The sequence below is a fragment of the Cibotium barometz genome, chromosome 34 (assembly GCF_041138505.1).
Source record: "Cibotium barometz isolate CiBa-2024 chromosome 34, ASM4113850v1, whole genome shotgun sequence".
NCBI lineage: Eukaryota > Viridiplantae > Streptophyta > Polypodiopsida > Cyatheales > Cibotiaceae > Cibotium > Cibotium barometz.
In genome coordinates, this window is record NC_141079.1 from 13183168 (window position 1) to 13255256 (window position 72089).

Genomic DNA, 72089 nt, shown 5'->3' on the forward strand with positions numbered 1-72089 from the left:
TCGTCAAGGTTCGCTCCAAGAACTCAGACACAATCTGATTCAATGCGTCTTTCAGAACCTCAATGCTACTCATGTAATTGATCCTGAATTGGGATTACCCCCCATTGGCCAGTGCTACCAAGTATAGCCACCTACCCAACGGCTAAGGGGGAGAGTTTCATTTGCCAAGCCTAGTAACCCAACTAATGCCCCAAGAGCGGGCAAATCAGAAGCATCACTGCAAAACAAATGCTGATAGTTCAAGTCAACTACCTCTTCAGCTACTATGGACATTTCTTCACTGTGAGACCAAGTTCGAGGTTCTAATCTGCTAGGAGGAGGAACAATAAATGTGGAGCCAAGCTAAGAACTGGCTCCAAAATTGATACTACAAACTAGGAATCTTCGGCAAACCCCCATTGATCCCCTTGCCGCTATAGGCTTAGAAACTTTGCATTAGGCATGCGAAAGGACATCTATAGTTGGATCTCATGTAACCTAGCGAGACATGTTGGGAATGGCAAGAGAAATATAAAAGGGGGTCGCTATGAGTCACGACAATCAAGGACGAACTAATCACTAAGATCAGTGCTTTATATGTATATATTATATGATGCCTCTCGCTTGTCATTATCATTGGTGGCATTGGGTCGATCGCCTCCTCTAAAGACTCTTAGGTCCCTTCAATATAAAGGCCTGAAGCTTTGTCTTCTCCATCGAAAATCCATGCGTTTTAGAATCTTCATCTCCATCTTCTGGTTCTTACTCTTTGCTATCGAGATGACCATGCAGGTGCGAAATAAGGAAATCCATTTTTTTGAGGTTTTAATTAAAATTTCCTATAGTGAATTACATTGTTTATGATAATTTTCTCTCGTTGATTGTTTTTTTTTTTTTTGGCGATGGCAGGAAGAAGCTAAGGTGTACATAGTCTACCTTCAAAAGCAGGATGGCGTCGCACCAGAAGCCCTTGAAGCATCTCACCTCCAAACCTTAAGCTCCGTTCTTGGCAGGTTGGTCTAACCCCAAAAAAATAAAAAATAAATAAAATCAGAATTATCCTGAAATAAGTCCAGTGTCTTCTTTTAAGTAAATTTGGGGCTAATAATCTTTCCAAAAAACTTTGCAAATTGTGAGACTTGGATTACGTTTTCTTGGTGTGTATTATTTATTAATGTGTTTTAAAATGGAATTCTACATCCTAGTGTATTTCAACAGAAAAAACAAGAGGTTAACTTTTAGCGAGGAAGGGACAGAAATTCAAAAGGTATTTATAAAACCCCTTACTGCAGATGCTGGCCCTTTAAAATGACTTCTCTCTCTTGACAAAAGGTCTTCCCAGAATTGAATCTATCAATACCCCTTATGTGACTTTATCTATGTAAATTTATCTAAAAAAAAAATGATTTTGTGAAGTTTCATATGAATCCATGTGCTATTCTTGTGGACCACCACTAGAATGTAAAATGGCTTGGGTTGAGGATATGCTAGTATGTCTTATCTGATTTTGATGGGGGTCATGCCATTTTGTTTAAAGCAGGTGTGCGCTAATGTGGTACACTCGTGTCTCGTCCTGGTTATCTGTCTCTTGGGCTTGGCACTGTCCAATCTTTGGACGAAAGATGTAGGGAGTTGACATTGGCTTTGTTCTTCTTGCATCCTTTGTAGAGAGAGAGAGAGAGAGAGAGAGAGAGAGAGAGAGAGAGAGAGAGAGAAGGGGGAGGTCTATGAGACAATGGTATGGGGTCATGCCATTTTGTTTAAAGCAGGTGTGCCCTAATGTGGTACACTTGTGTCTCGTCCTAGTCATCTGTTTCTTGGGCTCGGTACTGTCCAATCCTTTGGACGAAAGATGTAAGGAGTTTTTGATGTTGGCTTTGTTCTTCTTGCATCCTTTGGAGAGAGAGAGAGAGAGAGAGAGAGAGAGAGAGAGAAAGAGGGGAGGTCTATGAGACAAAATGGTAATCTACATCAAAAGTACGGCTACCATGCACATTGGCATGAAAAGACAAGAAGAACTGAACACAAAATCGTACATGACTAGATATGTAGACTAATAGTGATGAATATAGAAAAAGAGGAGGTGAGCTAGTGGTGGAGACGTAAATGAGTGGGCAACATCTCCTATATATAAGTTTGTGGATGAGGTATGAGGGGTGTCCAAATCATGGCTTCCTGTTGCTTGTTGTTGTGTTGACGGGAAATTCTTACTTGCATAGAAACTATGTTTTTCTAAAGGACTGTCTTACGTCACTCTTGACTCCTTTTGGAGGTTGTAAGCTCGAGGCCAAGGTCTCCAAAGTGCAGTAGAAACTCGAAGTTATATGGTTTACCTTGTGACATAGTGAGTGATAGGGACTCCAAGTTTATTGGAAACTTATGGTAGCTAGTCTTCCAGAAATTGGAGACCAAGCTGAGTTTGAGTTCCTCTGATCATCTTCAATCCGAAGGGTAGACGCAGAAGGTAAATAAGGTTTTGGAGGGTATGCTTCGTGCATGTCTCCAAGAGACCATCGGATTGGGAGAGGTACATCCCAATGGTTGAGTTTGCCCATAAGAGTGCTAAGCATGCGGCCACTAGTTAGAGCCCGTTTATGCTAATGTATGATTACTAACCTAGATCTCCCGTGGCTATGGGACTTAAGGGTATTCAGAATGATGCAGCTAGGGATTTCTTAGCAAATATGCAGGAGATGCTAGCCAAAGCTAGAGATTCTATCAGGAGTGCTCAAGACAGAGCATGGGTTTATGCTGATAGATAGTGTTTGCCAAGGGAGTTATCCGAGGGAATGCTGTGAATACCCAAGAGTTCAGAGACGTTACGGACGGGGAAGCTTGGAAAGTTATCCCCTAGGCATTGTGGACCTTTCGGGATCCTTAAAAAGATGGGAGAGGTAGCCTATAGATTAGAACTGCCTCAGAATGTGAAAGTTCATCTAGTCTTTCATGTTATTAGACTGAAAGAGATGTTGGGAGCTAAGGATAGCATTGTGACTCCTTGGGAGCTTGTTGAGGATGTCCTATGTTCCACATAAACCGGAAGTGATGATGGATTTCAGGGAAAGGCAACTTAGAAATAAGTTGATCCTTGAGTAAAAATTAAGTGTCTAAGCAAGAAAACCAAGGAAGCTATGCTATAAACTAGAAACTCTCTCCCAAGTCGAGTCCTCCTCTACCTTATCTGAAACTGTAGAGTAGCTTCCGACCTCAGAAGGTATCCTTTTTCCCTTGGCTACTCGTTCACCAAAGTCTTATTGTGGGCACATGGTTGGCGACTGCAAGCAGACCAGCGAGATATTGTCGTTTTGGCAACCCTGAGGAGAGCTAGAGACTCTACCTTTGGGACTATCCCAAGGCCCAGCAAGTTTGGTAACGCATCCTCTACCTATTCAGCTCCAAGCCAAGCATCGCTCCCCAGTCACGTGGGGGGCGGTCACCTAGGTTGCACAAGCAAGGGAGGCTCTTTTTACAAGGACAACAAGAGCAGTCTAGCACTGTGCCTATCCCACTTGTACATCTTGGTAACTATTGTAGTAGCAGTTCCGATTTGGCCTTGGACCCCAGAGTCCAAGGCCCAGCAAGTTTGGCAACGCAACCTCTACCTCTTCAGCTCCAAGCCAAGCATCGCTTGCCCAGTCACGTGGGGGGCGGTCGCCTAGGTTGCACAAGCAAGGGAGGCTCTTTTTACAAGGACAGCAAGAGCAGTCTAGCACTATGCCTATCCCACTTGTACATCTTGGTGACTATTGTAGTAGCAGCTCTGATTTGGCCTTGGACCCCAGAGTTCACACAGCTCAAGATGAGAGATGATGAGCGGCTTCGTAACATGGCACATCTTGCAGGCAGGTGCAGCGAGGCCATCGATGGCCAGCTCACTCCTTGAGCAGAGAGCATCATAGTCATTTGGGTCCATCTCATCCACACCCTCACAGGCTGCAATGAGTGCCTGGTTGGTAATTTGGATCACATGTGACAACGGCGGCGGTAGGCGTTTTCGCATGCCTGGACTCCTAGACCCTTTCTTTCTAGGAAGGACGGCGGTGTTTCATGGCACTACAGCCCCCAGTGTGGTGGATGCAGCCTCCCTCCGATAGAGCGGCCATCCATGAAGGGAGCTCCCCCACCATTCATTTTGTACTTTTGACTACTTTTCAGCATGGTTGTATGCAACCTCTTGGCTGGTTTTTTTATTTAACTAATAGAAGGATCTTCTCTTGGGGAAAAAAAAAAAACAAACTCACTCACGGTGAGGAATTCATATCCATTAGCTCGGATGGATGATCTCATGGATTGACCTCGGGGATCTAAATACTTCACGAAGATCGATTTAAGATCGGGTAATCACCAGATTAGGATTAGATCTGAGGATGTCCCGAAAACCAGCTTTTGGACAAGGTATGGCCATTACAAGTTTTTTGGTCAGATTAAGCGGACGAATTAGACATTGGAAGATATGCTACGGGCTTATGTTTCTAGCAAGCAATTGGAGTGGTAAAGGTATCTTCCACAGTTAGAATTGGTGTACAATAGTAATAAGCATTCAAGTAAGGGATATAGCCCTTCTATGCTTATGTACAGTTTTCATAGGAGCAAGGCTTAAGGCTCACCTCCCAACCATAGAGTCACTCTGGACTCACCCCGAGTAGGGAGGCCATCACTACATCCTAGATAGAACTCACTATGTCACAAGGTAAACCATATCAACAATCTATTGTGCCAATTCAAGAGTCGTTATTGTTTTCCTTGGGATAAAAAACTTGCCATCTTTGTCAATTTGTCTACCACCACCCAAATGGCATCATGCCCTCTGCAAGTGTGTCGTAATATACTTTCCCATTTACTACAAGTGATCCCCAGAGGATGTAGCAGTCCTCCAGTCCTATTGTGCTTAGCCTTATTCCTCCCCTCCCCCTCCCCACTCCCCCTCCCCCCCCCCCCATGACCTACTTGTAGAAGCATCGTGACAGTCATAAAGGATCCTCCTCCTAATCTTGCACTATTTGGCACGCAAACCCTATCATTTTGGAACAACAATCTGTTTCGAATGAGATACTGACCTCTAGTCACCTTGATAGGTGGAATGATCCCTGAGCTTTGTTTTGTAATAATGGAGCTCCTTGCCTAGATTTGTTGCCAAAACCGACCAAAATATCTATCGGTCTCACATAAGCCCTCTTAGGGAATCATAAAGGTCAGCTTGAATCTTGATGAAACTCAAAAGATTCACCTCCCCAATTCGACTCAATGCATCTGCAACCCTATTCAAACTACCCTTTCGATACCCGATCTCCATGTCAAAAATCTTCTATCAACTCTGCCCATGGCACCTTCTTCCCCCTCAACTTAGGTATATCACAAAAATGCTTGATCGACTCATGGTTGCTCAAAACAACAAATTTGGATCCATATAAATAATGTCTCCAAATTTTCAATGCATGAATAATCGCGTATAATTCTTTCTCCCTAGTATGCCATCTGATCTGGGTATCATCAAGATTCTTGCTTTCAAAAGCCACAGGTCGGCCTTCTTGGAATAAGGTGGTACCTATCGCATAATCATTGGCCTCTGTCTCAACCACGAATGGTGATTGTTGGACTTTTGCCCACATGCTTTGAGAAGGTTAGAAAGGGGTACGTTCGTGTCAATACTCTCTCACTGACTTCTTAAGAAAGGCCCGAATCCTAAAAAATGAGCGAACTTGTTCGACAATCCGAGATATTAGCCAATCTAAAATCTGTTGGATCAACACAAGATCTATGCTTATCCCATCTCTGGAAATCCGATGACCTAGGTATGTGATTTCTTTCACACTTAGAGATTCTTGCATGCAGTCGTTCATGCCTTAGAATCCCCAAGATATACTTGAGGTGCTCTACATGCTTCTCCAAAGGATGGCTATATATCAAAATATCGTATAAGAATACCACAATAAATTTTCCCAAACAATCTCAAAAGAGATAGCTCATCATCTGTTGAAAAGTAGCAACAGCCAAAAGGTAATACGAGAAACTTGTAATGACCATATTTGGCTCGAAAAGGTGTCTTAAAGACATCTTCCTCGGCTATGTTGATTTGATGATAACCCGTACGAAGATTAATCTTCGTAAAATAATTGGCTCCTGGCAGATCGCCCGCTCTAGAAAGGGGGTATCTATTCTTAATTGTAGTTTTGTTCAACTTTTATAGTTGACACACATCCTCCAAGTTTCTTCTTTTTTATACTTCAAAAGCACTAGAGCTCCTCAAGGGTAAGATATTTTGACAACTGTCATGTAATCTCATCCTCTTCTAGCTAGCTCATCCCGTGAGGTGCATACTTACAGGCTGAATTTTGTGGAATCAAACCAATCCTATGGTCAACCGACCGACTCGGCAGTAAACCATGAGGTAACTTTGCGGGGAAAACATTAGTGGATTGTGCCTTGATGTTTTCTAACTCACATGTCTCCCAAACATCTAACTTACTAGATTTAAAATCAGAAGTAACATCGGATGAAAGAGGATTAAGAACACATTGAAACACTTCGTAATCAAAATACGAACTCTGTGGTATATTATGAAGTTCTGTAGAGTTTACAAGAGCAGAGGGTGGGACTCCAAAATCACGCTTGAGACAAACTTGAGTATGATCTCTCTAGTTTACATGGACGTCATGGTTATGAAACCATTCTTTACCTATAATAATATTACCCTATCTAGATTCGTCAACAAAAAATAAAGACTATCTGAATAACTCTCGATAGCTATATGTAACTGGGCCACACTTCGATCCCAGATTTGTCCATGCCCTGTTGGCAGCTGCCAGGTTCACATGGTAGACATGATCACTTTTTCGGATATCCACTTGTCACCAATTGGCCGACCATTTGGTCCATCTCCAGTTTTTGCGTCTCGTTCACTTGAGGCCAGGCCGGTGTCTCATGTGAAGAGGCCAGTATTTTGCTGACATGGACGAGAGCTAGACTGGTGCCACCCGTGTGTTAGCAGGATGGTGTCGTATGGACGGGAGCCAGACTAGTGCCACCCGTGTATGACCTGGACTGTGTTCGATCCATGGGATTGTCACGCCATGGAAGAGCCAGTATTCGTGCCGTGTTTTGCCTATGGGACTGTCACACCATAGGGAGACTCGTGCCTGGAACCGTGTCTTACCTATGGGACTGTCACTCCATAGGAAGACCAGGTTTTTATGTTTTTATGTCGTGCCAGTTTTGTGCCGACAGATATTTTGTACTTGTTCCATGAACGGGAGATATGTCCATGTTACTATTTGCACATGCACACATATTTTGCATGTTTGAAACTGTTTTCGCATGACATGTATTTGTGTGTTTGCCTGCTTGACGTGTTACTTACTGAGCGGGGACGCCTGCCAGTGAGTCGTGAAGTCTGCTCTGTATTCTGACAAGTTTTGGTGCATGTGAACAGGTGGTAAGTATGTCGCACTTGTTGTTTTAATGTTTTTTTATTCTAACCCTTTATTTTATAAGGTTAGGTGTTCACACTTATTTAAAAGTGGGCACCCCCTTTGGGCACCCACTTTGGGGCCAAGGTGGGGAGCCCCACTTTTAAGTGAGTGTGGGGGTGGGCATGGTCACCTACCCCCACTAATCCCCCCACATGCATGCGTGGGTATCACCAAAGTTAACTCCACATTAATTTTATTAAAAAAAGGCTTCATCCATGAAGCGTAAGGGATCAATCGTTTCTTTCCTTCAAGCGTGGGCATCCATCGCATCTATCTGGCGTTGGTTCATCACCCGGCGAACTCCTACGCTGGCTGTCCCATCGGCTGCTCCACGACCCATACAAGCGACTGCCTCTACTCTCCCCAGGCGGCTGGCTGCAACTGCACTGCAGGCGGCTATTCTCCCCAGGCGGCTGGCTGCAACTACAGGCGGCTGCTCTTCTCCCTGCGCTACAGGCAATTCAGGCTGCAGCCAACTGTTTTTTGCTCTTACAGGTTGTACTACAGCAGGCGACTCCTCCTGGACCAGCAGGCAGCGTGGTACCTCTATAGACGCCTGTGTGCTTTCCTGCGCATCTCTTCCAGCAGGTTACCTCTCTCCACTGCAGGCACCTACACTACCCCTTTGCAGTCAGAGCATTCATCTGCAGCCAGGCCACTCTATACTGGTTGTTTTTCCACGCTTCTTGAGGCTGAGCCACTTTCTCCTATACAACGGGTGGCTGTGTTCCTGCAGCAAGATTTTACTTCTCCCAAGGCAATTTTTCTATTGCTTATTTGCACGAGGTTGTACTACTTTTCCTTTGGCGGCTACAAGAAGACTTCACATCTCTTGGGTGGTTTCATCTTCTGCACAAACACCACAAGTATTGGTTTTCTATCAACCATTTACAAGTAAGTGAATTTCAGATTCCAGTAAAGTATTTTATGTTTAAATCTGTTAAAGGATTCATCCTCTACGGCCACACCCATTCGGTGCCGGGTTGTCCAAGCTTACTGGAGAACCTCGGTCCAAAGGTGCTGAGATCGGGAGAGCCAGGCGTTAGTATGAGAGCGCCTGTTTGTGCGTGGTCTCGGAACACCAGTGAGGCGCTCTCCGCGGAGTCCAGTGAAAGCACAGGACCGTAGAGATTGGACCACACTAGTGGTCGTTCTGCTTCGAGCTTCTACATCGAAATTCGAGCCTATTTGTTTGGTACTGTTTTCATATGTACATGGACATTATCTGGTTCTTGGAACCCGTGGAGCATTGTATTCATTAAATACTCCCAATAAATATATCATATATTGAGGGGGGGTCGGCCCGTTCCGGCCCCAGTGCTGGTGTCCATCTTTCCATTTCATTTCATTTCAATTTCAAGTTGTATTAAGTTGTCCATTTCAAATTTGTGGTTTTAAAGTTATGCTATTAAGCGTGTGGGTGTCCAACGGAGTCTTTCCCACTTGACGGGATCGGTTTCATTGGTATCAGAGCACGGTTGTTTCCCTCTTCCTAGTGGGGAAACGAACCTGTGTACTGGACATCCCGCTTTTAGCAAACTTTGAACACAATGGACAGCCAAGGTAACCCTTTGGAAGTGCCAAATTCGAGGGGTCCATCTAGTGCTTCTCGTGGGTCTGATGCCCTGCGTGGAAGACACAAGCCCCTTGAAAGGGTTATTGACAGTGAATCCAAGGGTCAACTGTCTCCAGGAAAGACAGTTATGCTTGAACAAGAGCCTGACGCTATGAGGGCTGAAATGGAACATATGAGAAAACTTTTGCAGGCTCAAGAGCAAGAGTTAAAGTTTTTGCATGAAGATCCCCATCTACAAAGTGCTATTGAAGCCAGGAAGGCTGATGCTATGGTAGATGTAACTTTTGAATCAATGGCTCGTGAAGTGGGCAAGAAACCAAGGGAGTTGGCACTTGCCTATCTCCTTCGCAAAGGTGATATCAAAGAGGGGGATGACGGAGAGCTGAAATTCAGAAATCCACCTCGTTTGAAGCATGGAGATCCCGCATCCCAGAGGCTGAAATCTTTTATAGTCACCTCTCGTCATGCATCCTCTCCCCAAGGCACTAAGCCTGACAGATATATTTATGCCAGTGCTCATGGAGGGCATGAAAGACACATGCATGCTAGACATGTATCTCATGGTGACAGGTCTACTTCCAGAAAAATTTTGCCTTCTGAGTTGTCTCATGGAGAGACCATGCCATATGCAGGTAAGTCACATGCATCTGAGTTTCGAGTTCGTGGAGCACATGCCACCGTGTCCCATGAAGCTTCTATGACGGCCCATGGAGCCCATGCAGACAGGGCTGCCCCGTTGGATAAGGGGAAAAGAAAAAGAGAAGACCATGAGCTTTATGCCAGGAAGCTCAAGGAATTCAAAGCAGGTGACAAATCTGTCAAATTTGATGTCTTTCATGGTGAACATGATGCTTCTAAGGTGTTAGCATTTGTGGCACAGTTCGACATTGCTTTTAGCGATGAGGATTTCACAGAAAAGTCAAAGGTGCGCCATGCTAGCATGTTTTTGAAAGGGACTGCTGCCCATTGGTGGATCACTGAAAAGATCACCAAGGATCCCATCTCTACTTGGAAGGAATTCAAAGATAGATTTTATGCTCAGTTCTTGCCACCCAATGCGGAGCAAACTCTCACTCAAAAGTGGGACAGGCTGGAACAAAAAGATAATGAGAGTGTGCAACAGTATGTTAACAAATTCTGGAAAGTGTTGCTGGAAGTGACTCCCTTCATGCAAATCACAGAGGATGAAAGAAAGAGGAAGTTTCGTTCTGGACTGCAACCAGCATATAGATCGGGTATTGAATTGCACCCGAAACATACGTTGCAACAACTCACAGCTTCTGCCCTTGCTACGGAGCAATTGGTGCTCAAGATCAAGCAGGATCAAGGAGGTTCCAAGGGGAAGGACAAGGCTGTCCCAAATCAGCAAAAGCTGGACAGCCACCTAAAAAGAACTTCCGGGAGCCTTACAAGGGTGGTAAAGCTGAAAATAACACATCCAAAGAACAGGGCCCAAGAAAGAATATATTTGGATTAACTCCGGAGCAAAGAGAGCAATATGCTAAGGATGGAAAATGCTTTTCTTGTGGTAGCAAAGACCACATGTTCCGACAATGCCCAGATCGCAAATCAAAGCACGAGGACAAGCACACCAAAGCTAATGTACATGCAGTTCCTGATGTGCAAGGAAATACAGGTCATGATGCAAAAGAGCGAATGGTTTGCAAGGCTTGGGGGCAAATCAAGGATCAGCCCGCACTCTTCATGTTTGATGACTGTGCAACTGACAATTTCATCTCTATGCAAATGGCAGCTGCATTGGGTATTGAGGTTGAAAACATGGGACCTCAGATTGAAGCCGAAGCTGCATTTATTGGTAAAGAGGTGCAGGTTACCCCTTTGATAGGGAAGTTGCGCATCCATATCCAGGGCTACCTTGATAATGAGCATTTCCTAGTTGCTCCACTGAATGGATGTGATGTATTGTTGGGCAAGCCGTGGCACCATAAGCTTGAGCCCCGCAAAGACTACAAGTCTAATATGATTTCTTTTATGCATAAAGGCCGCATGCATTTTTGTCACGTGCATCCCGCACTTGGATGCCACGTAGACATTCTGTACAGAAGGTGCAGGACCTGGGATGGTGAACTGGTCCCATGTGAGCCCAGTCCGGGACGAGTCAGCCAGGGATCCATCTCAGTCGTCCGAGGTCAGGTGTGCATTGTCCTGCACATGAGTCCAAGGTCAGGTGTGCAATGTCCTGCACAAGAAGCAGTGCCAGTCCGCGCTGTGAGTCTCCCTCTGGAATGATGTCAGATGTGCTGAGTATCTGGTTTGCAACTGGATGCCAGGCCTCTGTAGGCATGTAGGTTGCATGTAGAGATGGGGCCAGCCCATAGGGCTACCCCAGTGTAGGTGTTTGCATTGGCATAATTAGTATGGGCATGGGGGAGGCATAGAACCACCCCCAAGGGGCCAGGAGGGCCCAAGACTATGCCCACCAGCCAAGGCAAGGGCTGGAGGGGCAGTCGGCCAGCTCCAGACCCTCTGGACAGGCAGCCGACAGAGGGTATAAGCCCTGGACAGAAGGCGGCCAGGTGTGGGGGGCAGTCCCACACCTATGCGTTGAATGCCCAGCAGCCAGGAGGCTGTCCAGGGGTCATGCGCAGGCTGGACAGGCTCCAAACAGGTGTGAAAAACACTTTATTAAAGTGTGAACACATTTAATTACAAGACTCAGTCGTGGGTCTTCAGTAAACCAGCCGACTGCATGTTTTGGGAAGTATAAAAGCCCAGCCCATAGTTTCATTAGTAGCATCTCACAATTCACCAAGAGCCTCAAGCATTCAAGGGCCAGGACAGCCAAGGGTTTGCTAAAGCTAAGGGGTGAAGGACTGAAGGTCAAGGGCAGGTTTTCCAGCCAAGAAAAGGTCAAGTACTCTTGTATTTGTTTCAGATTCACATCATTCTAATAAAGCAAATACACCATCCGTGGTGGGGGCCCTACAGAGGGTAATTGGGACCCAATACTGTGTCTTTCTCCATCTCCCCCCTTCTCTCTATTTTTCTGCACATAGTCTTTCAGTTTGTGCGTTAATTCCGTCGCGAAAAGAGTGCTGATTTCTGAGTTTTGAAGTACCGATCCTTCTCCGAGGCTTCCGCATATTACAGTGGTATCAGAGCCTACTTCAAGGACGAAGATTCAGCAAAGAAAACCAGAAAATTTTTCGCTCGTGTGGTTGGTTTTTAGACGCCGGTGGACTACCCCTTTCGGAGTGACTCCTGTCCCTCGAAGGACGGTTGGTTTTTAGCCTCCGGAAGCCTCCGGAAGTCTCCCACACAGATAGTGGATGGTCAGATTGCGTTCCGGAAAGGAACTGCATATTCCCGCTATGGCGAGCTTCGGCGACGAGAGAGAACCAGAACCATGGGACCAGAGTGCACCAGGCAGCCCAGCTAGGGCACCCGGCTTGAGTGTACAAGACATGACCAGGAGTATGAGCGCAACGAATTGCTCAAGTCCTTTGGCTACATAGGTGGCCAGAGAGTCGTTGTCTTGTTTGACAGCGGCAGCACGGAGGATGTGATCACGGAAGAGGCCGCTCGGCGTGCCCGCTTCGAGCTCACTCCGGTGGACAAACAAGTTGAGGGATTTAGCACAGGTATGACAACGAGCGTCAAGTATGAAGCTCTAGGTGCTAAGTTAGTCATTCAGGGCATAGAGTTTGTGCGTGACTTTATGGTTGCCCCTCTTGTAGGAGCAGACATAATTTTGGGTATCCAGTGGTTTCACAAGTTCCTTCCTGATGTCAAGTGGGACAAGCACACGTTCCAGATTGATCGGAATGTGTCAAACACCCCTGTGACCATTAAGTGTGAGCCAGGTATTCCAAACTTTCCGCTCATAAGCCACTTGCAGGCTAAGCGAGCAGTCAGGAAAGGCGCACAATGTGCGATGATTTACGTCCAGACAGCCCAGACGGTGGCCAGTGCTTCCGAGAAGTACTCGGTTCTCCATGAAAAGTTCCAGAAGATTTTTCTTCGGGACAGTCTCCCTCCCCAGCTTCCCCCGTCCAGACCGGAGGATCACAAAATTGATCTCCTCCCAGGCTCGGAACCCCCGAGCAAGTTTCCGTATCGCCTTTCTAAGGCAATGGAATCGGAGTTGGACCGCCAACTCCAAGAATTGTTGCAAGCTGGCTTCATCCGCCCCAGCGTGTCGCCGTTTGCAGCACCGATCTTATTTGTCAAGAAGAAAGATGGATCTTCTCGGTTGTGTGTCGATTATCGTGCACTCAACAAGCTGACGATCAAGAGCAGATTCCCGATGCCTCGAATTGACTATATTCTCGAGAGGCTGAATGGAGCTAAGGTGTTCTCTAAATTGGATTTAAAGAGTGGGTACCACCAGGTTCGGATTGTTGAGGGGGACATCCCCAAGACAGCTTTCCGTACAGAACGGGCCCACTATGAATTTGTGGTCATGCCATTTGGTTTGACGAACGCCCCAGCTACATTTAACCGCATGATGATGCGTATTTTCCGGGAGTTGATTGGAGTGTGTGTGTTCATATTTTTGGACGACATCCTCATATTTTCAGCTACAGTTGAGCAGCATGACGTTGATGTGGAGAAAGTCCTTAGGTTGCTGGAAAGCAACGAGCTCTATGTCAATGAAAAGAAGTCAGAATTTTATCTGTTCCAGGTACATTACTTGGGATATATAATCAGTGCCGACGGCATTCGACTTGATCCGGCTAAAGTAGCCGAGATTGTTAACTGGGAAGTACCTCAGACTGCTTATGACATTAGATCATTTGTGGGTATATGCCAGGCATATTCCACCCACATTGACAAGTTTTCTGATCTCTCGGCAGACCTCACCGATCTGCTAAAGGGAGTGAAAACAAGGAGGCAAAAGATTCGAATGACTCCACGAGCGTTGGAGGCATTCCAGAACCTCAAGGTGGCTTTGTCAGAAGCGCCTTGTCTAGCCCTTGCCTCATGGGACGAACCATTTCAGGTGATCACCGATGCGAGTAACATCGCAATTGGCGGTGTATTGCAACAGAATGGTCATCCAGTAGCTTACATGTCTCGTAAGTTACTGCCCGCCGAAAAGAATTACTCAGTCTACGATCGTGAGCTCCTAGCAGTCATTCAGGCCTTGAAACATTGGAAACATTTCCTGTATGGCCGTGACTTCGAGGTTCGCACTGACCATCAGGCATTGCGCTGGATTCAGACAATGCCAAGTGCACAGTGGAGTGATCGACAACACCGCTGGAGTCAAATATTCCAGCAGTTCGGTGGAATGATTGAGTACCTTCCAGGAAAGGCCAATCCAGTGGCCGATGCTTTGAGCAGGAAGGGACAAGTAGCTGCGATTCAGACCACTAGACTAGACCTTGTTGGTATAGGACTAGAAGACATGAAGCACACGTACGCGGATTCCGAGGAATTCGGTACACAGTGGGAACAGGCATTGGATGCCACAGGACCATGCCATTTTCTGATACGCGATGGTTGGCTTTACTACAAAGGCCGACTGTGTGTCATGAAATCATTCCGGGCAGCTCTTCTCCATGATGCCCATGACGCCATTACAGGTGGTCATAGGGGCATGAATTCGACTCTGGAGAAATTAGAACGGCAATACTATTGGCCAAAGATGAGGCGTGATGTGTTTACGTATGTACAACGCTGTGACATTTGTCAAAAGGTGAAAGCTCCTCGTGGAAAGAAGATAGGGTTGTTACAGCCTTTGCCAATTCCTGAGGGTCCTTTCCAAGACATTTCAATGGACTTTGTCACAAATCTGCCTCCCAGTCCGAGTAAGCGTAATACACAGTGTTTGACTATTGTTGACAGGTTCAGCAAATTTGTGATGCTTATTCCTTGCAGGGCCAATGTGACCGCCGAGGACGTTGCCCAGCTTTTCATTCGGCATTGGTACCCGATTGGTGGGATTCCTAGGACCATAGTGTCAGACCGAGATGCCAAGTTTACCAGTCATTTTTGGAGGGCATTGTTTGATAATTTTGGTACTAAGTTGAATTTTTCCAGTGCATTCCACCCACAGACAGATGGCCAGACAGAGATATACAACCAGTTGGCCTTTGATGTGCTGAAGTGTTATGTCCACGATCAGCAAGGTAAGTGGGAATCGTTTTTGCCTTTAGTTCAAGCTGTGTTGAATGACTCTTTTTCTTCAGCTATTGGCAGGACTCCATATGAGGCAGCGTTTGGAAGGCCTTTCCAATCGTTGTTAACCAGGACGTCGTCTTCAGTACCGGAGGCGAACAGAGTGACGGAGTCTTACCAGGAGATCCTAGAGTCCGTCAAAGACAGATTGGCTAAAGCGCAAGAGGCCTACACTCGACAGGCCAATAAAGACCGAAGGGACATGAAGTTTTCGGAAGGAGATTGGGTATATCTTTGGATTATGAAGCAAAGATTAAAGCAGGTGGGCAAGCGATGCCCAAAGTTGTCTTTCAGGAGCTTCGGACCATTCCCCATCCGGAAAAAGATTAATGAGGTGTCTATGCAATTAAAGCTACCTCCGAGTTGGACTATGCACGATGTATTTCATGTCAGTTGGTTGAAGCCATATGCAGGTCCACCCCCTTCAGAGGTCAAAGACGAAGCGGAACCAGACATCATTGATGAAGCAGAAGTAATGGTTCCAGAACAGATCCTTCTGCACCGTTTCAAGCATGGCTCAGGCCGAAGACTACGACAGTTCCTCACGAAGTTTCAGGACCGAGGAACTCATGAAGCGGTATGGCTCGACAAAGAATTCTTCGAAGACTATCCGGCTTTATTGACGGATTATTTGGAGGCTATGCAGCTTCCGTCAAGTTAAGCAGAAGGGGATGTCACGTGCATCCCGCACTTGGATGCCACGTAGACATTCTGTACAGAAGGTGCAGGACCTGGGATGGTGAACTGGTCCCATGTGAGCCCAGTCCGGGACGAGTCAGCCAGGGATCCATCTCAGTCGTCCGAGGTCAGGTGTGCATTGTCCTGCACATGAGTCCAAGGTCAGGTGTGCAATGTCCTGCACAAGAAGCAGTGCCAGTCCGCGCTGTGAGTCTCCCTCTGGAATGATGTCAGATGTGCTGAGTATCTGGTTTGCAACTGGATGCCAGGCCTCTGTAGGCATGTAGGTTGCATGTAGAGATGGGGCCAGCCCATAGGGCTACCCCAGTGTAGGTGTTTGCATTGGCATAATTAGTATGGGCATGGGGGAGGCATAGAACCACCCCCAAGGGGCCAGGAGGGCCCAAGACTATGCCCACCAGCCAAGGCAAGGGCTGGAGGGGCAGTCGGCCAGCTCCAGACCCTCTGGACAGGCAGCCGACAGAGGGTATAAGCCCTGGACAGAAGGCGGCCAGGTGTGGGGGGCAGTCCCACACCTATGCGTTGAATGCCCAGCAGCCAGGAGGCTGTCCAGGGGTCATGCGCAGGCTGGACAGGCTCCAAACAGGTGTGAAAAACACTTTATTAAAGTGTGAACACATTTAATTACAAGACTCAGTCGTGGGTCTTCAGTAAACCAGCCGACTGCATGTTTTGGGAAGTATAAAAGCCCAGCCCATAGTTTCATTAGTAGCATCTCACAATTCACCAAGAGCCTCAAGCATTCAAGGGCCAGGACAGCCAAGGGTTTGCTAAAGCTAAGGGGTGAAGGACTGAAGGTCAAGGGCAGGTTTTCCAGCCAAGAAAAGGTCAAGTACTCTTGTATTTGTTTCAGATTCACATCATTCTAATAAAGCAAATACACCATCCATGGTGGGGGCCCTACAGAGGGTAATTGGGACCCAATACTGTGTCTTTCTCCATCTCCCCCCTTCTCTCTATTTTTCTGCACATAGTCTTTCAGTTTGTGCGTTAATTCCGTCGCGAAAAGAGTGCTGATTTCTGAGTTTTGAAGTACCGATCCTTCTCCGAAGCTTCCGCATATTACAATTTTATTGATGCTGGCAAAGAAGGGGATTCCATCCCAGTTGTATCACACATCCAAATTAATAAAGCAATGAAAAAGAGTCTTTCAGCGTACTTGGTTTTTGTGCGTGATAGTCTTGTGCCAAATCATCAAAATGTGGATGCTATGTCTAATGATAGGCTGAATTTTCTTAATGCATTCAACGACTGTTTTGCTGACTCGTTGCCAGGTGAATTACCTCCCCAAAGGCCCGAAGATCACCGCATAGATCTTGTGCCAAGTAGTTCTCCACCTAACAAACCCGCATACCGAGTGAGTGCTGCACAACAAGAAGAAATTATCAAGCAGGTAAACGAGCTTTTAGAGAAAGGTTTGGTTCAGCCCAGTTCCTCACCTTACTGCTCCCCTGTGCTTCTTGTTCAAAAGAAGGACGGATCATTCCGTATGTGTGTAGACTATAGAGCTTTGAACAAGCTTACCATCAAGAACAGATTTCCTATTCCACGTATTGATGATATCTTGGATAAGCTTAATGGCTCAGCTTGTTTTAGCAGACTTGATTTGAAGAGTGGTTATCACCAGATACGCGTGGTGCCACAAGATGTCCATAAGACTGCATTCAGGACAGCCTTCGGATTATATGAATTCTTGGTAATGCCTTTTGGTCTCACCAATGCTCCTGCTACTTTTAATCGTATGATGGATAGGATATTCCGACCCCATCGCAAGTTTACAGGAGTCTTCTTTGATGATATCTTGGTTTTCTCCAAGAATGAGCAGGAACACAGAACTCATTTGGTCACAGTCTTCGAAGAGTTGCGGAAGCATAAACTTTTTCGTCAATGCCAAGAAAAGTGAGTTTTTCCTTTCAGAGATTCATTATCTGGGACATATTGTATTCAAGGATGGAGTTACAATGGATCCTGCAAAGATCGAGACCATTCGGAATTGGCCCGAATTGCAAAACGTACATCAAGTACGTAGTTTTCTGGAATTATGTTCGTACTAGAGGCGTTTCATAAGGCATTTCGCCATGATTGCCACTCCTCTACATGATCTCACAAAGAAGAAAACTGCTTTCAAATGAGCTTCAAAGGAACAGGATGCTTTCTTGCAGCTCAAGCATGCGATCATATGTGGTCCAGTATTGATTGTTCTTGACTTGCACAAGTCATTCGTGGTTGAATGTGATGCTTGTGGTGATTGCATAGGAGCTGTCCTAAATCAAGAAGGGCATGCAGTTGCATACGAGAGCCGTCGTTTGCATGATGCTGAGCTTCATATGGATATCTATGAGAAAGAGCTCTTGGCTGCAATTCACGCCTTAAAGATTTGGAAACACTACCTTCTTGGGGTTGAATTTGTAGTCAAGACAGATCATCAAAGCTTGAGATACTTTCTATCTCAAACCAAGCGTTCAGAGAAGCAGATGAGAATGGCAAACTTTCTTTCCATGTTTCATTTTCAGATTGTGCATACTCCAGGAAAGAAAAATGTAGTGGCCGATGCACTATCTAGGAGGCCTTATGTTGCTGCAGTCTCAGTGGCCTCTCATGGAGACCTATCTACTATGAGAGATTTGTATCATTTGGATGCTGATTTTTGCCATATATGGACTGATTTGATGGCTGGTCATTCACATGCCTCTTATGTTATCAACGAGGGTTATCTTATGAAGGATAATTGCCTATGTGTGGTGAAGGATTTGCGTCCAACGGTTATGGACAAATGTCACGCTCCACCATATGCTGGTCATAGAGGTATTATGCCTACTACTCGTATGATTCAGAGGTATTTCTTTTGGCCGAGCATGCGTAAAGACATTGAGGCTTATGTGCGTGCATGTATTACTTGCCAAAAGGTGAAATTTGATAGGCAAAAACCTCCAGGTTTGCTTCAGCCATTGCCTATTCCCTCGCAACCTTGGGAAAGTATCACGATGGATTTTATTATGGATTTGCCTAGATCCCAGCATGGGAATGATGCTATTTGGACTATTGTGGACAGGTTTAGCAAGCAAGCTCACTTCTTGCCCGTCAAGAAAACCATCAAAGCTGATCATATGGTAAAGCTTTTTCTTGCTAATATTTTCAAGCATCATGGTATGCCTAAATTCATTGTTGGGGATAGAGATCCCAGGACTACAAGCCTATTTTGGAGGGCTTTGTTTGATAATATGGGTACTAAACTTGAGCTTTCATCAGCTTATCATCCCCAAACGGATGGCCAAAGTGAAGCTGCAAATTCAGCTGTGTTGGATTTATTGAAATGTTATGTGGCAGATCAAAAGACTGCATGGGAGAAGTATCTTCCACTTGTTGAGTTTGCCTACAACAATACGATCCATGCTTCCACAAGAAAGGCTCCGTTTGAGACTATTTATGGCAGAGTGGTTTTGCCACCCATCCTTCGTACAAAGGATGAGATTTTTGCAGCTGATGAATATGTTCGTGACTTGGATGTTGCCTTTGGTCAGGTGCGGATAGCCATTGCAAGATCTCAAGATAAGCATAAAATGGCTGCTGACAAGCATAGAAGGGACATGGAAGTCAAAGAAGGTGATTGGGTATTGCTGAAATTTGAGAAGGCTAGGCTTCGGAAGAGGCCAGGACGAGAAGGATCATATCCTAAGCTTTCTCCTCGCTATTATGGACCCTTCAAGGTGATTCACAAAATCAATGAAGTGTCCTACAGGCTAGCTTTACCTAGTCATTGGAAGATTCACAATGCTTTTCATGTGAGTCTATTTCGGAAATATGTGGGGCCAGATCCTGATCAGCCTGTCACACAGAAGATTCGCCAGAGATTGAAGAGCTTGAGGAGATCCTCCAGCCAGAACAGATTGTTTTTCACAAGGAGAGAAAGCTACCTGCAGGAAAGCTTTCCAGGAGATACCTTGTGAAGTTTAAGAATTATTTGCCTATTGATGCCAAATGGGTAAATGAGGATTATTTTGCAGATTATCCGCAATTGTTGCAGGCATATCTTGAGGCTTTTCAGTTGAGGTCAACTCTTTAGAAGCCCGGGGGGGATGTCACCAATTGGCCGACCATTTGGTCCATCTCCAGTTTTTGCGTCTCGTTCACTTGAGGCCAGGCCGGTGTCTCATGTGAAGAGGCCAGTATTTTGCTGACATGGACGGGAGCTAGACTGGTGCCACCCGTGTGTTAGCAGGATGGTGTCGTATGGACGGGAGCCAGACTAGTGCCACCCGTGTATGACCTGGACTGTGTTCGATCCATGGGATTGTCACGCCATGGAAGAGCCAGTATTCGTGCCGTGTTTTGCCTATGGGACTGTCACACCATAGGGAGACTCGTGCCTGGAACTGTGAAACCGGCCTCTGATAGAAAACCAGAGTGCGGTAGGAGCAATCGCCCGTCCACTTGTAGTCTAGATGATAAACAAAACACAGATTGGAGCTAGAGTGCCCAAATCTGAAAACACAGCGACACCTGTTGGCCCCAAAGCTTGGCGCCCCTTGCGGTATTTCTTTATTCAATTAAAATAATATGTATGGCTGAGTACAACACAAAAACCAGCCAAGAGTTTACACCTGTAAGTCCAATCTGACTGCCCACAAATCCTTCTCAGCACAGAGGATCTATGCACACAGATCTGTGTCCTCAAGCAACACACTGTGCCTCCCTCTGATCAGCCAAGTTCACAAAGCAGGCCAGCCATGGGCATACATCTGGCATAACTCATAAGCATGATACATCTTCTCAGCTCAACATACATATGCTGTTCAATCTCTGTCTTAATCCCTTGTCAATCTGCCATACTCCTCCTCTCACAAGGAGCCAGATAACACATACCTGTAGCAGACATCAAGCAATAGAAAGAGAGATAAATGAACAGAGTCAAGGCTTACCAAGTTCAGCTCGTGAAACAACTCTGGAGGAAGCAACAGCACCAATCTGTGCCTGCAGGCACTTGAACCCACAATCCTGCTTCACACGTGTGCTTGCACTTGCCTGTATCTTCCTCCTGATGCTCACTCCTATGCTGTCCTTGTAAAGTACAGATCTGAAAATCAGCACTGTACTTGATTGTACCGCCTCGGGATACGTGCCAGGCGTTGTACTTGCAAAAACAGCCTGCTGTCCACTTCTGTACCTGCCTGAATCAGCATGCACAGGTCTGTCCAGCACCTGTAAATACTTCTGCAGCAACTGTACCCTCTGTACCTTGCTGCCCGTACACTGTACGGCAGCCGTACCAGGTGTACCTGCTGAAAAACACACTGTGCAGCCTGCACAGGTCTTCTGCGCAGCCCAACCTGCAGCTGTCCTGTGCGCCGCCAGCAGCAGAAGAGAAAGAGAGAGAGAAAGCTTGCGTAGTCCTGGCCGTACAGTGCTGTACGGCTGTTTCCCTCAGAAAAACAGCATCCAAAACTGTTCTACAGCAGTCGCCTCCTCCTCCTTGAGCTTTTCCACGCTTGTTCATCATGCGCATGAGGGAAAGCTCCCCTTTTACTACACGATTCCCAAAAAGGGAAGAGAGAGAGAGAAGAGAGAGAAAACCTCCTTCCCAATTTAATCCCTAGGGCCCTAACTTAATAAGTTCCCTAGGGCCACTAAGGCCTAGGGGCAACTTTAATAAACATTAAAAGTTAATGTTTTAATGTTCCCCCTTCACACCTAGGGTTGTCCACACATCTTTAAACACTGTCCGGGCACCCCCCATGTGAATCATAAAATATTCTGACTCTGCAACCACCATGCACACACTTGTCCTGCTCCATTTTCACAGGGCCATGACATACCCCCCTCTTGAAAGATGGCAAGCGTCCTCGATTGCATTCTGGTGATGCATCAAAATATCCAAAGTGAAATATACAATATGGCAAGATCAGCGTCCCAATCTCTCTGAGCCATACACATGTATCAACATTCACTGCAAACCAATGGCATAGTAATAGTCCAAGTTGTATACCACTGTGAACCATACATATCCACAAAAATGTCCATGTGACTAGTACACATATATCATAGAAGTCCCATAAACAGATGTACTGTCAGCCTCAGTACCTTCGGATGAGATAAAATCTGCACCAAGCGACCTCTAGATGTCATCTGAGCCTGTCTGTATCAAGGGAGTGGAGGTGCTACCCCCCTCTTGAGCATCAGGTAATGCTCCAGACCCATGCTCTGCTGAACCTGAATGAGCCACAATAAGAGTCGGCTCTAACTCAAAGGCATCGAGATAAAGCTGCAAAACCTGAGGTGAATCTGTTAAGTCACCTTCCTCCATCCACTTCGCATCCATCGGTGAATAGTTCTTGAACTTCACAAGATAGCGACGGGAAACTTTACCTCGTACCTTCCTTTCTTTATGTGCCAGTATCTGCTCTGGAATCAGAACCTCATCAAGTTCCTCAACTTCCGGCTGAGCCTCATCTGATACATCCTCAGGCACATCCCCACGGAAAGGTCTAAGAAGACTCACGTGAAAAGCATTGTGAATCCTCCAGTGATCTGGTAACTTCAAACGATAGGTTACCTCACCAATCTTTTCCAAAACCTGAAAAGGCCCATAATATCGCATGCTCAACTTAGGGAATAAGCGCTCTTTACCCTTCATCTTCTTGAGTCTAGCCTTTTCAAAACGCAAAAGAACCCAATCACCCAATGCAAACTGTAAATCACGTCTGTGACGGTCTGCGGCTTTCTTTTGCTTCTGCTGAGTTTTCTGGAGGGCCAACTTAACTCTCTGATAAGCTTCATCCAAGCTCTCCACATACTGATCAGCCTCAAAAATCTTATCCTTTGTATGCAAAATGGGTGGAACCTTCTTCCCTCCTTCTACAATCTCAAAAGGCGCCTTGCCTGTCGAGCTATGTACAGTGTTGTTATATGCAAACTCCACCAAAGGAAGATACTTTTCCCATTGTTGCTTGTGCTCTGACACATAACACTTGAGAAGATCCAACACTGTAGAGTTAGCCTCTTCTGACTGACCATCTGTCTGTGGATGAAATGATGATGAAAACTTGAGAGTTGTACCCATGTTGTCAAACAACCCTCTCCAAAACAAACTCGTCATCCGTGGATCACGGTCACTAATGATAGACGTAGGCAAGCCATGATACTTGAAGATGTTCGCCATGAACAACTTCACCATATGATCCACTTTAATTGTCTTCCGCACGGGAATGAAATGAGCTTGCTTACTGAACCTGCATATGATAGTCCAGATGCCATCATTTCCCGTTTGTGTCCGTGGAAGATCAAATACAAAATCCATGGCAATGCTCTCCCAAGGTCTATCCGGAATAGGTAAAGGCTGTAATAACCCTGGTGTCTTCTGACGGTCAAACTTTACCTTCTGACATACGATGCATTGCCTCACAAAGGCATCAACATCTCTTCTCAAGGTTGGCCAATAAAAGAAAGTCTCCACTGCTTTGACCGTGGCGTCAATCCCTCTATGACCTGCATACGGTGGAGCATGACTTTCAATCATAACCTTGAGTCGCAATGGCCTGGTAACACACAGTCTGCCATGCATCAATAAAAACCCATCTCTGAGAGTGTAATGCTCATGCCGCTGACCCTCAGACATCTGATCATACAACCTTTCAAAATCCTCATCATGGGCATACTGCTCTTTCATTTCATCAAGCTCATGATGATAAGCAAGTGAAACTGCAGAGACCTGTGGCTTGCGTGACAAAGCATCTGCCACTACATTCTTTTTGCCTTCCACATGCACAATCTGGAAATGAAACATTGACAAAAAGTTTGCCCAACGCATATGCTTCTCTGAAAGCTTAGTCTGCGTGAGGAAATAACGCAAAGTCTGATGATCTGTCTGTACAGTGAAATCAGCCCCAAGCAAGTAGTGTTTCCATGTAGAAAGAGCGTGAATTACAGCCAACATCTCTTTCTCATACACCTGTAAATGCTTCTCAGCATCTTGCAAAACTCTACTCTCATAGGCTATCACATGTCCCTCTTGCATGAGAACTGCACCAATGCTACTTCCACATGCATCACACTGGACAACAAAAGCCTTTCGGAGGTCCGGTAACACCAATACTGGGTCCGAAGTAAGCTTTTCTTTGAGCTTTTTGAATGCTGTAATTTCCCGATCAGCCCATCTAAACGGAGTTGCTTTCTTCGTCAAAGCATGAAGAGGTGAAGCAATTTCAGCAAAGTGCCGTATGTAACGCCTATAATAGGAACACAATCCTAGAAAGCTGCGTACATCATGCACGGTCCTCAAAGCTGGCCAATTAAGTATTGCTTCCACCTTTGCTGGATCCATACGGACTCCATGACCAGACACTATATGCCCCAAGAAATGTATCTCCTGCAAAAAGAACTCACTCTTCTTGCCATTAACCACCAATCTATGTTTTCTAAGTTCTGCAAACACGATGGCCAAATGCCTTCTATGCTCTTCCTCAGTTTGTGAATGCACAATCATATCATCAAAGAATGTGCCCACAAACTCTCTATGAGGCCTGAAAATCCTGTCCATCATTCTGTTAAATGTGGCAGGCGCATTCGTTAAACCAAAGGGCATAACCAAGAACTCATACAACCCAAATGTGGTTCGGAATGCTGTCTTATGCACATCCTCGGGTCTAATGCGTATCTGATGATACCCGCTTTTCAAGTCAATACGACTAAAAACTGTGGAGCCCTGTAAGCGGTCCAATATGTCATCGATCCTCGGTATGGGGAATCGATTCTTGATGGTATTCTTATTCAGCGCTCTGTAATCAATACACATGCGCCAAGAACCATCCTTCTTCTGCACTAAGAGCACAGGTGAGCAAAAGGGTGATGAGCTAGGCTGAATCAACCCCTTATTCAATAGCTCCTGCACCTGACTCATAATCTCTTCTTGTTGGGCTGCACTAACACGATACGGCGGTCTATTCGGTGGAGTACTACCAGGTATCAGATCTATGGCATGATCTTCTGGCCTCTCAGGAGGTAATTCTCCTGGCAATGACTCGGAAAAACAGTCTTGAAACCCACTTAAGAAATCAGCCCTGTCCTTATCTAACATTGACAAATTAGACTTAGACTCATCATCCTGTGCATCCTTTACATAAATCAAGTACGCGGAAAGATGCTTTTTCATTACTGATGAAATCGCCGAAGCGGATACAATAGGAACAGATTCCCCTTTGAGTTTTACATCCAATACATGCTCTTTCCCTCTATGAGTCAGAGTAATTTTCCTATTGTAAGTATCCACCACCGCATGTACCCTGTGGCACCATGGCATCCCCAACAAAACATCACAGCCATCCAAAGGCATGATGAAGAACTCCTCGCTGTCCACATAACCCTGCAAATGAAGCCGAAGCTTCCCAATAATAGGAGTAACGGGTTCTGCATACCCTGGACAAGCCATATTTGCCTCATGTAACGACCCCATCTCCTCTGCGCGAATCCCCAATCGGCCAGCCAAATCTGGTGAAATGAAGTTGGCTCTAGCACCTGTGTCAAAGAAGATCAAAGCATTCTGATCTCTCACTTTGCCCCATGCCCTGCACAACTCTGTAGCTTCACCACTTAGCTGCTCACCCACAAGATCAGGAACTAAGCCTGCAGAAGGCTTTGGTTTCTTTGGCTTGGGCTCTCCTTTATTGTCAGGGTCCTTCTTGGACGTTCTCTTGGGGCAATTGAATGACATATGCCCCTCTTCAGTACAGTAAAAACACTTTTGAGCATCTCTCAAAGCCTGTCTTTCCTCAGAAGTCCTTTTGGGCATTGGCAACTTCTTATACTTTGTCTCTGTAGACCCTTTAGCATCACGAGAAGCATGCCCAAATTTTTCAGCTTTCTTGCTCAATTTCTTACTGCCCTTAAATCCAGATGAACCACCTGTGAGTAACGCATTAGCTGTCATAGCATTTTCAATCATCTGTGACATGTTCGTTACTCTCGTCTTTATACAGTAATCTCGTACCTCCTTGGGCAGCCCACAACAATACTTCTCAACCTGCTCAGATAATGGCACGGCACGATAAGAAGTCACTGGGAGTAGAGCTTCCCAAAACTTCTTGTTATAATCCTCCAAACTATCACACTTTGAAGCATCCAGCTTGTGCCATGCTGTCATAACATCCACCTCAAATGTAGATGTGAGCCATACGGAAGAGAAAACCTGTTTGAATTGGACCCATGTGGTGGGTGCTATGCCCTGCAAAAGAAGAGTAGACCACCACTGCAAAGCATTGCCCTTGAGAAAAGTGGCAGCTTTCCTCACCTTCGAGGACTCTGTGTAATTCCCACCAGAAAAAGCAGCATCAAACTGCTGTAAAAAGGTAAGTGCTTTAAGTTTATCCTTGGCCCCACTGAAAGTGTCAAACTTTACTGCAGCTCCCCCTTCCTTGTAATCCTTCGCCTTTCCCATAGGCGTTAGATTATCATATGGAAGTGGTTTCGTGAGATTGCTGCCCCCAACATTCATACCCATCATTGGGTCAACATTTCCCATTCCAACACCAGGCATACCATACATCCCAGCCATGTTTCCAAACATTCCATGCTGCATACCTGGCTGCATGCCACCAAACATATTGCCTTGCATCCCAGGTTGCATGCCTGCAAACACATTTCCTTGCATACCGGACTGCATACCACCATACATATTCCCTTGCATGCCAGGCTGAAAATTGGCTCCAAAAGGCCCATACATACCCATGCCTCCCTGAGGATAACCCCCAGTCATGGATTGAAACACTGAGCCACCACCAAAGTACCCTGGATGCATGTTCTGCTGAGGAATAGGTGGCTGTCCATAGAAGGAACTCTGTGGGTTAGCACCAAAAGCATGCTGCATGTTCGGAAACTGGGCAGGAGATGGATCCTGTGGAGTGGTACCACTATGACCTTGAGAAAGATTCTTCGAACGAACCTTCTTCTTCTTTTTCTGGGGCTCTGTGCGGGGCTCTGAGCGAGATCTCAAAAATTCAGCAAATCTCTCACTCTGTGTGAGCTGCATAAAAGTATCCATAACACTAGCCAAGCGATCTTTGAACCGAGCATCATCATCCTCTTTACCATGCACATCTTCTGGCTGTGTTACATCCTCATAAGGCTCAACATCTGCAGCCTGTTCTCCTGCAAAAATATCCTCAGATACATCTCTTTCAGGAGAAGACTCTTGCTCTTCTTCTTCTTGATAGAAGTACTCTTCCTCTGTATCAGACATGATTGCTGAATTTTCAGCGATGGCTTTCTCCAAAGCAACCACGAGCTCACCCCCTTCAAAAAGTTGATGATTGGTCCCGGGGACGGAACCTTGAAACCGGCCTCTGATAGAAAACCAGAGTGCGGTAGGAGCAATCGCCCGTCCACTTGTAGTCTAGATGATAAACAAAACACAGATTGGAGCTAGAGTGCCCAAATCTGAAAACACAGCGACACCTGTTGGCCCCAAAGCTTGGCGCCCCTTGCGGTATTTCTTTATTCAATTAAAATAATATGTATGGCTGAGTACAACACAAAAACCAGCCAAGAGTTTACACCTGTAAGTCCAATCTGACTGCCCACAAATCCTTCTCAGCACAGAGGATCTATGCACACAGATCTGTGTCCTCAAGCAACACACTGTGCCTCCCTCTGATCAACCAAGTTCACAAAGCAGGCCAGCCATGGGCATACATCTGGCATAACTCATAAGCATGATACATCTTCTCAGCTCAACATACATATGCTGTTCAATCTCTGTCTTAATCCCTTGTCAATCTGCCATACTCCTCCTCTCACAAGGAGCCAGATAACACATACCTGTAGCAGACATCAAGCAATAGAAAGAGAGATAAATGAACAGAGTCAAGGCTTACCAAGTTCAGCTCGTGAAACAACTCTGGAGGAAGCAACAGCACCAATCTGTGCCTGCAGGCACTTGAACCCACAATCCTGCTTCACACGTGTGCTTGCACTTGCCTGTATCTTCCTCCTGATGCTCACTCCTATGCTGTCCTTGTAAAGTACAGATCTGAAAATCAGCACTGTACTTGATTGTACCGCCTCGGGATACGTGCCAGGCGTTGTACTTGCAAAAACAGCCTGCTGTCCACTTCTGTACCTGCCTGAATCAGCATGCACAGGTCTGTCCAGCACCTGTAAATACTTCTGCAGCAACTGTACCCTCTGTACCTTGCTGCCCGTACACTGTACGGCAGCCGTACCAGGTGTACCTGCTGAAAAACACACTGTGCAGCCTGCACAGGTCTTCTGCGCAGCCCAACCTGCAGCTGTCCTGTGCGCCGCCAGCAGCAGAAGAGAAAGAGAGAGAGAAAGCTTGCGTAGTCCTGGCCGTACAGTGCTGTACGGCTGTTTCCCTCAGAAAAACAGCATCCAAAACTGTTCTACAGCAGTCGCCTCCTCCTCCTTGAGCTTTTCCACGCTTGTTCATCATGCGCATGAGGGAAAGCTCCCCTTTTACTACACGATTCCCAAAAAGGGAAGAGAGAGAGAGAAGAGAGAGAAAACCTCCTTCCCAATTTAATCCCTAGGGCCCCAACTTAATAAGTTCCCTAGGGCCACTAAGGCCTAGGGGCAACTTTAATAAACATTAAAAGTTAATGTTTTAATGTTCCCCCTTCACACCTAGGGTTGTCCACACATCTTTAAACACTGTCCGGGCACCCCCCATGTGAATCATAAAATATTCTGACTCTGCAACCACCATGCACACACTTGTCCTGCTCCATTTTCACAGGGCCATGACAAACTGTGTCTTACCTATGGGACTGTCACTCCATAGGAAGACCAGGTTTTTATGTTTTTATGTCGTGCCAGTTTTGTGCCGATAGATATTTTGTACTTGTTCCATGAACGGGAGATATGTCCATGTTACTATTTGCACATGCACACATATTTTGCATGTTTGAAACTGTTTTCGCATGACATGTATTTGTGTGTTTGCCTGCTTGACGTGTTACTTACTGAGCGGGGACGCCTGCCAGTGAGTTGTGAAGTCTGCTCTGTATTCTGACAAGTTTTGGTGCATGTGAATAGGTGGTAAGTATGTCGCACTTGTTGTTTTAATGTTTTTTTATTCTAACCCTTTATTTTATAAGGTTAGGTGTTCACACTTATTTAAAAGTGGGCACCCCCTTTGGGCACCCACTTTGGGGCCAAGGTGGGGAGCCCCACTTTTAAGTGAGTGTGGGGGTGGGCATGGTCACCTACCCCCACTAATCCCCCCACATGCATGCGTGGGTATCACCAAAGTTAACTCCACATTAATTTTATTAAAAAAAGGCTTCATCCATGAAGCGTAAGGGATCAATCGTTTCTTTCCTTCAAGCGTGGGCATCCATCGCATCTATCTGGCGTTGGTTCATCACCCGGCGAACTCCTACGCTGGCTGTCCCATCGGCTGCTCCACGACCCATACAAGCGACTGCCTCTACTCTCCCCAGGCGGCTGGCTGCAACTGCACTGCAGGCGGCTATTCTCCCCAGGCGGCTAGCTGCAACTACAGGCGGCTGCTCTTCTCCCTGCGCTACAGGCAATTCAGGCTGCAGCCAACTGTTTTTTGCTCTTACAGGTTGTACTACAGCAGGCGACTCCTCCTGGACCAGCAGGCAGCGTGGTACCTCTATAGACGCCTGTGTGCTTTCCTGCGCATCTCTTCCAGCAGGCTACCTCTCTCCACTGTAGGCACCTACACTACCCCTTTGCAGTCAGAGCATTCATCTGCAGCCAGGCCACTCTATACTGGTTGTTTTTCCACGCTTCTTGAGGCTGAGCCACTTTCTCCTATACAACGGGTGGCTGTGTTCCTGCAGCAAGATTTTACTTCTCCCAAGGCAATTTTTCTATTGCTTATTTGCACGAGGTTGTACTTCTTTTCCTTTGGCGGCTACAAGAAGACTTCACATCTCTTGGGTGGTTTCATCTTCTGCACAAACACCACAAGTATTGGTTTTCTATCAACCATTTACAAGTAAGTGAATTTCAGATTCCAGTAAAGTATTTTATGTTTAAATCTGTTAAAGGATTCATCCCTCTACGGCCACACCCGTTCGGTGCCGGGTTGTCCAAGCTTACTGGAGAACCTCGGTCCAAAGGTGCTGAGATCGGGAGAGCCAGGCGTTAGTACGAGAGCGCCTGTTTGTGCGTGGTCTCGGAACACCAGTGAGGCGCTCTCCGCAGAGTCCAGTGAAAGCACAGGACCGTAGAGATTGGACCACACTAGTGGTCGTTCTGCTTCGAGCTTCTACATCGAAATTCGAGCCTATTTGTTTGGTACTATTTTCATATGTACATGGACATTATCTGGTTCTTGGAACCCGTGGAGCATTGTATTCATTAAATACTAATATATCATATATTGAGGGGGGGGTCGGCCCGTTCCGGCCCCAGTGCTGGTGTCCATCTTTCCATTTCATTTCATTTCAATTTCAAGTTGTATTAAGTTGTCCATTTCAAATTTGTGGTTTTAAAGTTATGCTATTAAGCGTGTGGGTGTCCAACGGAGTCTTTCCCACTTGACGGGATCGGTTTCACCACTCCTAATTTTTGCACCAATTTGGCATTAATAAAATTGTGAGTACTATCAGGATCAAATAGGATGTGTACAGTTTTTCCCAACGCTAATCCATACATACATATGAGATCGCTGGGTCCAAAAATTGCCATCCTAACGTTACAATCCATGCAAGAACTATGATCAAGCATTGTGGCCTGAATGGAAGTTGGCCGAGTGTAGCCATTTATATGGTAGTGATGTGTGGACGCATGCTAATAATGGGCCGAGCACTTTTTCCCTCTTTAGGAGGTTCTTTCTCCCAAGCGTATGTACGACGTATGTACTCTTATGAGTGTGTGTAAGTGGCCTTATCATGTCACTTCTGTAACTTGGTTGAACACAATGCTATTCAATACACTTAAATACACTAAGATTTGATGGACACTTGCTTAATACAAGAAGTAATTTGCTGAATTGACAAGAGACACACAATGAGCCGGAACGGCCGACCCCTCCCTCAAATAAAGTATATTGATCTTGGGAGAATCAAGTACATAGTGTCATGGGCATTTCTGACCAGATTTCCATACCAATGCATATGAATACAGTATTGCAAACAAGTGGTTGTCGATGTAGACTTGCAACCCACACTACCCTCTCAAGTACCCATGTTCCCTACCATCTGCTCTCTATTGTTTCACCAACACATGGTAGCAACAATATGCAAGAGAGCACACAGGACAAGAGAACACTACAGAGGGTATGTGATCTTGTAATCCGGTACAAGAGAGCACACAGGACAAGAGAACACTACAGAGGGTATGTGATCTTGTAATCCGGTTCCTCCCTCCTGTGGCTTGCTTCCGTATTTAAGCATTAAAGCTTACCAATTGCAAGTAGAGTCGATGACAGCGGAAGTCTTCGCGATGGAAGTCCTTGGAGTGAAGAGATCTTCGATTTGTCGCATTTCTTTGCGACAAAAGTCTTCAAGAGGATGAAGGGAACCTTGGGAAAGCTTCCCCTATGGTTCAACTTGAGAAAGGAGGACTGAAATTAGGGTTTTTAGCAAAAAGACCAGAAATTACAGCAATAAAGAGAGCTATTTTGTAGGAGAGTGATTAGCATCCGGAATCACTCTTGGAAGCTTGAGAAACACCTTAGTAAGCTTGGAAATGGAGTTGGGAAGGAGAAAGTGCAGAAAGTGCAGCCCAACAACCCTCACGAAGGAGGCGCCCATCTTTAGAGAGAGGAGGAAGAGTGATGTGGTGAGTTGTCCAGTGTAGGTGGCAGGCAGGTGCTTTGTGGAGCAAGCTAGAGTGGACACATGGCTGGTTACTCCCTTTGTACAAAGGGGATAAGGTCTGGGCGGTGGACATTGGGTTATGTCCACCTCGAGACATCAGTGTGTGTGAACACCGGGTTGGTCATAACTTATAAGTGAGTTTTGGTCGCCCAAAACTTAATGAAGTGTGTACACACTCACTTATAAATTAGTGCTAACTCCTAAGGCTAGGTTTATGACCAATACTTACCGCCTGTCACATGCTACATAACCATGTCAGCAGACAGTTTCACACGCACGGTTAGCGGGCGGGCGTCCCCTTACCCGGAACTACACATTGGTTAAGCAGTATCACATGAGTGGCATCAATCCCCGGCATAAACAACTGCCATGGACACCAGTCCAATGTACATACATGATAAGAAAGCACGGGTGGACCAATTGGGTGGCCAAATGGTGACATCCCTCTCGACTTCTAAACAGTTGTCCGCAACTGAAAAGCATCCAAATATGTCTGAAGCACATGCGGGCAATCTTTGAAGAACTCTTCATCTACCCATTTAGCATCAATGGGAAGATAGTTCTTAAACTTCACAAGGTATCACCTGACAACTTTGCTTGCAGCAAGCTTGCGTTCCTTGTGATACACAATTTGCTCTGGCTGCAAGATCTCCTCAAGCTCATCCACTTCTCTGGTGGATCCTCAATGACTGTTTCACTGGGCTCCGGCCCTACATACTTACAAAGGAGACTCACATGAAAAGCATTGTGTATGTTCCAAACAATGACTAGGTAATGCCAATTTGAAAGCCACTTCATTGATCTTCTCGATCACTCAAAAAGGCCCATAGTACCTGGTTGCAAGCTTAGGATATGCACCCTTTTTGCCAGGCCTCTTTGCAAGTCTTGCTTTCTCAAATTTCAGCAATACCCAATCATTCTCTTTAACATCCAATTGCCTTCTATGCTTGTCGGCAGCCTTTTTATGCTTGTCTTGTGACCTTGCAATGGCTGTCCGCACCTGAGCAAAAGCAATATCCAAGTCTCTTACATACTCATCAGCTATAAATATCTCATCCTTTGTGCGAAGGATGGGTGGCAAAACCACCTTACCATAAACAATCTCAAACGGGGCCTTTCCCGTAGATGCATGCACCGTGTTGTTGTATGCAAATTCCACAAGCGGTAAGTACTTCTCCCAAGAAGACTTCTGATCCTCTTCATAACATTTCAAGAGATCCAACACGGTTGAATTTGCAGCCTCACTTTGTCCATCTGTTTGAGGGTGATAAGTTGATGAGAAGTCCAATTTGGTGCCCATATTATCAAATAAGGCCCGCCAAAAGAGACTCGTAGTCCTGGGATCTCTATCCCCCACAATGGATTTCGGCATTCCATGATGCTTGAACACTTGTGCAAGATATATTTTAACCATATGTTCAGCTTTGATGGTCATTTTGACGGCAAGAAATGAGCTTGTTTGCTAAACCTGTCCACAATTGTCCAAATTGCATCATTACCCTGTTGGGTCCGTGGCAAGTCCATAATGAAATCCATTGTAATACTTTCCCATGGCTGCGTGGGAATAGGCAATGGCTGAAGCAAACCTGGTGCCTTTTGCCTATCAAATTTCACCTTTTGGCAGGTGATACATGCACGTACATGTGCCTCTATGTCCTTCCGCATACCTGGCCAAAAGAAATACCGCTCAATCATGTGCGTAGTAGGCATTATGCCTCTATGACCAGCATATGGTGGAGCATGGCACTCATCCAAAACCTTTTGCCTCATGTCAGACACCACACATAGGCAATTATCTTTCATGAGATAACCCTCTTTGATCACATATGAGGGATGTGCATGACCAGCCATCAAATCAGCCTAAATAGTGGCAAAATCAATATCTGTATGATACAAATCACGCATGGCAGACACGTTCCCTTGAGAGGCAACTGAGATAGCTGCTACATACGGCTTTCATGACAATGCATCGGCCACTACATTCTTCTTTCTTGGGGTGTGCAAGATCTGAAAATGAAACATAGAGAGGAAATTTGTAATATGCGGAAGCTTCGGAGAAGGATCGGTACTTCAAAACTCAAAAATCAGCACTCTTTTCGCGACGGAATTAACGCACAAACTGAAAGGAGATGTGCAGAAAATAGAGAGAGAAGGGGGAGATGGAGAGGACACAGTATTGGGTCCCAATTACCCTCTGTAGGGCCCCCACCACGGATGGTGTATTTGCTTTATTAGAATGATGTAAATCTGAAAACAAATACAGAAACTTGACCTTCTCTTGGTTGGAAAATCCTGCCCTTGACCTTCAGAAGTCCACCCCTTTGCTTGGCAATCTCCTTGGCTTGACTGGCCCTTGATTGGCTTGAGCACTTGGTGAAAACTGAGATGATTTATGGGATTGTGGCTTCCTCTATTTATACTTCCCATCATGAGCAGTCGGCCAGCTGATAAACAGGCAGCCAGCATCATATTCCCACGACTGAGTAAATTCAGCAATAAATGCTGAATTAAATCCCCAAAAATGCTGGAAAAATCCCATAATGTCTGCGCATCTCTTCCTGGCTGGCTGGACATCAGGCGCCTGCTTCTGAAGGGCTGGACACATCTTTTGTCCACAATCCCAGGGCTGGGCAGCCTGTATGGGCTGCCCCATACATGCCCTACAGCCATATAAAGGCTGTAATCTCCTGGAGATTGCCTGATCTGTGCCCTAGGGCTGTCCTACAGCCCCTCCATGGTTGGTGGGTTCAGCCTGGGCCTTCCTGGCCCTCATGGGGGTGGTTCTACACCATTCCCGTGCCCACACTCAGATCCGGGGTAGCCCTATGGGCTGGCCCCTTGTCCTAAACCTAATCTACTCAGTGATCTGGCATCCGGTACCAAACCAGATACACAGAACCACTGACATCATTCTAGAGGGAGACTCACAGCGCGGACTGGCACTGTTTCATGTGCAGGACAGTGCACACCTGACCTTGGACTCATGTGCAGGACAATGCACACCTGACCTCGGACGACTGAGATGGATCCCTGGCTGACTCGTCCCGGACTGGGCTCACATGGGACCAGTTCACCATCCCAGGTCCTGCACCTTCTGTACAGAAATGTCTACGTGGCATCCAAGTGCGGGATGCACGTGACATCCCCTTCTGCTTAACTTGACGGAAGCTGCATAGCCTCCAAATAATCCGTCAATAATGCCGGATAGTCTTTGAAAAATTCTTTGTCGAGCCATACCGCTTCATGAGTTCCTCGGTCCTGAAACTTCGTGAGAAACTGTCGTAGTCTTCGGCCTGAGCCATGCTTGAAACAGTGCAGAAGGATCTGTTCTGGAACCATTACTTCTGCTTCATCAATAATGTCTGGTTCCGCTTCGTCTTTGCCCTGTGAAGGGGGTGGACCTGCATCTGGCTTTAACCAACTGACATGAAATACATCGTGCATAGTCCAACTCGGAGGTAGCTTTAACTGCATAGACACCTCATTAATCTTTTTCCGGATGGGAAATGGTCCGAAGCTCCTGAAAGACAACTTTGGGTATCGCTTGCCCACCTGCTTCAATCTTTGCTTCATAATCCGAAGATACACCCAATCCCCTTCCGAAAACTTCATGTCCCTTCGGTCTTTATTGGCCTGTCGAGTGTAGGCCTCTTGTGCTTTAGCCAATCTGTCTTTAATGGACTCTAGGATCTCCTGGTAAGACTCCGTCACTCTGTTTGCCTCCGGTACTGAAGACGAAGTCCTGGTTAACAACGACTGGAAAGGCCTTCCAAACGCTGCCTCATATGGAGTCCTGCCAATAGCTGAAGAAAAAGAGTCATTCAAAACAGCTTGAACTAAAGGCAAAAACGATTCCCACTTACCTTGCTGATCGTGGACATAACACTTCAGCACATCAAAGGCCAACTGGTTGTATATCTTTGTCTGGCCATCTGTCTGTGGGTGGAATGCACTGGAAAAATTCAACTTAGTACCAAAATTATCAAACAATGCCCTCCAAAAATGATTGGTAAACTTAGCATCTCGGTCTGACACTATGGTCCTAGGAATCCCGCCAATCGGGTACCAATGCCGAATGAATAGCTGGGCAACATCCTCGGTGGTCACATTGGCCCTACAAGGAATAAGCATAACAAATTTGCTGAACCTATCAACAATAGTTAAACACTGCGTATTACGCTTACTCGGACTGGGAGGCAGATTTGTGACAAAGTCCATTGAAATGTCCTGGAAAGGACCCTCAGGAATTGGCAAAGGCTGTAACAACCCTATCTTCTTTCCACGAGGAGCTTTCACCTTTTGACAAATGTCACAGTGTTGTACACATGTAAACACATCACGCCTCATCTTTGGCCAATAGTATTGCCGTTCTAATTTCTCCAGAGTCGAATTCATGCCCCTATGACCACCTGTAATGGCGTCATGGGCATCATGGAGAAGAGCTGCCCGGAATGATTTCATGACACATAGTCGGCCTTTGTAGAAAAGCCAACCATCGCGAATCAGAAAATGGCATGGTCCTGTGGCATCCAATGTCTGTTCCCACTGTGTACCGAATTCCTCGGAATCCGCGTACGTGTGCTTCATGTCTTTTAGTCCTGTACCAACAAGGTCAAGTCTAGTGGTCTGAATCGCAGATACTTGTCCCTTCCTGCTCAAAGCATTGGCCAGTGGATTGGCCTTTCCTGGAAGGTACTCAATCATACCACCGAACTGCTGGAATATCTGACTCCAGCGGTGTTGTCGATTACTCCACTGTGCACTTGGCATCGTCTAAATCCAGCGCAATGCGTGATGGTCAGTGCGAACCTCGAAGTCACGGCCATACAGGAAATGTTTCCAATGTTTCAAGGCCTGTATAACTGCTAGGAGTTCACGATCATAGACTGAGTAGTTCTTTTCGGCGGGCAGTAACTTACGAGACATGTAAGCTACCGGATGACCATTCTGTTGCAATACACCTCCAATTGTGATGTTACTCGCATCGGTGATCACTTGAAATGGTTTGTCCCACGAGGCAAGGGCTAAACAAGGCGCTTCTGATAAAGCCACCTTGAGGTTCTGGAATGCCTCCAACGCTCGTGGAGTCATTCGAATCTTTTGCCTTCTTGTTTTCACTCCCTTTAGCAGATCGGTGAGGTCTGCCGAGAGATCAGAAAACTTGTCAATGTGGGTGGAATATGCTTGGCATATACCCACAAATGATCTAATGTCATAAGCGGTCTGAGGTACTTCCCAGTTAACAATCTCGGCCACTTTAGCCGGATCAAGTCGAATGCCTTTGATGGGGAGAAACCTGTCAATTAGGGTTTAGAGTTCATTCATGGGAGACATACACAGAGAATCAAGGGAGAGAGAGAGAGAGTTGTGGGGATAAGTCAACTCATGAAAAAAGCATGAGTGTGTGACTCCCCTATCACACATGTATATTGCACTAGTACACATAGTGCACTTAGTACATTAAAAGTACTAAGTGTACTATGTACTATAACTTATGGGCTTGTACACACTATAAGGGTGGGCATAATGCCTTTACCCCAACAACCTCCCACTTAAAGGCAAAGTGCCCTTAAGTAAAGGAAAAGAAAAAATCAGCATGTACATGATAATATACAAGGCCATATCAAGGCTGAAAATGGCCTCATCCAATGCCCATCAAGTGTCTGCAATGAGCAAACCGCTCCGGAGGCAAACTCTTCGTCAACAGATCAGCCGGGTTGTCATCCGTGTGAATCTTAACAAGCTGAATTTGCTTGTTCTCTATCACCTCTCTGATGAAGTGATACTTCACATCCACATGCTTCGTCTTTGCATGAAAAACAGGGTTCTTTGCCAACTGAATGGCACTCTGACTGTCACAATGCAACAATGGAATATCCCCTGTATATCCCAAATCAACCACTAACCGAGATAGCCAGAATGCCTCCTTGCAAGCCTCTGTGGCTGCAATATACTCGGCCTCTGTAGTAGATAAGGCAGTGCACTTCTGCATCCTGGATATCCATGACACAGCACCTCCTGTGAATGTAAATACATAACCGGTAGTAGACTTCCGGTTATCTGGATGACCGGCATAATCCGAATCCGTGTAACCATGCACTAATGCATCCTGTTTGCCAAAGCAAATGCACAAATCCTGTGTGCCCTTCAGGTATCTCATGACACCTTTCACTGCTTCCCAATGCTTCTTGCCAGGGTTGGCCATGTATCTAGAAACCACTCCCACTGCAAATGCAATGTCCGGCCTAGTAGCAACCATGGCATACATGAGACTGCCACAAGCTGAAGCATACGGAATCTTGGCCATATCAGCCCTGTCACTATCCGACTGTGGGCTGTCCATAGCACTGAGTTTCACATATGGAGGCAAAGGAGTACTAGCTTTCTTCCCCCCGTCCATATTGAACCTCTGCAAGACTTTGCCAATGTATTCCTTCTGAGACAAATACAACACATGCTGATTTCTGTCCCGAAGTATCCGCATACCCAAGATGTGATTTGCATCACCCAAATCCTTCATATCAAAGGTTTGATGCAGCCTCTGCTTCAAAGCATCCATCTCTTTACGAGATTTCCCGGCAATCAACATATCATCAACATACAAAATGAGAATCAATAGACTGCCATCCAAAGCTTTCTTGGTGTACAAGCAGTGATCTATGTCACTTCTCCTGAATTTCTGGGATTTCATGAATGTATCAAATTTGTGATACCATTCCCTTGGTGCCTGTTTGAGCCCATAAAGACTCTTTTTCAGCTTGCATACAAGCTTCTCCTTTCCACTAACTGCATAGCCCTCTGGCTGCTGCATATATATCTCCTCATGGAGATCACCGTGAAGAAAAGCAGTCTTCACATCCATCTGAATCAAGTCCAGATCATCATGCGCAACCAAAGCCAACACAGCTCTAAGTGTGGTCATTTTGACCACTGGAGAGAAGATCTCATCAAAGTCCACACCATATTCCTGCTTGAAGCCCTTAGCCACTAACCTGGCTTTGTATCTTGGCTTTGCATCTGGTGCAACTTTGAGCCTGTATACCCACTTGCATGGCAAAACCTTTTTGCCTGCAGGCAAAGACACCAACTTCCATGTTCCATTTTTATGCAGAGAATCCATCTCTGACTTCATAGCACGCTCCCATAGAGCTTTGTCTGCCCTCTGTAAAGCCTCTTTATAACATGAGGGCTCCCCACAGTCAGTGAGCATCAAGTAGTCAACCCCTGGAACAAACCTGTCAGGGACTCTGGAGGGTCTTGTGGACCTCCGTACCCAATGACCATCATTTGCAGGTTGCTGTCCAGCCTGCATATCACCCATTGGTGGCTCCTGTTCCATGCCATAAGGCTGAAATATCATGCCCGGTATCTCCTCCAACTGTGGTATATCCATAGGGATATCTTCTGCCATCTCTGGCTGTCCATTTGGACCATTTTCAGCACCATTTAAGGGCTGGTTTTCCTGCTGTAATGGCTGATTTACAGCCCTTTGTTGTTGTCCATGATGTCCATCATCATCAAAGATGACTCTGCTAGGCTCCTGTTGCCTTGCAGGCTCCTTATACATGCATGTTTCATCAAAAATGACATCATTGCTGCGTATGATCTTTCTATTCATGGGATCCCAAAGTCTATACCCCATTTCACCTCTGTCACCATATCCTAGGAATATGCATTTATGAGACTTAGGATCAAGTTTGGTGCGCATTTCCCTGCGTATGTGCACGTACGCAACGCAACCAAACACTCTCAAGTGCTTGTATGACGGAGGCTTCCCTGTCCATACTTCTTCTGGCACTTTCCCACCAAGCCTCGTGTTAGGTGACCTGTTTATAAGGTGAACGGCTGTCATAACAGCTTCAGCCCAAAAACCATGAGGTAATGCAGCATGTGACAACATAGAACGGACCTTCTCCTGAATGGTCCTGTTCATCCTCTCTGCTGTCCCGTTTTGTGGAGGATCATAAGGAGTAGAGAGCTCCCTCTTGATGCCTTTAGCATCACAAAAGTCCTGAAACTGTTTGGACGTATACTCTCCACCATTGTCGGAACGCAAAGCCTTCAGTGTTTTGCCAGTTTGATTCTCAACATGAGCAACAAACTTCTGAAACATTGAGAATGTATCACTCTTCAAACGAAGAGGATAAACCCACACCTTGCGTGTGGCATCATCAATAAAAGACACAAAATATTTTGCACCTCCCAAAGAAAGCTGAGGCATCTCACATACATCTGTATGCACAAGCTCTAACTGAGCATCTTTCTGTCCAAGGGCTTTCTTATGGGGGCACTGTAGTTGCCTACCATATATACAATGCTCACAAAACTGAAAACTTGAAAACTTTAGAGAAGGCAAGTAACCCAAACGAGACAATTGCTCCATTCCCTTGACACTCATGTGTCCCAACCGGCTATGCCACATAGAAATTTCCGGCAGCTCGGTTGCATTTACATTAGCATGGTGACAAACACCTGCATGCATGAAATAAAGAGTGTCCACCTTAGAGCCTCTGGCAACAACCAGTGAGCCCTTACTAATCTTCCACTTTCCACTACCAAATGTGGTAACATAATCAGCATCATCAAGCTGTCCAGTAGAAAGCAGATTCTTCTTGATCTCAGGCACATGCCTGACATCATGGAGCATAAGCTGTGAGCCATCTGAAAATACAAGCCTTACATCACCTCTGCCAAGAATTTTGCATGCATGGTTATCACCCAAATAAACCACTCCTTCATTGCCAGCAGTGTACCTGACAAACAAGTCTCTGCAACCTGTGACATGAAAGGAGGCACCTGAATCAATGATCCATGAGTGCATACCATGACCACCTGTAAGAAGTGAATGGGCATCAAGTGAAGACGTAAAGAGGACCTCATCCTCACTGCCACCTGCATGTGACACATTGATTTCTTCGATCTTGACTCCACTTTTGCCCTTTGGCTTTACATCTTTGGCTTCATCCTTCTCTTTGTCTTTGCCTTTTCCCTTTTCCTTTTGATCATTTTTCCATTTGTAGCATTGCTTTTTGATGTGTCCCTTTTTGCCACAATAATGGCATTCCAAATCCTTTTTGGAGCGAGACTTGCTCCTTCCCCTTTCTTGGCTTTTCCCCCTTTGCTGGGATCTCCCACGTGCATTCATTGCATTGGACTTTCCCACAGAGTTGTTTTTCCTGTTCATCTCTTCTTGAAGAAGAGCACCCTCAACATCTGCATATGACAGCATAGCATGCGAATTACTAGTGGCTGTCCTGAATGTGTCCCAACTCTCTGGCAAAGTGCATAACAAAAAAGTGGCTTTGAACTCATCGTCCATTGCCAACTTTTGATTAATAATTTGGCTGACAATACCATTAAACTCATTGAGATGGGCTGTCATAGAAGCCCCTTCCTTCATCTGAAGGCCTATGAGTTTCTTCAACCAATACACTTTGCTTGAGGCACTTTGTTGGGCATACAAGTCCTGCAATCTCTGCCACATTCCCCAAGCTGTCTTCTCTTCACGAATGCTGAAAAGTAATGAGTCTGACACAGACAACATGATAGTAGATCTTGCCAGCTCATCCATATCTTCCCACTCTTCAGCTGTAAGAGAAGCGGGCATCACACCCCTTTCTTTGATAGGCTTATGTTGCTTTTTCTGAAGCAACACATTGTAGCACTGGGTTTGCCAAATATCATAATTATGCGAGCCTTCAAGCTTCTTGATGTGAAGCAATGAAGAGCTCTCACCTGTGGTTGCCATAGCAAAATGCAACCTGTAATGCCTGACTCCCTGCAAATGTGCAAACACTGCACCCTAAGCACACAAAGTGCTTACAAATGTTCTCCCAAGCTTTATCTCCCACTGCGGAAGCAAGAATGCAACTTTTCTCCCACTTTTTGTGATGAAAACACCAAAATCTGGTTGCTGCAGATTTTGGACAGCACCTTAAATGTCCTCTTTTGCCCTTCCAAAGTACTGTACAGCAGTACTAAGCGCTCTTGAATGATGTACCAAACCTGTACCGGCAATTTCAGCAGCTGAATTTGAACCTTTTGATCACTCAAAACAGTGTACAGCCATGCCAAAACATGCACAAAGCTGTGCTAAATCTGTACCAGCAGGTACAATAGCAATAAATGCTTTCCTGGCTGTCCAAATGAGTGAAAATCAGACTTTTACAGTCCTGTACACTGCATAAAACAGTCCCGAACAGAAATTGGGCAAAAGCCCCTTGACTGCAAGCTGATTTCTGAAGATTCAAGGTAAAATGTCTTGCCTGCTGCTTTGCCAAGCTCAACGAGTATACGAACTTGAAAAGCCCCTTGATTTGAGATCAATTTCTGATCATGCATGGTACATTGGCGCACATGAAGGCATCCAGAGTGTTCACGATGCTTCCCCCTGGCCACATATACATCAAATACATGAAAGCCCCTTGATTTACAGGCACATTGAGTGCTTGTAAGGCATCAGCACATTAACCACAGCATCAAATGCGATTGCCTGCATGCAAATCGACCAAATCGGCACAAAAGCCCCTTGATTTGCACTGCAATTTGCTGCGATTTTGCCCAAATGTACAATTTTTCACATCATACAGCATGTATGAGTGCTTAATTGCACAATTACATCAAAAGCCCCAAATTTCGACATCCAATTTCCTGCAAATTGATCCTGATTTGACCAATTTCCTGCAAATTGATCCTGATTTGACCAATTTCCTGCAAATTTATCCTGATTGTGACCAATGTCACCCAATTTTGCCAATTTTGCTCAAAAATTGAGCAATTGGGCACCTGTACCTGCTCAATTGCTTGAATTGATAAGAAATTCGCAAAATTGAAGCAAAAATACCTCTGATTTTCTGATTTGCAGGCGAGTTTTTGTTGTTGCAGGAAAAGTGGGGTTGATGAATGCTGCTGCCTAGATGAATGCTGCTGCTGTGTACTGGACAGCACCTGGGGGGGTGTCGTGGTCAGCTGGTGGGCAGCAAGGGCAGCCGTACAGCAGGCTGGGCAGCCTGTGGGGCTGCGTGGGCTGGCTGGGCAGCCCTATGGGGCTGCGCTGGCTGGCTGGGCAGCCCTGTGGGCTGGCTGAACAGCTGGGGCAGCTGGCTGGAGCTAGGCGACCAGCTCAAGAGGCTACCAGAAGCAAGGCGACCAGCTGAGAAGAGGCGGCCAACAGAAAAGGAAGCAGCCAGCAGCAGAAAGAGGCGACCAGCAGAAGGGCAGCCAGCAGGAGAGCACGACCAGCAGAAGGGGGAGAGGGAGGGACAAACACCTGCTCTGATAACAGTTGATGGGGAGAAACCTGTCAATTAGGGTTTAGAGTTCATTCATGGGAGACATACACAGAGAAGCAAGGGAGAGAGAGAGAGAGTTGTGGGGATAAGTCAACTCATGAAAAAAGCATGAGTGTGTGACTCCCCTATCACACATGTATATTGCACTAGTACACATAGTGCACTTAGTACATTAAAAGTACTAAGTGTACTATGTACTATAACTTATGGGCTTGTACACACTATAAGGGTGGGCATAATGCCTTTACCCCAACAGCCTTCAGCACTAATTATATATCCCAAGTAATGTACCTGGAACAGATAAAATTTTGACTTCTTTTCATTGACATAGAGCTCGTTGCTTTCCAGCAACTTAAGGACTTTCTCCACATCAATGTCATGCTGCTCAACTGTAGCTGAAAATATGAGTATGTCGTCCAGAAATATGAACACACACTCTCCAATCAACTCCCGGAAAATACGCATCATCATGCGGTTAAATGTAGCTGGGGCGTTCGTCAATCCAAATGGCATAACCACAAATTCATAGTGGGCCCGTTCTGTACGGAAGGCTGTCTTGGGGATGTCCCCCTCTACAATCCGTACCTGGTGGTACCCACTCTTTAAATCCAGTTTGGAGAACACCTTAGCTCCATTCAGCCTCTCGAGAATATAGTCAATTCGAGGCATCGGGAATCTGCTCTTGATAGTCAGCTTGTTGAGTGCACGATAATTGACACACAACCGAGAAGACCCATCTTTCTTCTTGACAAACAAGATCGGTGCTGCAAATGGCGACTTGCTGGGGCGGATGAAGCCAGCTTGCAACAATTCTTGGAGTTGGTGGTCCAACTCCGATTCCATTGCCTTAGAAAGGCGATACGGAAACTTGCTCGGGGGTTCCGAGCCTGGGAGGAGGTCAATCTTGTGATCCTTCGGTCTGGACGGGGGGAGCTGGGGAGGGAGACTGTCCCGAAGAAAAATCTTCTGGAACTTTTCATGGAGAACCGAGTACTTCTCGGAAGCATTGGCCACCATCTGGGCTGTCTGGATGTAAATCATTGCACACTGTGCGCCTTTCCTAACTGCCCGCTTAGCCTGCAAGTGGCTTATGAACGGAAAGTTTGGAATACCTGGCTCACACTTAATGGTCACCGGGGTGTTTGACACATTCCGATCGATCTGGAACGTGTGCTTGTCCCACTTGACATCAGGAAGAAACTTGTGAAACCACTGGATACCCAAAATTAAGTGTGCTCCTACAAGAGGGGCAACCATAAAGTCACGCACAAACTCTATGCCCTGAATCACTAACTTAGCACCTAGAGCTTCATACTTGACGCTCGTTGTCATACCTGTGCTAAAACCCTCAACTTGTTTGTCCACCGGAGTCAGCTCGAAACGGGCACGCCTAGCGGCCTGTTCCGTGATCACATCCTTCGTGCTGCCGCTGTCAAACAAGACGACTCTCTGGCCACCTATGTAGCCAAAGGACTTGAGCAATTCGTTGCGCTCATACTCCTGGTCATGGGCGCCCTTCTGCTTATCTTCGAGCTCCCGGCTAATAATTGCTCCAACTGAAGCACTCGGGGTTGAAGAACTAGGGGTCGCCGCTAGGGTCTGTGTGGGAGCTGTGCTCACCACGGAAGCTGTGGAGGCGGTGGCGGCCTTTGGAGGCTTCTTCGGACAATCCCGAGAAGTATGTCCTTTTGTGTGACAAAAGAAACATCTACCCTCCTTCTTGTACTGAGAAAGCTCCTCAGCACTCAACTTGCCACCTGTCTTGCCTGCCTTCGCTTTCTGGTCTGGAGTAAGCTTAGACGCATTGTTCGAGTTCTTGGAGCCAGAGGCTCCCGGGCTCTGTCCTGGGGAAGACCCCGTCTGGTTCTGGCTTTTGCCCCCCGAGGTGTTAGCCTTGGGAGAAGCCGGTTGGGAAGTCTTGGGCTTGCCACCATTGTGTTTCATTTCTGCACTCTGCGCAAGCGAGAGTGCGTCCTCAAAGGTGGCTGGCCTAAACATACGCACCTCCCATTGGATTTGCGTGTCCAGGCCATACAAAAACTGCCCTTTCTTGTCCGTATATCAGATAAGCCTAATTGCAGACACAAGGTCGAAATTTTATTGGCAAACTGAAGGACTGGTTGCGCATTCTGACGTGCTCCCCTGAACTCGTCTTCGAGTCGCTCAAGGTAGTGGGGTGGTAGAAACCGCTGCTTAAGGTCGCGGACGAACTCGTCCCACACATAAGCTGCCATACCTGCTCTGGTGTGGGCATGAGCCCACTGAGTCCACCAAGGAATGGCCTCACCTTCCAAGTCCCAACTAGCTAAGATCACTTTGTCAGTATCTGTTTTCCTAACTGCGGCAAAGTAAGCTTCAAATTGATGTAACCATGAATAAAGAGTAGTGGGATCGAGTTTACCATTATACTTACTGAAATTCATTTCTCGGGAAAATGATTCGAGGGCGCCGCCGGTGTCAATCTGGCGTCCAAAGCTCTGAGGTAACGCTCGTGTTCCACTCGTCGCATGGCGTCGTCTTCTCGTTGTCGAGTCTCCAATGCACGCATCTGCATCTGCATCTCAAGCAAGGAGCTTGGCTGTGGCTGTGACCCTGCGAGAGGGTCCCTGTGACGAGGATCTGGTATCTGGGATACGGAAGGAGAGGGAGGAGGAGATGAAAAACGCGACGCTGGAGAGCGAGAACGCTCCTCCAGAGCCAAAATCCGCGCCTTCTGCTCATCCAACTTGGTTGTCTGGTCTGCGATTGCTCGCATCATCTGCTGGAACATGTCTGTGACACTCAAGCCGGGTGCCCTAGCTGGGCTGCCTGGTGCACTTTGGTCCCATGGTTCTGGTTCTCTCTCGTCGCCGAAACTCGCCATAGCGGGAAAATGCAATTCCTTTCCGGAACGCAATCTGACCATCCACTATCTGTGTGGGAGACTTCCGGAGGCTAAAAACCAACCGTCCTTCGAGGGACAGGAGTCACTCCGAAAGGGGTAGTCCACCGGCGTCTAAAAACCAACCACACGAGCGAAAAAATTTTCTGGTTTTCTTTGCTGAATCTTTGTCCTTGAAGTAGGCTCTGATACCACTGTAATATGCGGAAGCTTCGGAGAAGGATCGGTACTTCAAAACTCAGAAATCAGCACTCTTTTCGCGACGGAATTAACGCACAAACTGAAAGGAGATGTGCAGAAAATAGAGAGAGAAGGGGGAGATGGAGAGGACACAGTATTGGGTCCCAATTACCCTCTGTAGGGCCCCCACCACGGATGGTGTATTTGCTTTATTAGAATGATGTAAATCTGAAAACAAATACAGAAACTTAACCTTTTCTTGGCTGGAAAATCCTGCCCTTGACCTTCAGAAGTCCACCCCTTTGCTTGGCAATCTCCTTGGCTTGACTGGCCCTTGATTGGCTTGAGCACTTGGTGAAAACTGAGATGATTTATGGGATTGTGGCTTCCTCTATTTATACTTCCCATCATGAGCAGTCGGCCAGCTGATAAACAGGCAGCCAGCATCATATTCCAACGACTGAGTAAATTCAGCAATAAATGCTGAATTAAATCCCCAATAATGCTGGAAAAATCCCATAATGTCTGCGCATCTCTTCCTGGCTGGCTGGACATCAGGCGCCTGCTTCTGAAGGGCTGGACACATCTTTTGTCCACAATCCCAGGGCTGGGCAGCCTGTATGGGCTGCCCCATACATGCCCTACGGCCATATAAAGGCTGTAATCTCCTGGAGATTGCCTGATCTGTGCCCTAGGGCTGTCCTACAGCCCCTCCATGGTTGGTGGGTTCAGCCTGGGCCTTCCTGGCCCTCATGGGGGTGGTTCTACACCATTCCCGTGCCCACACTCAGATCTGGGGTAGCCCTATGGGCTGGCTCCTTGTCCTAAACCTAATCTACTCAGTGATCTAGCATCCGGTACCAAACCAGATACACAGAACCACTGACATCATTCTAGAGGGAGACTCACAGCGCGGACTGGCACTGTTTCATGTGCAGGACAGTGCACACCTGACCTTGGACTCATGTGCAGGACAATGCACACCTGACCTCGGACGACTGAGATGGATCCCTGGCTGACTCGTCCCGGACTGGGCTCACATGGGACCAGTTCACCATCCCAGGTCCTGCACCTTCTGTACAGAAATGTCTACGTGGCATCCAAGTGCGGGATGCACGTGACAAAATTGGTCATCCTCATATGCTTCTCTGACAACTTAGTTTGGGTAAGAAAATACCTCAAACTCTGGTGATCTGTCCTCACAGTGAAATCAGCCCCAAGAAGGTCATGTTTCCATATAGTAAGTGCATGAATTACAGCCAAGAGCTCTTTCTCATAAATGCCAAGAGATAGCTCTGCATCATGCAATCTACGGCTCTCATAAGCCACGGCATGTCCCTCTTGATTAAGGACAGCTCCTATGCAATTTCCAGATGCATCACATTCCACACTAAAAGGCTTAATGCAAATCCGGAATGATCAACACTGGACCATGAGTAGTTGCATCTTTCAATTTGAGGAATGCATCCCTCTCTACATTAGTCCATTTAAACACGGCCTTCTTCTTGGTCAAATCATGCAAAGGAGAAGCAATCCATGCAAAGTGCCGAATGAACTCGCGGTAGTAAGAGCATAATCCAAGAAAACTACGGATCTCATGCACTGAACTCAATTCGGGCCAATTCCGAATTGCATCAATCTTTGCAGGATCCATCCGCACTCCATCTTTGGACACAATATGCCCAAGATAATGTATCTCTGACAAAAAGAACTCACTCTTCTTTGCATTTATGAAGAGTTTATGCTTATAGAGTTCTTCAAATCTTGCCCAAAAAAAGCTCAATAGATGATGGATGACACCTCCTTTGCACATGCAGTGCGTGCTATCTTTAGTTTGCCAAACATGTCACAAAGCATTAACTTGCACAAGCCCTTGTAACATCTCTCATCCAACAAGTTGACCAACATTATGAATATGTAGGCACTTACTAAGCTCTCTGAACAAAGCTAGGACTGTTTTCTTCCGCGCGATGAAAGTGACAATCTTTGTTGCTTGGTCCAATACGGAAGCAACCCAATCAAGCTTGCCAATATCCTCAAACAGAAGATCTAGGCAATGACAGGCACACCTAGTAAAAAATATGTCTAGCCACTCCTGGTCAAACGGTGACACCACTGGATGACCTGGTGCTCAGCTGAAGCGGGGAGCTGGAGGCACTAATGACAATTGTAGGAGGTGACTAGAGGGAAATTGATGTGGGTATGTGTGTGGTAGGAGCAGGGATTAAATAGGGTAATTATGCAGAGGTACAACATACAGATGAGAAGGTCAAACAAGTGTGTTTGAGTATTTTGATGCTGTTATAAATTTTGATGTGTTATTCTTGTATAATTATATCTATGCCATGAAGCTTCTCTTCTTGCGTGCAGTGATGAAGCAGCAAAAAGTGCCCTCCTGTACAGTTACAAGAATGTTGCGAATGGGTTTTCTGCAAAGCTTACACCATCGCAAGCTGCTGCTCTAACTGGTAAGACTTGTTTTTTTGGGGAGGCTAAGCCATACTTTGACATTCCCTAAGGAAAGCAAAGCATGGGTTGTTTTTTTAAAAACTAAGTAATAATTCGCTATTCCTAACTGAAGGCTACCTTTTTGTGTTTATTGCATTGCAGGAAAGCCTGGGGTACTTCAGGTTGTCCCTAGTCAGACCTTGCATTTGCAAGGAGCAGTGGCTTCACAATCATAAGCTTAATAACCTTGTTAATTCTGGAGAGGGTTTATAAGTAAAAGCCCTTGGTAGAGTCACGGCTATGAGCTTTGGCTCCTAAGGGTGGATGACATGAGCATGGATGTGATAGCAAGTAGTGTGTGTTATGTTGGAGGCTTTGGGACTAGATTTTCAATAAAGTCAAGATAGTCAGTCTGAGAAATAATCCCACTTTTTAACTTTTGTAAGGTTAAGGTTTTTAAATAATTATATGGTGGTCCTATGTAAGGTTCTAAAGTGAGCCCGGTTTGGATTTGGTCTACCATTTTTGGCAAGCTTATTGTGCTTAATCTAAAAGAATAGGCTATACCGTCCTGAGGCCGGCCTTCAAGAGCTTCCAATGCTGCAGTTGAAGAAAGAGGCTCAGAGTCGGTTGTGATTTCTTTCGGGCAAGGGCTTGAAGAGCTTTCTCTAGCTTGTCGTTTAAGAACAGGGATTGCTTGAGTATGAGGAAACGATGGCCCTGATGTGATGCCAAACTCATTGTCAATCCCTCCAGGTGGCGTGAAGCAAATCTAGGCTACATCAAAGGCTCTGCTCCTGTCCATTGAAGGTTTGAAGCCTATCTTGGGCTGCTAACTAGAGAAAGTAGCTAATCTCTCTAAGGGTCCTGTCTAGTGCTGAGGTGGCATAGCCGGGAGAAAGGTCTCTCATATCTCCTCTACCCATGGTCAGACCTTTGCGTCCTGGATGAGGTAGTCCAAGAGTCTATTCATCCCTTGACAGTCTTGTCACCAACGGTCTCTAAGGTGAAGAAACAAGGGTGCGGTCAGAGAATGTCGTTAAGGATACTGATGGAGCTTCCTCGATAAGGGGGTTACCTGTAGTGTTTGGACTACATTGGAACTTGCAAACCAAGGGGGTTACCTGTAGTGTGAACAATTTGAGTGAAACATCCTGAGTTTAGAACTTTTTTCTTGTTGGACACCGAACATTGGTTTGTACAATACCAAGACGGTTGTCCTAGGGATACCATATCTCCCATGACAAGGTTGTGGCTAGCTTTTGTGCTGAGTAGAGCTCGCCCTCTTTGCATGTTTTGCCAGACGAAAAGTCAAGCCAAACCCTAATATATGTTTGACACGAAGGGGAAATTTCAGGGTTTTGTTGTGAGAGAGCATTCAATGTATATAAGGAGGCAAGGGGATTGCCAGTGGAGTCAGCAAACCGAGTGCCTCTTTTGATTGAGAGGCATTCAATGTATATGAGGAGGCAAGGGGATTTCCAGTGGAGTCAGCAAACCGAGTGCCTCTTTTGATTGGGAGGCCGTCAATCGCCTCTCTAAGACATATCCAGTACCTCTTCTTGGGGGTTAGGGTTGGAGCACAGTTCATCATCTAGATCACTATCCAACCGCCTATTACACAAGGACCATATTTGTATGGTTGTTTAGATCGAGAGCTAGTGCATCTCTACCCATGGGGTGTGTTTTTCCTCCTGTGCGGATATCCACTATGATTTTTTGGTCATGTTTTCAAAGGTAAATGTGATTGATGTCTCGAGCATGGACGAGCTTAGACTCTATCATGTATGGGCGTTCGAGTATGGCATGGTAAGACCCTACTTGTTGGAAATTCATTACCAAGGATTGTGTGGCATATGTTTTGATTCTAACATCTTGTAGGATCTCCAGTATGGGAACTCCTTGGCTAGTGAGAGCACAAAGGCTACATCAAGCAGAGTGTGTTTTTGGAGGGAGCTTGGTGGAGAGAGCTTTTGCTAGCAACCCTTCTCTCTTAAAGATGTGAACATTCTCTCTCTAGTCCCTCCACCACTAGCTCCTCTTGTCTCCTCCCACTACCTCCACCACCACCTCTTAGCCTAGCCCACTTTCTCCCCTCTAGCCCACCGTAGCTCCTCCCTTTCCTCTCTCTACCTTTACCTCTCTCTCTCTCTCTCTCTCTCTCTCTCTCTCTCTCTCGTACCACAGTCCACATTATGCTATATGCAGATGATATTATTCTGGACTCTGAGTCGCGGATGGGACTATGACACCATCTCCATGCACTCGATGACTCCTGCACACAGAGGGGGCTTACAGTGAACCTTGGGAAAACCAAGGCCATGATTTTCCACACCTCAGGGCTAGTTCAACGGCAGGCCATCTTCACGATAGGTAAAGGTGGTAGACTCATATGTGTACCTGGGGATTACATTTATGACTCCGCCAGGAAGATTTATTATGGCACAGGCAGCTAGGGATAGACTCACACGAGGGTATGCAGCTCTGGCCATGCTAGAGAGATAGTGTCACCAGGCACATTTCCAGGAGCCCCGCACGAAAGGGTGGTTGTTTGACACACTAGGCACCCCTGCTTTGATGTATGCTGCAGCAGTATGGGCACTTGGGCTCGCCACCTCCACATGGTCTAAGATAGAGAGGCCTCAGATTCTCATGCTCTCATGGATGATCCGCAGCAAACCCTCCGTCCCACATGACATTGTTCGGACGAAGTTTGCTGCACCTCATATGCTAGTAGAGGCCCTCTTCCAAACGATCTGCTTCATACAGAGGATCAAAGATATGCCATTAGATCAACTCACATAGAGCTTTTGAGGCGTCCAGGCAGCTCACAGAGAGTGGAGATAGGAGATCATGGTATTCACAGATGATATAGTGGCTCACTCAGCATGGTCTCGACATAGGTCACCTGCCACCTTTCTAGTATGATATACATGCACCACACATCCAACTCTCTCACAGTGAGAGGAACAGAGTCCTTCGGCAGGATATATGGCAGCGATACACTTAAGAGACTTGGATTACACCCGGTCAGTCTCTACCGCCAAAGATGCTATACTACAGAGATCAATTTATGCATATCTCAGCGGATGGATTCATACAGAGACCTAGATACATGGATGTGTACATGCCTCACAGTGCCCGAGTGGCGATTGGCCAGCTTAGAGTGTCATCACACCAGCTTGAGATTGAGGCAGGTAGGGCAGCACGGATCCCCAGAGTAGAGAGAATATGCAGACTATGCTAGGAGGAGGTTGAGAGTGAGGAACATTATGTATGCAGATGCAGAGCATATAGTGTCATTAAAGAGAGACACCACCATCTTCAATGGACATCCCTCACTCCGCCAGATCATGGAGTCCGCAGAGAGACCAGCGCAACTTTGGCCAGTTCTTGTTAGAGACAGTGCCACAGAGAGACACTGATACGGACTCATACCACAGGACCGTGAGGAGGTCACAGTGTATGGGAGATATTTCTTAGAGCTAGGAGCTGCACATGGTCTCGTTATCTATAACAGGATGTCCCCATGGCCCTCCTCCGACGTCCTCACCTCCTTCCCTCACTTAGGAGATACTAGCACCGTGGACTACCTTATGGGATCTCTAGCTTTGGCACACCTTCTTCTCGACTTCTCCATCCCGCCACCCCTCTTTGAAGCTAACCATGCCTACCTCTCTTTCACTCTTACCTGCACACCACCCGTCCCTCCACCACCACCCCCCCATCTCACATTACACTCAGGTATTTGGCAAATTTGGCTCATTTTGAAAGGAAAATTTGATAATCCTACGGTTGGTCTTGTTTCTCTAGTATGAACATTTGGGAAATCGATGGGGAGGAGTCAACGGGTGACTTGGTCCACCATTCAACCATTCTCAACGTGCTCTCCCATGTTTCATCCTCAGAATTATCAGTTGGAGTCAATTCTTCTTCATTTGGTTGGAAGGGTGAACGCACTTTTAATTCCTTGTTTTTCGATTTATTTTAGGTTTTTGTTTGTGTCCCCCCTCGGGCAGCTGCCTCTCAGTCACCTTTAAAGAAACTTGTTTTTTGCTGTCAACATGAGTAGTTTCACATGCCAATTTTGATGTTTCTTGTGCAGTGGGATGTTCCCACATTATGAGTTGACATGAGACCCTTTGTGTTGGGACTATTTTGATTTTCCTATCCTCATTTGAGCTTGTTTTGACCTCTACCTTTTTCTTGTCCTTGGTTTTGTTTGGTTTCTGAGGTTCCAAATGCCTTTTCTTTAGTTGACCCTTTGGTTTTGGTTGGAGGCTTGTGCGTCTCCATTTGGTTTCTATTTTGATTTTTGGGATTCATCCTTTAGCTGATGTGAATACCCATTTTGAAAGTTACAATGTTAGTAGATTTTGTTTTGGTTTTTTCACGTTGGCTTGTAGTCATGTTAACACATTCAATGGTACATTGGTTAACCATCCATTATGCACACTACCAATGTTGAGTGGTGTAGCTTCTATTGTGTCTGGCATTGCTATGTTTAGTTGACGGACAATCTTTAAAAAAAGTGGTGTAAGGCACATTTCTCACATAGGGGTTTTAAAGTGTTGGCAGACCTACTAGAGATGAGGTGTTCTAGATGGGGTAATCTACTATCTTGTGTGGTCCACAACAATAAAAGAACTAGAGTGACGGTATTGTAATGTTCTTAACAATTTTTTCCCTTGTTTGGTCTCATTCTGGGTCAAGGGCACCAGACTTTCTAATGTGAGTTCTTGGAATTGTAAGGTTTGAGGGTTTTGTGTCTCAAGTTGAGTTAAAGATGATGTACCAATCAAACAAGATTGGTGCACGACTTGTGTTTGTGAGTTAGATGATGTACCAATCAAATAAGATTGGTGCACGACTTGTGTTTGTGAGTTATTTGGTTTGAAAACTACATAAGTGTTTGGATAAAGTGTGGTTTCATGGCCTTGTTTACAATGATTGCAATATAAAAGTATTGGCTTAATGCCCCAAGTAGAAAAGGTTTTAGATTTTGTTGATGTTTAGCTCCTTTTTCATCCCAGATTTCTCTCCTCATCAGAGCAATGTAAAGCTATTGAGTGGTGAGCTCTGAGATCAATTTGTTTACAACCCGTTGTTTAGTTGAGGGATTCCCCACTTCTAGGTCATCATCCAACATGTCATCATCCAATCGAATAGCCTCTTTGCAACATTGGTCAAAGGTCTCAGGATTTGATACAATGATCAAATTATGCAAGCCATTTTTCTTTAGCCCCATCATAAAACATCGTTTTAATTGAGTCTCATTCAAATTTTCCCATGGTTCACATTGTGAATATAGAGTTTATATCCGGATGATATAATCCCAGACTGATTCATTAGATTTCCTCTTTAAACTGAGTAGAGTTCACATGATGCACATCACCAATGGCCTTGTCTTAAGAACTTATAAATAAAGGCCTCTTTTAGGTTTCTAAACTTAACATTTATCTCTGGCCTTAGAGTTTGAAACCACTGTCTTGCACTGCCTTTTAAGCACAAGTTTAAGGCTTGCACACCTTAGTGGGACCATCAGGATCCCGAAAGCCTTACAAATTGTATCAAACATTTGGAGATACTAAAAAGGATCTCCACTCCCATCAAACTTATCCATAAGCTTGGAAACTTCCTCTGAAGTATTTCTAGGTGGCTTAGAAAGGTTCAATGTGTGTGACAATCCTTGTGTCACCCCCCTTCCTAAAGCTCTCAGCATGGAAAGAGTTTGTTCAAAAAAGAACAAGGAGGGTTGAGAAGTGATTGGGTTGGAATTACTGTAATGCAGGGGACTTGAGAAACCTAGTGAAGCAATCATATGTGCAGTGGTGGTCCAATGTAAGTATAAAGGCCCTAAAGAGTGTGATGTGACATGGACCTCAATGTGTAGCATAGGTCTCAATGACTACCTAAGCCCAGCTTCAAGGTCTAAATCAGGAATCTATATGCACATGGGTAAACTTTGACCTCCTAGACTAGCCATTCTCTTCTCTTTTGATCTTGTTCTTGCAAGTCTCTTAGCTAAGCCTGAGCTCCCTTTTCTCTCATGTTTCTAGCATAAGGGACCCCTTGGTCTGAAAGTCATGCATGACTTTGAGACAACTCCAAGTGACAAAGTTCAAACTTAAACTTACATTAATATTTCATAGAAAACATAATTACAAGATTTAAAAGCGTAGCACTTGTTGAGGCGGTCAGTTTGGACCCTTAGATGGCAAAAATTAGACTTGTAGGTACAAAAAAATGGTCTCTGGAAGCTTTTAGACAGGTTGGGATTCTTGAGCCAAAATGCAAGCTCTTAGCTTCTCAAAAGGTTCTCCCCACTTCCTTTTACTATTTTAGATTCCATGTGCCTTGTTCTTGCACAAAGAGTTTACAAATTTGAGTTTTCATGATCGTGATTCTGCAAGTTTTCTCGTACACCGTGATTATGCAAGTTTGCTCGTACACCGTGATTATTGTTGTACGCTATGATTTTTAATGTGTATGCCATAATTTTATCATGACTGTAGAATCACACCGATTTTTGTCATGGCTGCAAATTCACTCACTTGTATACCGTGATTTGTTCATACACCTTGATTTTTAATCATGTTAATTTTTCCATGACTGTAAAATTGTGTCGTCGCTCGTACATTGTGATTTGTATGTACGTTGTGATTTTTTATCACACCAATTTTGCTGGACTTTAGAATCACGTTGATTTTTATCGTGATTTACAGAATTGCATCAATCAAGATAAGATAAGGTGTTACTATTTTTGGCCCATTATCTCAAAAATCACAATGGGAATCTCAGGAAGATAATTACGACCATGAAAGGGCATGATTTTGTAGGTTGTACCCAAAAATATTATTTTGAAAAAAAATCAAAATTTGCTTTTTGGAAAGTTTTTAATAAATTTTCTTGACTAAATTGTCCAGTATGGGTCTCCTAAACATGAAGATCTTGAATATGTGCTCAATGGAGCCTAATCTACCCTTTAAACTCTAATTTTTAATGATTTTTATCTCTTGACTTCACTAATAAAAAAATCAATGTATTGGTAAAAAACTACAAAAATCAAGAGTGTTATTTTTTTAAAATGAAATTTCTTGTTAATTAAGCTACCTGGTATGAATGCTAAAAATTAAGCATCTAGGCTCTATGTTAACACATAAAAGAGAGCAAAAACCACACCATTTTCACACAAATTTCCATCAAATCCCACTCGTTCTTGGCACTCCACTATTCAAGAGTGTGAGCAATGGTTAAATCATAGATTAGAGAAAAACAAATAAGAAAGCCAAGGGATTACTCCCCATTAGCGATGCCAAAAATGTTAAAGCTATGAGATAGCATCCAGGGAACCACTTCTTGTTAACAAGAAAGCTTCTATTTGGCCCATTGCTCGTACATTGCTTCATCTCATAATACATTGATGCATTACAACACTAGGGAGCATATTCTAGCTCACTATCACATGTATTACAACACTAGGGAGCATATTCTAGCTCACTATCACATGCTCTTAGAGTGGGAAATGCCATTCATTATCCATCGGACCTTTATGGGCACACCTATACAAGTTTGATTTGGACACCATTGCTTCATGGCCCATTTGAACATGAGTTTGGTGTGTCCATCCTTGACATTTGCTTCATGGCTTGTTTATACATGAGTTTGGTGTGTCCATCCTTAAAATTTGATGTAGATTACTCATGCTTTGGCATACAATTGGATGTGGCAACCTTGTTAACCCTAAAATGGATTATAAAAAACTATTTGGTAGTCTTATTTTCTTGTGTAATATTAGACCAAACATTAGTTTGGTTATTGGTGTTTTGAGTAGGTTCTCCAACAAGTCCAAGAGAATCATTAAAAGCAGGTATGCGGGTGTTATGATACATCCAAGGTACTCAAGAGTACGGCATCACCTATGGTCTAGTATGTTACAGGCAAGATCATCAGTAGCTTTTGTGACTCAGATTGGGTAGGTGATGACAACATGTACTCACTAGTATGATATTATCTTTCTCTTGGTCTGGGATGTATTTTTTAGATAAGTAAGAAGTAATAAACATTCCATTATTACACTCTCATCAAGACAAAGGCTAAGTACAAAGCTGCATACATTGCATTATGTGAGGCATTACAATTGAGAGGGATTCTACAAGGTAGGGAGTGGTGCAAAAAGCAACCTACAATTCTGTAATGAGGGGGATTCTACAAGATATGGAGTGGTGCAAAAGCAGCCTATAACACTATAATGTGACAACTAGAGTTACATGCGAAATCATGTGTTTTATGCTCGCACAAAACATATTGAGATTCATTATCATTTTATGTGTGAGCTCATCACGTTTAGGGAGCTTGAAATGGTCTTTTTCCCGATTACAGAGAATTATACACACATCTTCACAAAGGCTCTTATTAGAGATGGACCATTATCTTCATCGACTTGGCATCAGACCACAAAGGTAGTTCACCTCTCTGGGTAGACATTGAGGGGGGATGCTAGATATCAATGCTTCGCTCTCATATTGTATTATCCAAGCACCAGGGCTAGATCGTGTTTGTATGGCCCCCATTATGAGGACTAGCCATGGTTAAGTAGCCCACGTGCATCTCCGTGTTCACACGGTAAGGTGGCCTAAGAGGCAAGATGTTTTAGAGACAGGTTGGATTAGATTTGGCAGTACACTACCAAATCTAATCCAAATAGGAGGTAACCTAAGGGGTCATATGGTTTAGAGATGGACTAGATTTGGTACACATAAGAAGGTGACCTAAGAAGCCATATGGTTTAGAGATGGCTTGGATTAGATTTAGCACATTGCCAAATAGGCTACATACTTACTACACTAGACCATTATCTCATATGGTCCACACATGGAGTAGGTAGACTTCACTCTTGGACACCCTGTCTTGACATTGCATGGAGTAGGTAGACTTTACTCTTGGATACCTTGTCTTGACATTGCATGGCCTAAACGGGGCCTATGATTAGCTGGGAATGCCATGGGAGGTGGGAAAATTGCAACACAGTTTTCATACATCTTTATGGGCACAAAAAAGTACCATAGATGCTAGCATAAAAAAACATTATCTTGTGTTTTCATACTTAAGCCTCTAATTTTTTATAATTTAGTCATTGAATTGGGTCATCATTAGAGTGTTTGTTTGTGATGACAAGAAGGTTCTTAACATGAAAAACTTTATTGTTGGCTTCCCACAATAAAGATGTGAGGGATTCACTAGAGCTATCTCCTCCCTTCACTCCTCTCTTTAAGGCAAGATGTAGTCTTTAAAAAAAAGATGTGCTTCATTGGTGGATTCTTATAAAGATTCTCAAGCTACTCTTGTGATTGTAGTGTGAGTTATTAGACTTACAACTACACGCTTCTATGGTTGAGATCCTTTTCCCACTAAGGCCGATACTTTGATCACATGAGTGGAGGGCATGTTGAGTATATTCCATCCCTACGTTTCTTTCTTGATGCCCGACCCCAACATTTGTGTAAACTATCAAAACAAAAAGCTTTCCTTCTTCATGGAGCTTTATCATTTTATTCTTGTTTCCCCAAATGGTGATTGGTCAAATCCCCAGAGCGAGTATAATCTTATTGGGATTATTATGTAGACATTTATGTGATAGCGATATGTAATGAACCGGGGCACTTCTTCCCTCATTAGGAGGTTCTTCCATTGAGTGGGTGTATACACTCTTATAATTATGTGTAAGTTACCTTATCATGTAAGTTCAATAGTACTTCTTATGAGTCTATGGAAGTTACCTTATCATGTCAGTTCAATAATACTTCACTCATTCTTATCAATGTAGCTTGAGTGTTGTGTTTCTCTCTATCTTTGTTTGATTTTTTCACATGTGTGTGTGTGTCTTTTGCTACCTTCATCTCCACTCCAACAATTGGTATCATAGCAGGATCCCTTGGCCTCTCTTCATCACCTCCTCGAGCTACTCTTCTAATTGTCTTAGATTGACCTATCCTCTTAGGTGGAGAAGGTATACCCTAAAGTATATTATTAACTATGTTAACAACATATTTGCACCTTTTAAGCTATTTTCACGAGGCTCATTTGCATATTGTAAGGTTTTCACGCTGACATCCCAAGGGAGTGCTAGTTTGAATTGTCTTTCTTTGATTTTAGGTTTTTTACACTGCAATAGAGTAACATACATTTGGAGTGTGCAGACAAGGCCATCATCGTCACTTCTCCATCATCATCGACATCGTATCTTCAATCTCATCACATCAACAGCTTTGTCAACATCATCATCATTGTCATCGACTTTTCATCACTTATGATAACATTTCTACACTCCTCGACCATTTTTCATACAATTTGCAAGTCAAATTATCTCATCAGTGATCTATCTTGACAATAATCTTATGAATTATTAATCATATCATAGGTACCATGGTTTCCCCTATTTGACCTACCTTAAGGCAATTTGCCATCTTACTTACACCTACTCATGACGAGTAGCAAAAACTCGTCTTTGTAAGACAACACTGGACCTTATAAAGTGGCCTTACCCTAAGCTTAATATTAAATTGGGAAGTGATAAACTTCAGGTACATAGTTTCTTAAGCCTAAAACATATGCTAATAGAATATTTTTTAAGTTTTTTTTGGCCTAGTGTAAAAGCTAGTCGTTTATAGATAAGTCAAATTTTACCATTAAGCAATACACATTCATTCACTTGCAACAACAGATTGAAATCTCTCCCTCTTCTCTAATATTACTTTCTTATATTTTATGTTTGCTTGCTTGAATAGGTTTTCTTGTAGTCTTCTCCCTCTTATTAGCTTCTTTTCCATCCACCTTTTGTGAGAGAGGAACATCATGAAGGCTATCTCCTCTTTGCTTTCATCTAGGCAAAGGAAGCTTTTTCTTCACCTCCACCATAGCCATGGAGAATTTTGGTGCCACAAAGAGTAGTATGTAATAGACGAGCTATCATGCCCACATTAGGAAGTTACATTTGCATCCCAAAGGCAAGGCCCAATGATACATGTTTTAGCATAAGCTAACACAAGATCTTGACTTGAATATATTTGGTGTTGCCTTTTGTGAGAGAGAACTACCATGAAGGTTATCTCCTCTTTGCTTCCATCTAGGTAAAGGAATCTCTTCCTTTATCCCCACCATAACCATGGAGCATTTTGGTCTGACAATGGGATGAGGATGCAAACAATGAGCTAGACCAGCCAGATTGGGAAGTTTCATTTATAGCTTACCTAATGATAATTATTTTAGCACATAGGAGTCTCGGCATAGGCTAATGTAAGCTCTTGACTTGAACATATTTGGTGCTACTCGTCGCAAGGACTAGCCTAGGGCTTATAGCTCAATTTTCACGTCCACCATTTCAAGCTATTAGGATCACCCAATATTGTCTAGTGTTGATTAGAAGGTCACACTCCCCAAAACATACAATTTTGGAGCTTTGGACGCATTAGATTTGTTGTGTTTTACTTTAGTTTGAAGCTTTGGATGCGTTTGATTTGTTGTATTTTACTTTAGTTTGAAGCTTATTTGATTTGTTGTATTTTACTTTGGATGCGTTTGATTTGTTGTATTTTACTTTAGTTTAAAGCTTATTTGCATTAGTTCATTCTATTTGCATACTTTGGAAGGGAAAAATGTTGATTTTGTTGGTGATTTGCAATAGATCATTTTATTTGCATACTTTTGAAGGAAAAAATCCTGATTTGTTGGTGTTTTGCATGATTTTGAAGCCCACGAGGCTTTGATTGTGTTGCATGAAATTAAGAAATAGCTTAAGAATTATGATTAGAAGTGTAAATTCACTCTAGCATTATAATCTTTAAGTTCCATTTGGTGTGAATTAGAGTGAGAAAGTTAAATTTGGTTATACATCTAATAAATTACTGGAATCTGTAGCTTATAAGCATCTACAATCAACTAAAAAAACACTTAATCACATGTATAAATTACTGGAATCGGTAGCTTATCAGCATCTATAATCAACTAAAATTAATTAAAAAACACTTAATCACATGTATAAATACCATTAATTAGGATTAGAAATCTTAATTACCCTCACTAGTTCAAAAAATCTTTAAAAACTCCAAAAATGAGGCCAATCCATCTCTCTGGTTGGGAGACATGAATCTACAATCCTGTGAAAAAAAGACAAGAGCAGACACATGAGCCTAGAGAGGTGACCCATGAGCCCAAGACATGAGCTAGATATGAGCCACGATTTTGAGGCAGCATGAGTCTATAAATGTAAGCCTATAATGTAAGTCTAGAGATAGGTAAACCTAATATTATACTAGCCAATTAAAACTACCTTAAAGACTTGTAAGGACATACTTACTCATGTCTTATAAAGATTTTCATGTAATACAATTTGTATCAATAACAAATTCCAAGGAAAATTCTTATTCTTTACAATTATTGAAGCATTAAGAATAATCATTACACACCAACACTGTCATATAGGCTCGGAGCCCCATGCAGCACTACTTGGAATATATGCCCAAGTAGGCCTAATTTATGAAAAACAACAATCGAGTCTATTTTATTTTAAAAATTTTGTAAGTCTAATCAACTACTATGAGTCATGAGCTATGAGTCCATAATACATGATCTTACACATACAAGCATAGAGAAATGAACCCCATAAGACATGAGAATGAGACTACCGTGTTAGCTCACCATACCTATGTGAGCCTCTTTCATACAAAAAAGGTGTAAGTTTATATTGACTATTAATAGTATTTGATTGCACAAAAGAAGGTCAAAAGGCATAAAATTAACTTTAGAATGTGTTGGCTAGTGACCTATCTCGAAGCCACCTATCACATGGTTTGATTGCTTGATAAAAAATGGTTTGATCAAAATGTTAAAGATAAGGAACTTAAGAAAGGGAGCATAGTCCTTATATTTGGGGTTGGTTCCAACAAGAAAAAGAAATTGAAATATCGAGGTATGGGACCGTTTAGAGTCATGGAAATCACTCCACAAGGCTCGATGAGAATTGAAACCCTTTATGGTGTCGAAATGGAAGGACAAATCAATGGGAGAAAATTGAAAAAATATTATGGACCCTTGACCCATGACATGCTAGCCTAGGTACACAAGAAAAGGCTAGAAATACAAGAAAAAGCAAGAATAATAAAATAGGCTAGAGATGACGGTAAGGCCCATGAAGCTAAAGCCAAGAAAAGGTTTCAAAATAAAACTATACATGAGAGCATGGCTGCATGCACATTTCTAGAAGGTGAGGGTTCGACATTGGAAAAACTAAGCTAAAAGTTCAAATCTCTACCTTTGGTAAACCAAGTCTTTAGCATAGCACTGATTAATATGGGAGTAAATCATAACTTATTTCCCTATGAAACATGGGAAGCCATAACTTGAGCCCACAAGTGCTAAGTTTATAGTGTTACTTTATTCATGGTGTAAGTTGAGGGATTTTTAAAAGTTAATACCTTGGCTAGAAAGGTGTATATAATGCCTGCAAGGTCTATGAAGATTAGGTCTTGTTGCATCAAACATGGATTAGTGTGCAACAAATTGCACCATCCCACTAATGGGTGGATAAGATGGCTCAACTAAAAAAATGATGACATAATCATAGTGCCAATTTTGACCCCCAATAAAAACATAGTATAAGTAATCTTAAGCTTCATAAGACCACTACTTATCCTTAGACCCTAAGCTATTTAGGAGACACCAACAAAACTAGTGCTAAGCTACCAAGGAGCCAATAAGGTAAACATAACCTTCCTATTGAGACTCAAAGCTCATGTGTGTGAATCACCCCTATGTCACCCCTGTGATTCATTAGAGTTTGTATGTATGTGTGTGTGAACCAACTCTTAAAATGGGTGGATAAGTGTGCATTCAATGTAGGTCATTGAGGTAGTTGTGACCTCTAAGGCTATATATGTAACCAGCCTTTTGAGTAATAACTAGCCTTTTAATTAATAACCAGGCCTTGTGAATCATGAAAATCTTCTCTCTCTCTCTCTCTCTCTCTCTCTCTCTCTCTCTCTCTCTCTCTCTCTCTCTCTCTCCCCATATGACTATAGTCCTCACACTTTCTCTCCTTTCTATATGTTGATTCTTCGGTGGTACCAGAGCCACATAGAACTTATGCCTTTTGTCTTTGCCTTTGCTCTATCCATCCACATCAACTTGCTACTTCCATCACTCTTGTGTACTATCCCCATCACCATGTCGCTACTCCATTAATTGTTGCAAGCATCACCCCTCTACCAATATCGCCTCTATCTAAACATCTATGATATTCTCCCCCTTGCCATTAGCCATCAACCCTCTTATGTTATCTTTGTCTATGCGCTCCTAAGGCTTCCATCATAGTCATCACCATATGTCACACCACCGCTACCACTGTTCATTTCCATCACCATCAGCATCCCTCAACGTCTATGCCGATCATTGTTGTCTACTACTATAACAATTCTACACCTATGAGTTGTACACATGTTATCATACTATCCACATTAGCACAATATCTTCCTATCATGTCTGCAAGTATTAATGCTATGGAGATGAATAAAAATAGCTTCAAGATGGAGAATTTTATTGGGCATTCTGATTTTCTTCATGTGTGGGTTAAGGGTTCTCTAGTTGGGGTAATCTCCCAAAAAGATTATAATAAGCTTGTGAGTGTTATTTTCCTTTTTCCTATCTTTATATAAGGACCTTGATCTCATAAAAGGCTCCACTTCCTTATCATTCCTATTTTTTCTTAAAATATGTGGTAATTGTGTACGTGTGCACCCACTCTTAAAATGGGTGGCGATTGTGCGTTCAATGTAGGTCTTTGAGGTAGCTAGCCTCTAGGGATATATATGCAACTAGCTATTTGAGTAATAACTAAGCTTTGTGAGTCATACAAATCTTCTCTCTCTATCTCCATGACTACCTTATTCTCTCTCTCCTCCCTCTATCCATTTTACCCTTCAAAAGTCAAAAACCCAACCATATCAAAGGTAATGGGTAAATACGCACCTTCTAAAATCTTAAAGGTTACCATGAAGGGGAAAGAAAGTTGTGGATACCAAATCAAGGAGTCGCCACACATATAATAGGGAGGGCCACACATAGTAAACCTTAACATTGATGAGATCAAACACCCAATAAAAGCCAAAACCATGAATGGGCTATGATTTTTATGACCATAAAAAAACACTAGTTCTCACTGGTTTTTCATGCTTACCGTGTATAATGTATTTCATCAAGCATGGTTCATTAATTTTTCACAGTTACCATGTATGATGTATTTCATCATTTTGAGCACATATCAAATGGGAATCGCTAAGCATCTCTATGAAAGATGTTTTTGGTGAAGTTATCTTTACATGGAAAACCAAGGTATTTTTCTCACGGGCACGAAAAATTACCAAAGATTTTCATAGTTACAGATTCTTAAAGTATTAGTGAGTTAATGGGTTAGTTGATATTAGTAAATGTAATGAAGCAATGTTAGGTATTTTTGATGTGAAAAAATCATGAATTTTATGGTGTGAAAATCATTGGTTTTTCATGGTAGAGAACATGAATTTTTCAATATTGCAATCACCCATGGGTTGGTATGATATTATATACTAAGAAAATAAGGCCTTTGTCTATCAATTTGGGTTTGGCATAAAAAACCAGAGAAATGTCTTGGGTATGAAAAACTTAGAGTTTTTCACTTCAATATTCTGAGTGGTCTAATTAAAGTATTTTGCATTCAACGGAGTTTGGAGTATTATGTATTTCATTTTGAGAAAAAAGAGTGGGGCATGAAAAACCAATTAAGTTTTTCGTGAAACTTCATTGGTTTTTCATGATAGGATAGGTTAATGATTCTTTTTATTTTCTCGAGGGGGAACTTTTGAAGCTTACTTGGGCCATTATACCCACCATGAAACTACGAAGATCATGTATGCATGTTAGCATTTTTAATTGGGTCTTTTTTATTTTCATGTTTTTGAGTTATGAAATATTGAAGAATGGAATGGAAGCCAAGGAGGAAGGTTGTCAATGATGTTGAAGCTATTGAAGATGAGCTCAAAGATGCGATGTCAAAGATGACAACATCATTGTTTGCATAACAGATGCTATTATTGCTATGCAAAAAACCCAAAATTAAACAAAAAAAGGTTTGAACTGACATTATTTCTAAAACACGCCTTGAAATACTTTGAAACATGCAAAATGAGCCTCGAAACGCACCCAAAACAAGCCTCAAACATGCACAAGAGGATATCAAAATCTGAGATATTTAAAAGAGCAACTCTAGGAGAAGATGACAAGGGCACGAGAGTCAAGAGAACCTGCTTTGAATACCAATTGTTAGAGTGGAGATCAGTGTAGCAACACACACATAGATGCATTAAGCAAGGAGAGATAGATGAGAATGAGTGTACAAGTGAAGTGACATGATAAGGTCACTTACAGACTCATATGCTGGGGAGAAAATCCCTTCTAAAGAGGAAGAAGTGCCTCAGCCCATTAGCCATACGTCACTACCATATAAATGCTACCAGAATTCAATCCCATAATGCCAAGGTTAAATGATGATTTACAAGAAGCAAAAGTTAGTTGCATTTTAACTCCATCACCCAAAAAAATAGTTAAAAGAAAAGATACAAAATCTAATTTAAGAGTGGTCAAAAGTATGTGTTGACTTTCTCAACCCTACAAATCTACCCAAAATTAGTAAGATACTAGCAATTTTCAACTCGTTTTGGCACATGCCTTCTCCTCACCATGTTTGCACAGCATCAATGCTTCACCATCATTACCCATTATCTCGTCAGATTTAATCTTGCTAAAGCTCTCTAGTGTTGATTATATAAGTGACACTTAATCTATGATTAATCTAGTTTAATTACAACAAAATTACCTAATTACCTTGATGGCAAGATATGCACCCCGACCTGCTAAAGATCCACATGTGCTTAAAATGTTCTTATTCAATGTAGGTTTGCCACACCAAGTGCAAAACCATGCCATTGTTTTTCTATGCAAACTTTGCTTAGTGTATTACTACCTTCATTAGTGTAAGATTTAGATTAGTACCTTTGTTAGTGACATTAATGAAGTCCAAGGCTCATGAGTTCTCACAACTTTTGGATACATGACCTTCTACCTCTGAATGCCTTTACCTTGTGAATTATACGCATTCTTGGTGGATTTTTCACCAAACTAAAACACCCTACTTAGTGTTTTGAGTTCAAGCTCTTCTACTAATGGTATGGATAATCACCATTAGGTATTAATATGAGTATAAGTCCTTGTTAAACCACTTTTTCTCAACTTAAAGACACTTCTAAGTCTTTCAATCACTGATTTATCTCATCAATCATTAATTTTAAGATTTTACTTCTTGTAAACACCATTCCAAGATATGCCCTTCATTACTTATACTAGTAGAGTTGATGTAGAGTCTTGAGTGTTGATGTGGAACCTTTTTAGTTGCTCACCACTTCAAGTTTAGAATTTTGAGCTTCTAAGAAGATGCTCACATCTTTGTAACTTGAGTATCATCACTCTATTGGGCCTCCAAGATGTATGACTTTCAAATCTCACCTCTCTATCCCAATGTATGCCTCACAAATTCACTCTTAAGCACAATGATAACATAAAAGTAAGAGATTCCCCTCTTTCTAAACTCTAATTATCTTTTTAAAATGATTATTATTAAGCATTAATAAGTTCGTATTTTTCTATAGGGAGTCTTAAAACTGATGTTTCCTTATTCTATTATTTGTTTTGGTATCCAAATTTGTGCGTCTCCTTTCATAGAATCCATGAGCTTTTAACACCATTTTACTGATACTACCTAGTATTTCTTAATCTTCTTTAGATTTCACCTCTTAATCATGAATGATGAAATACATCATGCATGGTAGCTGTGAAAAACCAGTGTTTTTCACAGTCGCCAAAAAGGATAACCTAGTTTGTCATGCCTATTGTAGACCTTTTAGAGAGCATTAAAAAGTACATAGAGATGTTACTAAGGTGAGCCTAAGTGGAAAAATATACGAGTACTTCACCACATGAAAAACAAAAACACCATACTCTTCACAGCGAAAAACAAAAGTTTTTCATGATATGTAAAATTGAATTTCATGCCACACAAAAAGATGTGTAGAATAGGGTTGAAATGAATTTATAAACTCTAACTACACTTAAGATGTGTAGAATAGGTTTGAAATGAATTTATAAATTCTAACTACACTTAAGCAAAAGATGTATAATGAATTTATAAACTCTAACTACACTTAAGAAAAATATGTGTGTAATAGGTTTGAAATGAATCTATAACCTATAACTACACTTAAGTAACTCACATCATGCTCAGATGGATGAATATACAAAATTTATATCACCGTGAAAATTTTGGTTTTTCATGATGATACGTAAAACAAAGAGAGCATCCCAAGAAGGTGAAAATAGATTATGAGTATGAATCTCCATTGACCTTAGAGGAAGGGGTCACAACCCCTTAAAAGCCAAGGAGGAGGAAGCAAAAGAAGAATGCATCCATGTTTCATAAAAGAAGAGACACACTTGGGTTTCTACATGGGCCAAGTTGTAAGCTACATTGTGCAAAGGGATGTGGACACACTTGGGTCCCTACATGGGCCAAATGGAAGGCTACATTGTGCAAAGAATGTGGATATAGGGCCCTAAAGGCAAGATGCATTTTCACTATCATTCCTAAGAATGCATGTTATTCTCTTGGAGGACCTAGATGTAAAGGCTAAGCTATTGGGTTAGACGGGTAGGCAATTTATCCAATTGGTAGCAAGGTTATCTAGGTAATGATTGAAAGGAAAATAAAAAAGGAAAGGAATTTACAAATGGCACAGAGTATAAAAACATTAAGGACCCACTAGAAAAAAGACATGCAAAGCTTGTTTATGATAATTTTAATGTTGGTGGTGGACATGTATAATAGAGTGGACTTGTATATTAGTTACAAAAGGTGCATCTTACAAGCAGGATGACTAGGTCTACTATATCTACAAAGAGCTCAACCACTACGTTCATGTTATATGTACATTATGTGTGCATCTACTAGGAGGCTAACCCACATTAGGCTTGTGAGCATGGGAGCATGGAAACAAGCTCTAGTGGAGCATGGGTTAAGACTAACCTTAAGGGTTAAGGTTAGGGTCAGGCATCCAAGGGTCACACATGGGAGATGGAGAGTCAATAGTCACTTGAGGGCCCTCCTATATAATAGGAGCATGGGGCACACTCATGGGGCACACTCAAGGGAGGCTTGGGGGCTTGGAGACCAAGGCTATGTTATCTTGAGGCTTAGGCTATGGTCTCTTGATGTTAGCTTGAGGCCAGGTTATGTTATGCTCTCTTGTGTAGAGAATCATAACTACTCACCTACCATTTCACACTATAGCTACATGCTATTGGATTGGAGTTATACCTCTTGATGGTATGGGACATCAAGGTAAAGGTATGATGTACTTTATTATAATTCATGTGTGCATCCCTTGGGCTCGGGGGTGGTCGAGTGGATGATTTATGCCTGATTTATGCATGTTTATGCATAACAATTATCTAGAGAGATCTTAGGGTTTTAACAGTGGTATTAAAGCAATCTTTAGTTAATTGTTGTTGATTCTTCTTTTTTATTGTAATTTTTGATATTTTTTAAAGTAAATTTTAATATTTACTATATTTTATTGATTTGTGTTGATGATTTACACATGGAACTTCGCTATGGCGATAGGAACACGCGTTACTACTATTCAATGGACGAATCGACGTTGCAGGGAAATTTTGTGAGTTTAATGCTATTTTTTTCTATTTTTTGTGGTTTAAAATAAGCATTAATGAAAATTTTTACAAAAATACTACATATTTTATTGTGGATATTTTTGGTAGAATGGATTTCCTAAATTTCTATTATTTTAAGGAAAATTTTCCTAATTTTTTAGAAATTTTTTGAGCATTTGTATGGTTAAAAATATACTTTTTATACATTTTTGTGGGTTTTCCCATGGGTATGCTATCAAATTTCTGTCGATTTTTTGCACTGAAATGCAGTAGGGGGCAGCATGTTGATGCATGAAATGCCCTCGCGTGTGCGTGGGACCCTCTTCGCCTCTCAAATCTGATTTTTCTCTTCTATTTTCCTCCCGGCCGTGTGAACTTCTCTTAATAGGGATTTTTAATTAAACATTAAGCATAATTAATATTTAATTATGATTAAGCTTAGTTTAATTAAATTAAAAAGATTAATTAGTCATTAATCCTTCTCTTTGATTATAGAGAAGGAGGGGGTGGAGAGGTTCCATGGAAATGGAGTGAAGGAGAGAGGAGAGTGGAGGGGGAAAAAGAGAGAGAACCTTCTCTCTCTCTTTGGGAAAACGTGCAGGCGGGGGGAGTGCAGCGCAGCTTGTGGGCAAAATCCCCCCCTCGAAGTTTTTTTTTTGGAAGCTTTGCTCTTAAAGCTTAATAAAGCTTTAAATATTTTGATTTTTTTAAATAAAAAAGTTTTTTAAATTTTACCAAAAAAAGCTTTTGAATGTTTTTCAAAAAAAAAAGCTTGGAAAAAAGCCTTAAAAAATAGAGAAAATTTGAAATTTGAGAAAATAAAATTCTCTAAAAATTTCTAAAATTTTTTTCTTGGTGTCTTTTGGCTTTTCATCTTTTGGGAAACCTTTTGGCTTTCCGCTTTCCTGAAACCTTTTGGCTTTTCGAATTCCGAAAAATCTTTTGACCTTTCGGATTCCGGAAACTTTTGACCATACACATTCCAAATTTTTTTTGTCTTTTCATTTTCCGGATGCTTTTGGCTTTTCGTATTCCGAGAAAACCGTTGGGATTCTGAAATTTTTTGACCGTTCACATTCTAAATGCGTTCGTGGTAAATTAAATTTTTTTAAAAATTCTAAGAAATTAGTGAAAAAATAGACAAAGGTTATTTTAAATTTTTGAAAAATGTGGGGTTGGTGATTGGCATCTGATGTGTCCATTCAAGCACCCGTGACCATCCAAATTCCTTTTAAAATATATTTTTTGATCCAAAAAATTAGAAAATCCATTAAAATTATAAATTTTCATTGGATTTGAGAATTGTCGAGCGGAATTGAAAATTTTGTGAACGATGGGATTCTCAAGAAAAATTAGGAATATTCTAGAAATTATTTTTAGAAATTCTAAAAATTGGTATTTTTAAAATATTAATGGTATTTTGGTAAAATTATTTGCTAATTTTTTTTTGGCAAAATATAGGTTTGGAATACCATAAGATAGGTTTGGTGGAATTCAAAATTATCGTATGTTGAGGCCCTTCAAATTAGAAAAAATTAGGAAAAATCATGATAATTCTTTTTTTCAAGAATTTAATATTTTCGAGGGTTATTTAATGTTGAAGTACATTTTCTCGTGTGCTGACATTAGATAGATGCGAGTTATTCGCATATTATTAATACGATTGTACCTCGTATTAATAGTTATTTTTGTTTGGATTAATTCTAAACAGTTTTCATGATTTTTTACCATTGTATAGCCATTCTTTTTGGACATGTTCCTTAATTTCTTTTGATGGCTATAATTTGCGTTCAAATTGTGTTTCACCTTTGACACTTTTCCATGATTATTTTACACTTGTTTAAGTGTGGTTTATGCTTAATTTCTTAAGCCTAAGACAAATTCTATCATGGGTTAGTTGATCAGTTTGTTTTGGTGGATTTTATTGGATGTTTTCTAAGTTTTTTATGGACTCGTCAGGTTCTACCTAGATCACTTGTGTCTAGGGGTTTTTTAATGAGTGCTACACACATGTGTTTCACTTGCTTACTTTGGAGTTTTGTTTGAACGACACCATGTTCATATACTCTGGATTGATGAGCTGGCCAGCAATTTTAATGCTTCTTTTGGCATGATTAATGTCCATTAGATGGTATGCATTGATTTTTTATGATCAACTATGGTTTTCATGGATTCGAGAAGCTTTCATGCTTTTATCCATGGTTTTATAAGGATCTTTTGATCTTTTGGATAATTTCATGTGTTTTGAAGGTAGCATTTGCCTTCGTTTTTTGCACATAATTTTGGACTATGTTCCTTGTACTCTTATACATATTCCAACTTGGATACCTAGTTGCTTATGTATTTAGGGTGAGTTATTTTTCTACCCTAACTTTATTGTGTTTTGGGTAGTTATCATTAGAAAGGCGCCAATAATTCAATTTCTTTTCTAATGATGTACTCGGAAAGAGTTATTCCTTGATGTGGTCTCAGGTATATAGAGACAGGTTTTAGTATGTGAAAGTCTAGGATAAGGCAATCTTATTCCTTTTATACAGGATTTTATTCATATTTCCTTGATGGTATACTAGGGAGTTTCAAATTGGTAAGGTATGTATGGGTGGTATCATGGTGGTATGGGACACTAGAGATCCCTCACATATATTATCTTATGGGATAATTTGGGCTCAAGATTGTTGCTTTGCTTACATCACTTAGCATGTTGACCTCAACATTTAAAGACAATCTCATTTTTTGAATTCATTTAAAGTGTTGTGTGGGCATTCTTCGGATAAACTTCTTTTATCTATAGCCTTCTATAGCCTGCATGTATTGATGTGTAATCTCATCGGCATCACTTGTTGAAATCTCTTTCTTTAGAGTTCAACGAGTTTATCTTGTTGTGTTCAGATTAAGGAATTTTGGATTCTTCCTTTATTGGCATTAGTTCCATCCTTTAGGTGATTTATACAGTCAACCTGATGGTTTACAGATGGACGTATGTGACTCATCGAGATGGTGATGACTCTCTATGTTGATATGGGTAACTCGGGATGTCGATTATTCCATGTGCAGATGTGGGTACGTCGGGGCGCCGATGAATCCCTGGTTATTGCTGTTATAATGCCATGTTTTCCTGCTTTATTTCAAATGGTTTACAACGAGAAAATTACTTTGAATATGAATTGCTCTGATCATCCACAGTTTGATGGGGGCAAAGAGAGTGTATGAATCAAATTATAGAGGATATGCTTCGTGCATATGTCTCTGGAAAAGCATCAAATTGGAAAAAATATCTTCCAATGATGGAATTTGCCTATAACAGTTTTAAATATACGGCTATTGGTTTTAGTCCGTTCATGCTTATGTATGGGTATCGACCCAGGGCACCTATTGATGTCGGTCTTAAGGACATCGAGCTTGATGCATCAAGGGATTTCTTGCGTGATATGTAAGAAATGCTGACCGAAACTTGGGATTTTATCACTAGCGCTCAAGATAGGACACGGTTCTATGCTGATAGAGGACGCTCAACTTGGTCTTTTGAACGAAGAGCGTTAGTTTATTTTAATGTTCCTAAATATTCTCAGACTTTGTCAAAAGAAAAATGCTCGAATTTATCTCCTGGATATTGTGGTCCATTTCGATTTATACATCGGATTGGCGCGGTTGCGTATGAACTGAAACTACCTCCACATGTTAGAGTTCATCCAGTCTTTCATATCAGTAGATTGAAAGGGAAAGTGGGAGGTGAGGATAACATAGTTACTCCTCAAGAACTCGTTGAAGTCGAAGAATTATCCTATGTTCCACATGAACCTGATAAGGTACTTG

At 43.4% G+C, this 72089-nt stretch overlaps 1 protein-coding gene across 1 annotated transcript; it reads left to right on the forward strand.

Annotated features, from left to right (window-relative positions):
* Positions 1 to 458: 458 nt before the first annotated feature.
* Positions 459 to 48968, forward strand: LOC147618713 (subtilisin-like protease SBT3.17). The gene is made up of 4 exons (XM_086773746.1): positions 459 to 771; positions 889 to 992; positions 48393 to 48490; positions 48633 to 48968. Exons 1-4 carry the CDS (start codon positions 577 to 579, stop codon positions 48704 to 48706), a joined length of 471 nt encoding a protein of 156 aa, XP_086629872.1. The 5' UTR covers positions 459 to 576; the 3' UTR covers positions 48707 to 48968.
* Positions 48969 to 72089: the final 23121 nt, after the last annotated feature.

What these genes read in the sequence shown, in the direction of transcription:
- LOC147618713 (XM_086773746.1), top strand. Translation starts at nt 577, where the DNA reads ATGTATATATTATATGATGCCTCTCGCTTGTCATTATCATTGGTGGCA. An exon ending in TTAAGCTCCGTTCTTGGCAG is followed by an intron (nt 993 to 48,392) that starts GTTGGTCTAACC and finishes TCTTGCGTGCAG; the next exon opens with TGATGAAGCAGCAAAAAGTG. An exon ending in GCAAGCTGCTGCTCTAACTG is followed by an intron (nt 48,491 to 48,632) that starts GTAAGACTTGTT and finishes ATTGCATTGCAG; the next exon opens with GAAAGCCTGGGGTACTTCAG.